At 55.4% G+C, this 69,338-nt stretch overlaps 3 protein-coding genes across 9 annotated transcripts in view; 1 reads left to right on the top strand and 2 right to left on the bottom strand.

Moving 5' to 3' along the window:
* Positions 1–1,924, bottom strand: part of PLA2G6 (phospholipase A2 group VI) — a 61,071-nt gene extending 59,147 nt beyond the window's left edge. The window contains exon 1 of one of the 2 annotated variants that reach the window (XM_032346295.1): positions 1,834–1,924. The gene's annotated coding sequence lies outside the window, so the exon portion shown is untranslated. The remainder of the gene's footprint in view (positions 1–1,833) is intronic. The other variant, XM_032346293.1, reaches the window with a different exon arrangement.
* Positions 1,925–12,730: 10,806 nt separating this feature from the next.
* MAFF (MAF bZIP transcription factor F) lies at positions 12,731–22,996 on the top strand. Of its 3 annotated transcripts, none has more exons than XM_032346312.1 (3): positions 12,731–12,755; positions 20,576–20,641; positions 21,259–22,996. In XM_032346312.1, exons 1-3 carry the CDS (start codon positions 12,738–12,740, stop codon positions 21,730–21,732), a joined length of 558 nt encoding a protein of 185 aa, XP_032202203.1. In that variant the 5' UTR covers positions 12,731–12,737; the 3' UTR covers positions 21,733–22,996. The 3 variants fall into 3 exon arrangements, with proteins under 3 accessions (XP_032202203.1, XP_032202204.1, XP_032202205.1); XM_032346313.1 differs by lacking the exon at positions 12,731–12,755 and adding an exon at positions 12,762–12,987; XM_032346314.1 differs by lacking the exon at positions 12,731–12,755 and adding an exon at positions 13,011–13,345.
* A 1,607-nt stretch (positions 22,997–24,603) lies between these two features.
* On the bottom strand, positions 24,604–68,510 carry TMEM184B (transmembrane protein 184B). Of its 4 annotated transcripts, none has more exons than XM_032346303.1 (10): positions 68,357–68,510; positions 45,836–46,084; positions 44,444–44,609; positions 34,509–34,662; positions 33,911–33,986; positions 31,023–31,114; positions 30,008–30,177; positions 29,425–29,619; positions 27,862–27,882; positions 24,604–27,041 (listed from the first exon to the last, which is right to left on the bottom strand). In XM_032346303.1, the coding sequence occupies exons 2-10, from the start codon at positions 46,025–46,027 to the stop codon at positions 26,800–26,802; spliced, it is 1,308 nt and encodes a 435-aa protein (XP_032202194.1). In that variant the 5' UTR covers positions 46,028–46,084; positions 68,357–68,510; the 3' UTR covers positions 24,604–26,799. The 4 variants fall into 4 exon arrangements, with proteins under 4 accessions (XP_032202194.1, XP_032202196.1, XP_032202195.1 ...); XM_032346305.1 differs by having other exon boundaries at positions 34,509–34,599; XM_032346304.1 differs by lacking the exon at positions 27,862–27,882.
* Positions 68,511–69,338: the final 828 nt, after the last annotated feature.

Below are 69,338 nucleotides of genomic sequence, written 5' to 3'. Positions count from 1 at the left end.
GATGGTACTTAAAGCTATGACATTGGATGAGGTCACCCAAAAAAGGAGGATGGACTAAAATAAGAGAGAGAGAGAGAAGAGCCATGTCAGCCATGGACCTATTAAAAATGTTCTCCCAGGGGCCACCCTCTACAAGGAGAAGCTCTAACGAGGCCTCCTCTCCACTACAACCCCCTCACCCCTTCCGCACACACACCCATCTGCAAACACGCACACACACAGCCCTTCCTCTGTCTCTTGGTGATGTCATTCTGCTGAGCGAGAAGTTAAGTTCTCATCGAGGATACGTTCCTAATGAGAAAGGAATCCGTGGAAGGGAGAGAAAGGGCAGCAGCAGTGAGCCTCACAGAGTCTAAGCAATCACATGGGCTCTACTGTTTGTAGGTGACCTCAGGAAACTCATTCACTCTTTCTTATGTTAAATAGGAATAACATTCGCTACAACATGGGTATATTTGTTAAACAAATGAGGAATGAGTGAATGAATGGTAAAAGCAACATATCTACAAAAGAACCTGACTCAGAGCAGATGATTGATAAATACTGTCAAATGCTAAGTGCAAACAGCGGTCCTTCCACCTGTCTTTCCCTCTTTTGTCATTTTATCCCTTTCCCTTTCCTGGCTCCGACACAACAGTGAAACCACACATTTGTATGGGACCATGCTGGTTTCAAAGCTCTGCCTTCTGCATTTCTTTCAAATTTTCAACCTTACAGCAGCCTTATGAGGGCAGGAAATATAATCCCCCTTCCACGGACAAAAAAACCTGCAACTTGGGACAAAAAACAGCCTCCAAACTCCAGGAACATTTTAGGGCAGAGACAATAACAAAAACACCGCATACAGCCCAAGGGTGGGGCACCTGTGTTGCCAAACCAAACCTGCCTAACATCCTGTTGGGTGGGTAAAAGGGCAGGTGAGGGAAAGACCCAGAAGCTCAGGGGAAGGGAAGGTATTTGTTTGGGGTCACATGAGTAGTCCATTAAAAAAAAAATGGGCACAGATCCCTGAGCCCCTGCCCTCCTTGTCCCACACCCACGGACCTGCCCATCCCAGTCACATGGTCAAACAGGTTATGCCTTCCTGGTCACCAGCTTCCAAGCCATCTCTGGGCATAGAATTGGTGGGTTGGGAGACGCCGGGGTGAGAAGGCTATGGGGAAGGAGGGAGCATGGTGGGGCGCAGGCACAGATGAAATCTGAGGCATGTGAGAGACAATAAGCCTCAGAGAGAAGCAGAAAGATGGAAATCGAAAACGGGGAAAGTAAAAAAAAAAAAGAAGAAAAAAAAAAGAAAGAAAGGAAAAATAGACAAGAGGGGAGACACAAATAGAAAAATGCAGAAAACAGATAAAGTGGGGGATTAGGTGGGAATACAGAGGCTGTAAAGTCGGGAGCAGGTAAGAAGGGCACAGGAAAGACAATGGGACAAACAGTGCAGCCCAGAGTGGAAACTGGGGGCCCTGAGAGGCACTGAGAGTTGTAGACGGGAAAGGGCTGACCAAGGAAGCTGGGTATAGAGGGGAGACACACAAGGGAGACCGGGGTACTAAGGAGGGACCCAGGGCCGAAGCTAGCATCCCTGGGGAGGTCACAAGTTCGAAATGAGACAAGACCTGTCACAGGTGGAAGTTGGGGCGCTGGGGAAATCAAAGGGCGGAAACTGCGAGCACTCAGAAGGTCACACAAGGGTCAATGGAGGACACGACTAACAACTGGGGAGCACAAGCGAGGTCCGAAGGAGAGTCAGGGTGGAGACCACGGAAACTGGGGCGAGCAGGAGGTTTGGGGAAGGGCCCCCCCAGGCCCCGCCTCCCCTGCGCCGTCACTCACCTCAGCTTACTCAGCACTTCTACTTCCTTCTACTTCCGCAAACAAACTAGGCCGGTCCCACGTGACGGCCTGGCCACTGCCATCCGCCAATCAGCGAAGCCCGTGCTCCGGTTGGGACTCTCGAGGAAGGCGGGGGCGGGGCTCCGCCATGTTTTCTAACTGCCCAATGGAAGGGGCTTCCAGAGCCGAGGGAGGCCGGGCTTCAGTCTGGAGCCAATCCTCTGCGGCGGGGCGCGGCCACGTCTGTGCGGGGCGGAAGGGCCGCGTGCCGGCTCGTTGGCGGACATGTTGATGAGGGGCAGGAGTCTCCTCCGCCTTACACCTCCCGAAACGGTCTGGAGGCCTGGAGTCTGACACTACCGTTCGCGACGGCTCGGCTCGTAAAGATAAAAGTGAAACTAGCAAAGACGCAGGGCGTGGCAGGGAGGAACCTGCTTAGATTTTTTTTTCCAGGGACCCCCAGATTGAGTAACTAAGAATATGGGATGCCCAGTTAGATTTGAATTTTGGCTCAACGGCCAATAATTTTTTAGTTTGAACCAAAAACACGAAGGACGGTTGTGCTAAGGAAGTGTTCGGCGTTACTTAGCAGCTCTACAGCAAGCTGATCTCGGGAAGTATCCTCGCACTTTTAGGAGAAACGTGGGCAAATGACTTGGTCTCTGCGATCTCATCCTTAATAAAGACGTTGTGACCTAGCGATAAATTCATCTCTGTACCTGCACGTAGTGGGATTTCAACAAATGGTCGCTATTATCATTAGCAATGCAGAGAAGGGCGCACTGGCGAGGGGGTTGTTGTGACAGCTTTGTTTCTGTGGAGCAGATCCTATCCACTAATACCCGTACAGAGCTTCACCTGTTACAAAGTAGTCTGATTTCACATCCATCACCCCTGAAGTGTAGTCAATCTTGTCTGCACTTCACATATGAGGAGGCTGTTCTTTAAACTAAGATTTGAATTTTGCTCACGAGTTTGAGCTTTGAGTTGAGAGAACTGGGTGAAGACTCCCACTTCTCGCTGAAAATATTTTGCCCTCCACACCCCAAACACATGAAGTTAGGGCGATGATTATCAGGGAGCTTGCTTGCAAAAGGCGGGGCATTTCACCCTCTTAGGAGTAATCTGACCCAAGTCTTCAGCAAACATCCCGGTATTCACAGTGGATCTGCAGGACAAGTTTGGCAACACAGACACACAACTGAATCTGAAATGGAGAAAAGGCTGAGGGAGGTTGGATCAACCATTAAAAACCTTCAAAGATCCACAAAAGAAATTTAATCTCGGGTCCTCATGAAGTTGAGTGTCCCTCCTCTAAGTGTGAAATGAGTGGATAAAGCAAGAAATGAGGGTTAGGGGATTATTAGGAAGCACTGAATGAGCAAGCAATGGGAAGGGAGTGGACAAATAAGCATGATGGGATGCACTCTGTTGGCTTTCTGTTGGATGTTTGCATTGGAGCAGTTCAAGTCCAAGAGCTTCTCTGGAGGGGTTGTGCCAGAAACATCTCAAGAGGGGCTTACCTGCAGCTACAAACATCTCAGAGCAAAATGTCTGCTTTCTAGGAGGCCAGAATCTGGAGAGTCAGACTAGACCAAGCCCCCTCCCTCATAGTTGGATAGAAATTTAACTAACTGGGGTGTCTGGGTGACTCAGTCGGTTAAGCGTCCGACTCTTGGTTTTGACTCAGGTCATGACCCCAGGGTTGTGAGATCCAGCCCCGCATGGGCCCCGTGCTCAACCTGCTGGGAGTCTGCTTCAGATTCTCTTGCTCTCTCTCCCTCTCCCTCTACCCCTCCCCCACGCTCACGTGTGCATGTGCTCTCTCTCTCTCATATAAATAAATCTTTAAAAAATAAAATTTAACTAGCTGACACACTAATGGTGCAGTTTACATTCTTACCTTGTTGGATCCTCACCACAATGCTGAGAAGTAAGACTCTTGCCCCCCACTTTATTGTGGAAGACACCTACAGATTCTGCAATGGGAAATGATCTCCAGAGTCACATGTCAATCACAGGCAGGACCAGGGGGGACTTGGGTGCCTCAGTCGGTAAGCATCAGCTTTCGGCTCCGGGCATGGTCCTGGGGTCCCGGGATCAAGCCCCGCGTTGGGCTCCTTGCTCAGTGGCAAGCCTGCTTCTCCTTCTCCCTCTGTCCTTCCCCCCTCCTCCCACTGGTGCTCTCTCTCTCTCAAATAAATCTTTAAAAAGTAGTAATAATAAAAGGCAGAATCAGAATTGGGACCTGCCTCATCCTTTCTTTCCCTGCTCCAAAAAAGTCCCCACTATGTGCCAAGCAATATTCTTGCTGCTGAGGAAACCACAGTGAACAAAACAGACAAAAATCCTTGCCCTCCTGGTATTCGCAGTCTTGTGGGGGAAAGACAGATGATAAACAAGATCAAGTCAAACATAAAGTGTGTTTTGCTAAAGTCTTTGGGCAAAGTGTCATGATGTTAGCATCCTTCTTTCAAAGAACCTTGAGTGTGGAATCGGGTTACCTGTACAAGTGCCTTTGCACTGGTCTTGCGTTTTGTATATTTGAGCATTTTTATCATTGAAAAGTTGGAGGGGAAGTACAGTATGGTAGAGGGTGGTTTAAAAAAAAAAAAACTATGGAATAAAAGCAAAGGGGAAAGTTGGGGGTGGGGTGCAGTTTTAAACAGAGTGGCCAGGGAAGGGCGCACTGAAAAGGGAGGTGTTTAAATAAGGGCCTGAGGGAGGCCAGGCAGTGAGCGTGGGAAAGAGGGTTCCTCAGTGAAGCGATGGTAGAGGCAAAGGCCCTGAGGCAGGAGTCTCCATGGCTAGTGTCAGGACAAGCAAGGAGGCTGTCGTGCCTGGAGTAGCATGAGAGAGCAGTAGCAGGGAAGGCGATGAGTTCAAAGGACTCTCAGGGCCTGACGCACATGGTGGCTCATTCTAAAACATTGGTTTTCATTCTGAGGGGAATGGGAAGTCATGGGAGGTTTTTGAGCAGAGTGAGCTGACTGGATTTACAGGTTAACAGATCCTATCTGTTTGGTAGAAATAGACTGTAGAATCATTACAGCTGGGCTTTGTGTCACCGTAAAACGTGCAAGGTACAGAAGGCATTGCAAGAAGGCATTGCCAAAACTCTGTCTGTGGGAAGCTGTGTGAGATGACTCCTGAACAGAGGTGGGCACCCTAACCCCCCACCACCAGTTCCTGTGAACAAAGCTTTCATGGAACACAGCCACATCATTCGTTCACACGCCTGTGCTGTCTACAATGGCAGAATCAAAGAATTACGACAGAAACCATATGGCTCACAACGCCTAAAATATTTCTATCTGGCCCTCTTCAGAAAAAAATGTACCAACCCCTGTTCATAAGTTGAGTTTCCAAGATTGCACAGGAGTTCGCCAACTGGACTGGGAAAGTAAAAACATTCCAGGTGGAAAGAACCTTAAGGGCAAAAGTCCACATCACAAGACTATATGGATTGTTTGGGGAACTACGGAGGCCGAACGTTGCTGGAATCCAGTGTGTGAACAGGTGAGTGCGCAGTGAGCCACAGAGGCCAAGCAGGAAGGTTCTCGAGTGCCAGACTGAGGATGTGGACCTTGCCCCCTGCAGCCAGTGGGAGCCCCTGTAGGGTGACAGGTCAATGATGTGGGGGAAAATCTCCTTGCTGCTGTAGAGAGGTGAGTGAAAGGCACAGAGGCCATGAGGCAGCTGTGTAATGATTATACTAATTATATGGCTTCCGATTTTGAGGGGGGAGCAGCCATCAAGGCTTGTGCCCTCTGGAAAGAAATGAGAGCAGGTGACCTTGGGCTGAGAGGCAGCTGCCACGTGTGTCCCCATCCCAAGGAGGAAAGCCAGTCCTGGCCAGCATAAGCAGGACTTGCCTACCCTGGGGGCCCCTCCGCCTAGCTCAAGGGCTCCCAGGACAGACTGTCTGGAGGAAAGGCTGGATCTCAGGGCCACAGGGTCAGGGAAGCTTTGCCAAGAAGCTAGCCTGAACCTGGGTCCTGAAGGGTGGGGAGGGCTTGTCAAGGCTGAGTGGAGGGAATTTCAGTCAAGGATGGGGGACCTGTGCCAGGGATGGCGCAGTCTAGCCCCTCGGGATGGGGTCTAACCCAGGGTTCTGGGGGTCACAGTGCATAAGGTCTTCATCCCTTCTTTCTCTGGTGCTTCTCACCGTCACTTCAGTTTCTCTAGCCAGGACTGACGAAGCACCTACTACGCGCACGGCTTCCCTCTTGGCAGGGTGAAGGCTCGAAAGATACATCTGTTCCTGCCCTTAGGGTCCGCAATTGAATACAGATGTGCCCCAGATCCACAGATAATTGTTTATGGTGAATAAGCAGGGGACTAGAGGCAAATATGGTTTTTCCAGAGAAATCACAAAATTACACGGGATCGTGTTCCAGATCACCGGGCAGGATAGCCTAGTGAGTGTTATAGTGACGAACCACCCCACGATCGCACTGGCTTAACACAGGCTTATGTTTTTGTTCACAATGTATGTCCAGCGTGGGGAGGGGTTGGGGGTTCTGTTTCTCAGAGTCCCGCGGGAAGCGTCTTGTCAAATTTCGATTTTGGATGAGAGGCTGGATTAGAAGGTTTGCCAGACAGACAGACAAGAGCTGGTGAGAGATAAGGGAGTGGTTAGCACCGGCTGGCACCGAGATCTCTAGCTGGACTAAGGTCCCCCAGGGAGAGGAAGAGGGGGCAAAGTCCAACGCCTGCGGGAGCATCCCCAATCACGGAGCTCCAGGGGACGGAGGGGCAGGAGACTGCAAAGGTAGGAGGGAAGCCCACGCCTTAGTAGCCGAGGGAGAGAGAACCACAAGGTCAAGTGCTGTCAAAGGACAGAACAGATCAGGAGGGGAAATGGACCCGGGTTTCAGCAATAATGAGGTCCCATCAAAGGACAGTGGGGCCGAGCCAGACTGCAGGGTGGGGAAGAAGAGGGGGCAGGAGAGCTCAGAAGGGGTGAGGCAGATTGGGCTGTGAAAGGGAAGACCAGGAGAGCCTGGGGGCGGAATGATGAGGCAGGGAAAGGGCAGGTGGGGTGCGGGTTGGGGATGACAGTCACTTGGGGAAATGTCGATGTCGAGAGAGAAGCAGGGAGCCGGAGGGTAGGTATGAGGGTCTGGGAGGAGGAGAGGTGGCTTTGGGACAGCTTCTGCAGGGACAGGGGAGGGGGAAGGACAAGTGCAGGAGGTCGAGGCCAGAGGCCTCTCAGTGGGCCTCTCTTTCCTCAAGTGGAAATGAGGACAAAGCAGTGCGTTTTTTTTCTCCCTACTGGAACCAAGACCATTGCAGACAGTGGCCCAGTGCAGGTCGCCCCCCCCACCGCCCTCTGGGGTGCCTTGGGATCTCAAAGTAGGAGGGAAGAAGAGGGGCGAGATTCTGTACAAGATCTGGCCAGAGCTGCCCCCAGCACGAGCCGGAGTGTCCTTCAATACCCAGCGGCTCAGATGACTCCCCAGCAAAGCCCAGGGATGATACCCACCAGGAGTAGGGGAAATAGCTCGACCCTCGCATCAGACCAACCTGAGTTCAAATCCTCCTCTGCCCGGGACTGACCGTGATATTGGGCTGGTTATCTCACCTCTCAGAGTTCCGATGTCTCACCCGCAGGTGATGGTAACACCTAGCTCCCCAGAAGGTGGCAACGATTAGCAGGATGGGGCACAGCCCTTCAGGCAGTCCAGCAACCGGGTGCTCCCTGGGGAACTGGGGAATCCATATTTGGGCCCGTTTCCTCTGCTCTAGAAGGAGGCTGATCATTTGTGCCCCCACTGCCCACCTACAACAGGGAGGGCTTTTGTGGGAAGGAAAAGTTATGAAGACACGGAAATGTGATGAAAGTACAGGTAATTTGGGGGGATGGTTGGTTTATTTAGCAGGGGGAGGAAAGAGCTGGAGGAACAAACAAGCCCAGATAGGTCGTAGGCACTTAGGGTGGTGCCTGGCATCCACGAGGCATCTCAGAAGCACAGTGATAGGAGTAAGTACGACGCAGTACTAAGCTGCTGCAAGGCATGTGAGGGGTGAAGAAGTGGGAACAGAACAAGATGCCAGAAAGTATCCCATGACATCACCCTACCCAGCAGAAAAACCCATCCCAAAAGTGGGATCTGGCTCAGTGACAGAGGGCTGCCCTGCTAAAAGTGGGGGCTAGGAAGGCCCCAGCGTCTAGGGACAGGAGCTCTTGTACGCCTGAAAATCACATCTCAGGGCAGGAATGGCTTCCAGAGAACACCCGGCTGGGAAATCTCCAAGCCAGCAGTGGTCCCCTCCATAGCAGCCCACCTCTAGCTACCTTTACAACGCAGGACACACGGCCAAGTCAGATTTCTTTTAAAGAAAGTTTACTGTGATTTGAGATGGTTTGGAAATCACTGGTCTAATCCTAGACTTTCACTCGGGAAACCGAGGCTGGGATGGAAGAATGCGCCACACGTGGATCAGCCAGAGGGGTGTGAATGAGCGGCCGATCCAGGCTTGGGTCAAGCCTGTCGCTGTTCGTGGGCACCTACTAAGGACTGGGGTCCCACGGGGATATGCCTGGGTGCTATTTGGGGTTTTGGATCCCTGGCCAGATGAGCAGGGGATGAGTTGGACCCATCAGAGTTGTGCGGTACTTAGCAGGCAAAGGCACGCCTTCCCTAGAAACTGACATGGAGGCCCCGCCCTGTGGGCAGGAGGTCCGGTCTCTGGGGGCGGGGGCGTGGTCAGCACTGGCTTTGTCACCTGCCCAGGGAAGAGGCAGGTTTCTCTAAGGGACTCCGGAAAACTCATCTCTCTCTCACCCAGTACATATTGATCTCTTCTCCCACACTAGGCACTGTGCCACATGCTTTTAAGTGTGAACACATTAAATTGTTTCACAATCCATGAAATTGGCACTCTGTTAGTAAGCCCGGTTTACAGAGGAGGAGAGAGACTGGAGAGGTTCCGTCACCCAGCTGGTGGGGGTGGAGGCCAGGATTTGAACCCTCGGACTACCCTGAGGGCCCCTACTTAAAAAAAACAAAACATAGGAAAAGAACTTGTATTTAAATAGAAATTGCAGGAATGACAGAATTTCTGCAGAATTTCATCCAGATTCCCCGAATGCTAAGACTTAGTCACAGTAACTTTATCATTCCCCACCTATCTTGTTCTCAACTGTTTGAGAGTAAATTGCAGACACCGTGAGCCTTTACCTCTAAATATTCCAACATGTGTTTCCTAAAATCAAGGACAATATCTTACCTGACCACAGGACAACTACCCAAATCGGGAAATTAACACCCATGAGAGTCTATTAGCTAGTCCACCGACCTTACTGGGACTTGACCAGCTACCTTCACGATGTCCTTCATACCAGTGGGAAATCCTGGATCCCACACAGCTTCGGTTATCCTGTCTCCTCTAATCTGGAACAATCCTGTCTTTGTCTTTCAGGATCTTGTCTTTTTTTTTTTTTCCCCCCCAAGATTGCATTCATTTATTTGATATAGAGAGAGAAAGAGCATGAGCTGGGGGAAGGGCAGAGGGAGAGGGAAAAGCAGATTCTGTGCTGAGACTCAGGGCTTCATCCCAGGACCCTGAGATCACAACCTGGAGCAGAAGGCAGACGCTTAACAGACTGAGCCACCCACATGCCCCGATCTTGTCATTTTTTTAAAGCATGCAGTGCAGTTATTTTATAGAGCTGTTCTCACTCTGGGTGTGTCTCCCATTTCCTCACGATCACATTCATGGTGAGAGTTTCTGTCAGCTGCTCCACAGAACTGATGCTGTGTCCTCCTCCGGGCATCGCTCAGGGGACACACGAGTCAGTTTGTCCCGTTACTGCTGAAAGCAACCTTGATCATTTAGCCAAAGTGTTATCTGCCAGGTTTCTCCACTGTAGAAAGACTATCCTTCCACTTCCAATTAATAATTACATTTAGGGGATGACTGGGTGGCTCAGGTCATGATCTCCTGGTCCTGGGATGAGCCCCTTGTTCGGCTCCCTGCTCAGTGGGGAGTCTGCTTGCCCCTCTCTCTGATCCTCCCCCTTGCTTGGGCACTCTCTCTCTCTCTCAGAGTCTTTAAAAAAGCTATATTTAGGGTCATGCTTTGAAACTATAAAACTATATATGTTTCTCATCAAATTTTCACATCCATTGATGATTCTTCTTGGATCCATTATTACTAGAATGCTTATCTAATGGTCATTTTCTAATTCCATCAGTCCTTCTACTGGAAGAAGGAGCTTTGTCTTCTTCTATTCATTCATTCATTCATTCATGCATGCATATTAGTATGGACTCATCGATTCTTCTCTTATTTAATGGGTTATGATCCATCATTACTATTATTATTTTTTTAATATTTGAATTGTCCTAGATTTGTCCAGTAGGAACCCCCGTTGCAAACCACGGAGCCACCACTTTTAAATACGACATTGCACTACGTCCCTTGGCCTTGACCAGAAAGGGAGCCATGTCTGTGGGCAAGCAGTCTCTGCTGCGTGGGTACTGAAGGGCCAACCCCCTGACATGGGCAGGCAGGGCATGGGAGCAAAGGATTTAGGCAGCATGGGGTCCTTGGGTGTTGTGCAGGTTGCTGGGGACTCATTCAATAGTTGAGCACCTATAATGAGGCCTCTGAAATTAAATTCTACTAAATTAAGGGAAAGAGGAGCCTGGCCGGTGACCAAGGCTCCACACAAAGACCATCTTGTCGAGGGGCCCTACGCCTTCCACTGCCAGATAAGGTAGGCGCTATGATGTCAGTTTCACAGAAGTTGTGGCTGTTGCAGTGACAGGCACTTCAGACAATGAAAACAGCATGAGCAAGGACAAGGGGATGAACGGCAGCGCTCCCGCATTTTGCATCCCCACCAAAGCTGCCCCTTATTTATTTACTTATTTATTTATTTGACAGACAGAGACTACAAGTAGGCAGAGAGAGAGGAGGAAGCAGGCTCTCTGAGGAGCAGAGAGCCCAATGCAGGGCTCAATCCCAGGACCCTGGGATCATGACCTGAGCCGAAGGCAGGGGCTTTAACCCACTGAGCCACCCAGGCGCCCCCAAAGCTGCCCCTTTTGAGTGGAGCTCCAGGCACTGAATATAAGTCTTGCATTTATACTGGAACCCACTCAGTTGGGCACAGCCCTAAATATCTGGACCCGGAATCTATCCGGTCCAGATTTAAATTCCAGTTCTTGTACTTCCGAGCTGGGTGGCTTTGGAAAGTCACTTGACCTCTCTGAGCCTCCACTAATATATTTCCTCGGCAAGTATTTACGGAGGGCTCACTATGTGCTGAGCACTGTTTCAGGCTTGTGACATGCTGTGGTGAACAAGGCAGACAAGAAACTTCCATTCTGGGGGCATCTGGGTGGCTCGGTGAGTTAAAGCCTCTGCCTTCGGCTCAGGTCATGATCTCAGGGTCCTGGGATCAAGCCCCACATCGGGCTCTCTGCTCAGTGGGGAGCCTGCTTCTCCTCTCTCTGCCTGCCTCTCTGCTGACTTGTGATCTCTGTCTATCAAATAAATAAGCAAAATCTTAAAAAACCCCTCCATTCTGTTTAGGGAAAACAGACATTAAATAGTAAACAGATATAATAAGCAAGGTAATACCTTATGGAGATATGAAAGTTAATATAAGAACAAATTTCAGAAGTGGGGGCTCTTTTAGGCAGGGCAGTCAGGAAAGACCTCTCTGAGGCAGTGACATCTAAGCTGACGTGAGAAATGAGAAAGAGCCTGGCAGTGAACAGAAAAGGACATAGCTAGTGCAAAGGACCTGTGGTAGGAATAAGCTAGGTGTGTTTGAAAGACAGTGTGGGCAGTGTGGCTGAAGAGCAGTGGGTGAGATGAGAATGGAAGGTGAGGCTGCAGAGCTGGGCAGAGGCCAGATGGCTTAGGGCTCTATAGACTGAAAGGAGGAATATAGTTTATATTCCAAATGTAAAGGGAAGCCATTGAGGGTGTTAAACCAGAGGGTGGGAGTGTGCTAAGGAATCTGATCCTTATTTTAAGAAGATCTTTAGGGGCGCCTGAGTGGCTCAGTGGGTTAAAGCCTCTACCTTCGGCTCGGGTCATGATCCCAGGGTCCTGGGATCGAGTTCCGTCGGGCTCTCTGCTCAGCGGGGAGCCTGCTTCCTCCTCTCTCTCTGCCTGCCTCTGCCTACTTGTGATCGTTCTGTCAAATAAATAAATAAAATCTTTAAAAAAAAAAAAAAGGAAGATCTTTAGTGTGTGAAGAAAGCCTTTAGGGGCAAAGTGGGGAGGCTATCAGGAGGCTTGCTGTCATGGTCCAGATAAGTTGATGGTGCCTAGGCTGGAGGTAGAGCCATGAGGGTGGGGAAGAGTGGTCAGATGCTGGACCGTGTTGGAGGTAGAGCCAGCCTCACTGGTGGGGAAGAATGGAGAAAGAGGAATGGGAACAACTGAAACTGGGAAGTCTGGGGGTACAAGGAGTTGAGGTAGGGTTAGTGGTTGGGAACTGGATTTTTGCCATCCTCATCTGGCACTCAGCTAGAGGTGCAGAGGGGCAGTCTAGAATTCAGAGAAGCCCTCCGGAGATCATGGGCATATGGTTGGCATTTAAAACCACGGGACTGGATGAGATCATCATGGCAGAGGGTGTAGGTTGAAAGGAGAAGAGGCGCGGGGCTGTTGACTGCAAAATGAGACAAATGACACCTCCGCCCACGCGGCTCTCGCGAGGTATCACGTGAATGCACGCACCCAGCCCAAGTTCTTACCGGGGTTGAGAATCCCGACCGCGCTGAGGCTGAGCGGGGGGAGGGGCGGGGAATGGGGCCCTTGTGGGCGGGGCATGACCGGGGCGGGGCCACATGGGGGCGGGGCCGAGAGCCGGGAGGCCGCTCCGGGGCCGGAGGGACGGCCGGGCGGTGACGTCACCGCATGACTGGGTTTTTATGAATGAAAGGAATCCTGTGAGTGAGTAATTCCGGGAAGCTCGCCTTACAACTCCGCGCCGCCCCCCCCCCCCCGCGCTGCCCGCCCCACAACAAAACTCGGCGGGGCGCTCTCGGGAGCCCGGCTCGGAGCGACCCGCGGTCGGGACCGGAGGCGAGACGGACCGGGGCGCGGGCCGGGACAGCAAGCCCGGACGGCAGCAGCAGCCGCGCGTGCCCGGGGCGCCAGGCGAAGCGGGCCGAGAGGCGGGTGAGGGACGCGGGTCCGAGACGGGGACGGGAGCGCGAAAGCCGAGGCTACAGGGTCTCCGCGCCCGGGAAAGTGCCTGGGGCGGGGCACCGAGGCCCGCTCCGTCGGCGCTCCGGTGTATCCCTCGCCCGCACCGCTGGCGGGGCTGGGTGGCTGGGGGGGCGGGGGGCGGGGACCAGAGGTCCTGGCGGGGGCCGAGACGGGGTCCAGGCAGGCTTGGCGGGGTGCGGAGACGGGCCTCTTCTGGGGGCGCGCGCGGGGAGGCAGCGGAGCCGGGCAGGAAGGGACAGCACTGGCGGGCGAGCGTCAGCGTCCGCCCAGGCGGGGCCGGGGGCGGTGTGTGCACGTACGTGACTCGGTGAGAACAGTCCTTGGACCGCTGCCCGCGGGCCGTGCGTGCGCGGTTTGTTTACGTCCGAAGGCGGGCGTGTGTGTGTGTTCCCGGGCCAGTGTCCCTCTTATCTTGCCTGGTGCGTGCGTGAGAGAGAGAGGGAGAGGGGGAGAGAGAGTGAGTGTGTGTGTGTGTGTGTGGTGTTTGTGTCGACCCGCGCGCTCCCAGGGCAGTGAAGACCCTGGGCCTGTGGCCAGCGGTGTGTACCTCGGAGAGAGTGTGCCCACAGGAATAAACGCGGAATGAGGATTCGGTCGAGGGAAGTGGCCCGTTCCATGGTCACACGGGGGTCCGGGAATTCTCCCTGGGGCTGTCCCCTTCCTACCAGCCTGCAGCCAGGCCCTTGCTGTCCCTGGAGTTTCCCGGGGACATGGCCATGTGACTGCGGTGTTTGTCCCCCGCCCAGAGCCGGCGCCTGCAGCCACAGGGTGGGGCAAAGTATCAAAGGCCCCACCCAGCTGGGCGGGGGAGGGGGGCGGTGGTGAGATGAGAGAGCCACCCCTGGCCTGAGCACCCAGCGATGGGTCCGGCAACAAAGTGGGCTGGTGCCTCTGTCCTTGTCCACAGGTTGTCCAGCTGCCTGGGGAAGGCAGACCCTGGGGACTCTCCTTCATCCCCAGGGTTGCCCATCTCCTGCCTCTTGGGAGGAAGAAGGGCCAGAAAACCCACCGCAAAGGTGGGAGGTGGGAAGGAGTCCCTGGCCCCCTCTCTTTCGTGGCTTCTCTGGCTGGTCCTGGTTCTGGAGGTTGTACGTGCTGGGTTGGGGAGGGTGAGACCGGGAGGGTGGGGTGGAGCTGGTTTCTGTCCTCCTGGTGGTTTCAGTTCCCAGGTGGGATTAGTCAGACAAACCTACTGATGGTTGGACCTGAGGAGCTAGTTGAAGGCCTGGGCCAGCCCTGGGACCCAGAGTCCTCACCCTGGGCTAGCCCAGGTCATGGTCAGCAGGCAGTGGCACAGGTGGTCTTGGTCCATGAAGGATTAATATGTGAGGGGTGGGACCCTGACCTAGCCTTCTCTCCTCATCAGCCCTGTGGGATGAGATGGGGATTAGGGATGCCTTCCTCCTATTCTGCGCCCCTCCCATCTACAAAGCTTAGAATGTTGTGTGTGTGGGGGGGTGTGTTGGTAATTGAACTTGCTGGGGTGAGAAACCAGATGATCTTTTAACCTTGAATCTTTGAGCCCTGGTGAGCTCTGCTCCCACGGCTGGGAGTTTGAGTGACTCCAACTGCAGCAGGAACTATGTGGGGTGGCAGGATGGGTGTAGAATGGGGAGGGATGGACCTGTAGGAAAGGAGAGTCCACAGCCCCAGTCTGGAGCCAGGGATGTCCAGGAGTATAGGGCTTGAGTGAGGGAGGTGGTGGCCAGGAGCACAGGAACTGCACAGGCCCATCCTTCAGAGCTGGACAGGAAACATCCCCCAGTAGGGTGGAGATTCAGGGGACAAGGGGAAGTGGCTGGTTGGATCACAGATGGAGGGTTTTGACTCCCATTGAATCACCTCTGGGCCTTCCCTAGAGCCTGAGACTAAACATGGGCTCCTTTGGCTCCCTCCTTCCTGACACTTTTAGCCTGAGTTGCAGTGGACCCTGTCATGGGCTAGATGCTGGGAATAAGATGGTGAGCACACAAGATCTAGAGCCTGCCCTCTGGGACCTTACGGTCGAGGAAGGGGAGACAAAGTTGAAAGAGCGACCAAACTCCGTGCAAAACCACAGCTGAGATGGGTAGTATGAGGCAGAGGCTCTGTAATTTGCAAGTATATAACAGGACTCTGACTTAGCCTGGGCAATCAAGGGAGGCTTCCCTGAGGAGGTGACCAGTGACCTGGGTTGTCAGATGGAGGGATGGTCACCTGTGAAGCCCTTAAGGGCTGGGGTTGTGATTCATTCATCTTTGGGCCTTTGGGACCCAGCAACAAGTCTGGCACAGAATAGGTGCTTCTTGGAGGTTTGCTGATGAAATGAATGAATGAGCCTAGATCCATGTCCTGGAAGAAGAACATAGCACTTGGAGTAAAAGGCCTGGGAATCCCAGGGAAGCAGGAAGCCTGAGGGAGCTACGGGATTCTTGAAGCGGTCTCTCAAAAGTGAGCAGATCGTTCAGGACCCAGGTGCCACCACCCTCCTTCACATGCACATATACACACACAGGCACACACAGATACAGGCACACACAGATACACACAGACACACTCCCTGTGGGAAATGTACAAGGATGGTAGGTTACTGTCCCTTTTTTTCATTTGTTGTGAGCCAGAGGATCCTGGGAGAGAGTGGAGAGGGAGTCCAGTAGAGACACGGGGGCCCTGCTGTGTGGGCTGGAAAGAAGGTTTTGAAATGGGCTGAGCCTGGACTGGTTTGTAGGTTTGTGTCAGCTGTCTGCAGTGAGAGGGCCGGCACTGGAGGCAAGTAAGACCAGAGGCCAGCGAGGAGGCGGCTGTGGTCATAGCTCCGCTGAAAGGGGAAGTGGTCCCCAGCTGTGCAGGTGGAATGGAGGGACGGTCAAGGCTGACAGTCCCAAAGTTTGTGTTCTCCTGCCTCTGCCTCCAGGAAGTCTTCCCCGATTGCCTTCCCCTTCCTCCAGGGCCTCCAGTCTGTTGGTGGTCTTGGAGTTCCATTCTGGACCAGAATCTGCCACTCAAAACTCCAAAGTAATCAGTGCAGAAAAGTCCTCTAGGCTCGGTGAAGTTTGGGCATGGTGGGAAACTGAGGCCGCAAGAGGTGAGTGGCAGATCTGAAGCCATGCGCAGTGAATGTGAGTGGGTGGCAGAGTCCCAGAGCTAGAATGCAAGGCCCCTGCTTCCCTGCGGTGCTGGGTTCTCTCAGCTTTGCTCCCCTTCCAGCAGGGAGGAGGCTGCACCAGTGCTGGCTGCCAAGGCCCAGGAAAACACATTTTTTCCCTCTGTCCTCACAGAGGAAGCAGAATGGCTCAGCAGCCAGCAAGGAGCCCATGCCAGTGGGTGGGCCGTCTACAGGATGTCTCTGGAGTGGACCAGGGGCCAGGGAGGGGAGTGCAGGAGAGCTGGTGGCTGCTGGCTGGGCCAGGCCACTGTCAATCCCTGAGAATCAGTTCATTCTCTGTGCCTCCAAAGGAGTGTTGGGAACCTGCAGACCTTGGAGGTTGGCTCTGCTGGCCTCCAAGGGAAGAAGAGAAAAAAAATGGTTGGCGGAGGTAGCGATCCGGTAGCTGGCAGTGAAGAAAAGGCCCTGAGCTGGGGGTCAGGACCATTTAATACCTGCTGTGTGACTTCAGGCAAGAGATGCCCCTTCCTCTTGGGCTAAGTGAGGAGGCAGGGCCAGGTGCCCTCCAGGGAGCCAGAGGAGGCTGAGTTCACACAAGGTCCCGGTGCCTGCTACTGGCCTGATTCCCCCTCCTGGAAGGACTCAGCCATTCTGATAACCCCCAGCTGCTCTCAGGGCTCTGCAGTTTGTACCGTTTGGCAGGTATTGTTCTGATCCTACAGTTGTAGGATCTGATTCCGAATCAGATCTGATTCTGATTCTTACAGTTGTAGGAAAAGTGGAGGCCCGGAGAGGTGGGCCTTGCCCCAGGTCTCACAACCCGGAGAAGACAGGTACAGGACTCAAACCCAGGCTTGCCTCGGTCCACTGCTCCTTCCTTGCTTCCCATATCCCAGCGGGGGGCCAAGCATCATGAAGGTAGAACCCCTTCTGCTCCTTTCCCATCTTCCTGGAGTCTGGGTACCGTCCTTGCCAAGTGGAATCAAGGAAGCAGATGGAAAGGAGGAAGAGTTGGAGACAGGGTAGGAGGTTTTTCTCCTGGACAGTGTCCAGCTAGGCTTGGGCTTGGCACTGGGTTCAGAGACTGACAGACTGGGTCATGGTGTCAGAGACCACCCACCCACATCTCACCAGTGCCTGCTCCCTGCCAGGCCCTGTGCTAGGGGCCTCGGTACCCGGAACTGCTGGTTGCTGCTGCAGAGGTCCCTGTCTGGTGGGGAGACAAGGACACAGAACAGGACAAGATAAGAGAGAAGTGCTAGGGTGGGTGGTGTCTGAAGAGTCCTGTGGGTCCAGGAGGGCTTCCTGGAGGAGGTCTTATCTGTGCGAAAGGCAGAAGAAAGAGCAGGAATCTGCCAGATAAGGTCAGGGGAGAAGTGTCACAGGGCGTGGAGTTGCCTGCCCAGAGGCCATAGACTGTGGGAGAGAGGAAGTGAAAGAAATTCTGGGTGCGGAGGTGCCAGGCAGAGGTGGGCCTTGATGGCAAGCAAGCCTGGGATGCCACGCAGGTGGGCCTGGACTCTGTCCCAGGGATAAGGAGCCACGGAAGGTTTTCCTCTGGGTGGTAACATGGTCAGAGGCACATGCTGGAAAGATCCTTGTGCAGCTGTGTGGAGGACTGAGCAGAGGCCAGCAGGAGAGCATTCTAGGCCCTTCTAGGTGTGTTAAGAGGACTGCAGTGAAGGGCAGGATTGGTGGGTGTGGTGTATGAGGGTCTCCAGGTGGCATCTGTGAAAGGCCAGGGTCCTGACTTGGGGCTCTCTGGGCCTCAGCGACATCATAGGAAGCCTGGGTGGCCCTGAAGATCTTCCCAGGCTAAGGGCTGTGGTGGCGGCCTCTGTGAGGGGATCTCTTCAGATGCCACATTCCCCCCTCCTGTCCCACTCCTTATTCCCTCTGGGGTGTCACACCCTCCGGCTGTATGGGCCCGGAGGAGCTGGGCGACTCCAGAGAAGCCTTGGGCTTTCTGCACCTCGGCCCGAGTCACACTGAGAAGTCAACATTCCTCGAGCCTCTGCAGTGTGCCAGGCTCTGGGCACAGGAGATGCAGCAGGGGACGAGCAGACTCTGGGCTGCCGGGGAGCTGGCCCTCTAATGGGGCAGGGGCAGACACTGAACAGATATGTACAGTAGATGAGTAAGAATGCATACAGTGGAAAGTACCATGGAGGAACATGAGGTAAGGAAGGGAGGTGGGGAGAGAGAGAGAGAGAGAGTGCGTGTGTGTGTGCGCGTGCGCACATGCCAGGGGCTGGAATTTCCAAATTGAGTGACAACTGAAGATTGGGGAAGAGACCCAAAGGTGAGGAAGCAAGCTTGGTGGCCATCTGGGAGCAGAGAAACCCAGGCCCAGAGAACAGCCAGTGCAAAGGCCCTGGGGAGGAGCATGAGTGGTGTGTGTGTGAGGAACCACAAGGAGGAGGGCGTGGCTGGAGGGAAGGGGAACCACACAGCAGGTGAAGTCAGAGGTCTATGCTGGGGCGGCATCCTGCAGGGGCTTATGGGCCATTGTGATGACTTGAGCTTGTACTCCAAGTGAGATGGGAACCGTGGGAGGGTCCTGAGAGAGAAGTAACATGAGTGACCTAACTTTGGGTCACCCCTGGGGAAACCGAGGGATAGAGCTGTTACCTAATGGGCCAGGATCAGAACTAGTGGGGAAACCATCATGGAAAGGTCCCACGGGTGTCTGGCACCGAGGTCCATGCACTTTGCGTTTCAACAGTGTGTCCCAGAGACACGGGGAACCTGCGGGAATGTGTCAGAGGCCGATCTGAAGCTGTGAGGTGGACCCCATAGAAAGTTCAAGAAGCCAGGGCTTGGACCCCCATTTGCCTCTGCTGTTCCCTAGCATCCCGGGTATTGCTAATGAGATCGCTAGGACACCGCATCTCAGGCCACAGGGCATCTTCCTGCCTTGTCCCCTCTGTTCCTCACCACCACCCCTCCCCGTCGGGATTATCGGATGAGGACACGGAGGCTCACAATGAATTGGGGGAGAAGATCAGATCTGCTGGGGATACAGAGGACTGCTGATTTCAGGAGGGTTTTGGGAGACAGTCCCCTTCCTGGCCCCGAGCAGTGGCCACTGGCCTCCAGAAGGTCCCCTCCATGTCTCCCCAGAGCCGATGTCTGGCATAGAGTAGATGCTCAAAAAATACTTGTTGAAGGGACATGGAGTTTTCAGGCCTGTGAGGGAGAGACACTGAGGGCCACCTCATCAGTTTAGGGTATGGCTGCCCTGACTGCCCAGGGCAGGGCTGCATTAGTGCTGGGTACCGAGCAGGAAAAGCTTTCCCAAGACCGATTTGGGTGAGGAGGGCGTGGGCTGGGGTGGAGGGGAAGGGATTGGTAATGTTTTATTTTGATGGGGTGCAGGTTGGACTCTGGAAAGTCATTGACTATCATATATATTATATACATATATAATTATAATTATATAAATTATAATATATAAAATACATATAAAAAATATATGATAGTCAATGACTGTCATATATATTATATACATATATAATTATAATTATATAAATTATAATATATATAAATTAAATTAAATTAAAATACATATAAAATATATATGTGATAGTCATCGACTATCATATATATTATATACATATATAATTATAATTATATAAATTATAATATATAAAATACATATAAAATATATATATGTGATAGTCAATGACTTTCCACAAACACATATGTGTATATATAGTATTTTATATATTTTTTATAAATTATAAATTATTTTATATTTATTATATATTTTATATATAATTTAAAGTAACTTCACTCCCAGCACAGGGCTCACTCATGACCCTGTGATCGGGAATTGCATATCCTACCAATTGAGCCAGCCAGGTTGCTCCAAATACAGTTTGTGTAATTTGCTGTATATAGGCATCTCTGGACCTCATATGGGCGAATGGCTGGAGGGGGGTGTCCATTCGGTTGATGCATTTTTCTTGAGCACGTGCTGTGTACCAGGCACTGACGTAGGCACATTGATACCATGGCAAGACCACAGTCTTCCTGAGTGTGCATTTTGGTGGAGGAGAGGTGGGACAGAGACAGATAACCAAGTAACCAAACAAAATTACTGCAGAAGAGGTGACCATGAGGGTTATAAAATGAGGTGATGTGATAATATAGGAGGTATTTAGCCAGGATGGTTAAACCAGTTTGAAGAGGTGACATTTGGCAAAGCTCTCAGTGAAGAGTCGCTGTGGGGAGATGAAAAGGAAGACAGCCATAAAGAGAGAAGCAGGTGCAAAGGCCCTGAGGCTGGAATGAACCATTCAGCAGCGTCCGTGTGGCTGGACCACTGGGGCAGAGAAACGTGGTATGACAGGAATTCCAGAGCAGCAGAGGCCTTGAATGCCACGGTAGTGAGTCTGGGTTTTATTCAAAGTAGGAAGGAAAGTGACCTTGGTCTCTTCTTTCTCCTAGGTCTCAGCCCAGAGGGCACCTTTTGCAAACATGTCTGTGGATCCCTTATCCAGCAAAGCCCTGAAGGTGAGGAGGCAGCCCCTGTTGTCCCTGTCCTCCCCCTCTCCCTTCTTGCCTAGGCTGACTGTCCCATCCCAACTTCCCCTTCAGTTCCTGGAATCCTCAAGGGTGGCTCAGCAAGGGTTCAGGTATTCATGGGGCCCTAGGAAGGGCCCCAGCCTGGAAACCAAGAGGCCTGGGCTCTGGTCATAGGTTGAGTGACCCCTCGCATCCCCCACCCCACCCCCGCAGGTCACTTCCATCTCTGGGCTGGCTTCCCCATCAGCACAGTGCTAGAGAGGACTTAAAAGGTGCTTTCTGGGCCGGGTTTCTCTGGCTGAGTCCAGGCTGATGCACTGGGTTAGAATTTGGGCCAAGCCCTGGTGTGGTGGTCCCTTTTGTGTTCAAATCCTGGTTTGGCCCAGCTTCCCCTTTCTTCGCCCGCCCGCCCCAACGCTTTGGGGTCTTGGAGCAAGCAAGTCCAGCCTCCTCGTTGGGGCCTATGGTGGTAAAGGGGGAACACTGGGGGTGGGGCGAGGGAGCCGTCTCCAGCACCTGCTGCGCACCAGACCAGGGCCAGCGTCCACAGGCAGGGCGCGACCCTGGGCCTCAGTTTCCCCATGCGCCCAACATTCTACCCCTAGATCAAGCGTGAGCTGAGCGAGAACACGCCGCATCTGTCTGACGAGGCGCTGATGGGGCTGTCGGTGCGCGAGCTGAACCGGCACCTGCGCGGGCTCTCCGCCGAGGAGGTGACGCGGCTCAAGCAGCGACGTCGCACGCTCAAGAACCGTGGCTACGCGGCCAGCTGCCGCGTGAAGCGCGTGTGCCAGAAGGAGGAGCTGCAGAAGCAGAAGTCGGAGCTGGAGCGCGAGGTGGACAAGCTGGCGCGCGAGAACGCAGCCATGCGCCTGGAGCTCGACGCGCTGCGCGGCAAGTGTGAGGCGCTGCAGGGCTTCGCGCGCTCTGTGGCCGCTCGCGGGCCCGCCGCGCGCGTGGCGCCAGCCAGCGTCATCACCATCGTTAAGTCAGCCCCGGCCCCTGGGCCCGGGCCGGGGCCGGGCCCCGCCTCCGCCCCCACCCCCAGCCCCGGCCCGTCCCCCGCAGCCTGCTCCTAGTGTCCGCCTCGCCCCGGGCCACACCGCACTTCCAAGCCACACCCCCACACCCCCCCCCACCCCGCCGCTTCCTTCCCAAAGTGCCTAAGCGTGGTCTCGTCCCCAGGTGCCATTTCTCTGTAGCCACCAGCCCCGTGGTGAGCACATGATTCCTCCCGAGCCTGTTGTCTTCCTGTTGTAGCCCCTGTAAATGGGTCCTAATAGGTGGCCTTGGGGTGAGACAACTTGGGTGGGAACGGTGGGGTGGTATTGAAGTCTGGGGTCTCTTTTGGCTGAACAGTCCAGCCGTCTTAGACTGGGATACAGAGTGGATTAGAGAGAAGGGCTGTCCGGGAGGAGAGGGCCACCCCTCATTTTGTAAAGTGTCTGCTCAGATCGTGTCCTAGCCCCTCCGAACCCTCCCAGGATTCGGGACTAGGTTTGGCTCCCATATGTGTCTCCTGGGACTGGAGGCTAATGTGCCCCGCCTCTGCACTGGGCCCAGCGGTGCCTGGCCTTCCAAAGCTGGGAGAATCGTCAGACATCACCTAGTGAGGGCCACTTAAGAGATAGGGAAACAGGCCTCCAGCGGACAGGCCAGTGCTCAAGGCCATCTGTGTTTCGTGGCTGAGCTGGAAAAGCCAAGCTGCCCTGAGGTTCCAGCCGGGGTTGTCAGGGGCATTGTGGACACAGACTGGAAGGGATGATGGAAGGGCCTCCCTGGCCTGGGAGCTGCCTCTGTGAGTTAGGGGAGGAGAAGTAGAGGGCTGGAGAAGGTGATAAGGATGCAAGAGGTAGAAGGAGCTGGCCAGCCAGAGAGAAAGGGGACCAAGGAGGCCACCATTGACTGTGGCAGGCGGGAAGATAAGACATGCTGAGGTCTTGCATTCCTGAGAAGGACCATTGTGGCTTGAGGGGTGGCCACTGCCACTGATTGCCATTCTCCTGGGGAGCCCAGCCCCAACCCTCCTGCCCTGTATACAGCTGTTTATTTATTGCACGAATTTAAGTTATTCTCCCCAGCCGGAAACCTAGCACCCACTGCCTGGGAAAAGTGGTGTGTGGCCCTGTGCTGGACTTTATATTTTATATCTGCAAATAAATCACATTTTATCTTATATTTAGGGAAAGCCGGATGACAACCACCCAAAAAATGCTTAAAAAAAAAAAAATTGACCCGGCCCCCAGAATTTATTTATTTTCTGACTTACAGTAAGCGAGTTATCCGCCTTCTGTATTTTGTAGACTTTCTGAATAAAAGTCAAATTCTCTTTTTCCACAGTGACCAAGTGTCAGTCCAGTCCCTGGGCTATGGTTTCTGGAGGGGGTGGGGGGCAGGATGGGTTCTGAATGAGGGGTGGAAGCTGGAGTTCTGCTTATAACCCCAGACAGGCCCCACTGCTGGAGAGGGGTGGGGCTATCCCTGGGTTGCCAATGAAGAAACCGGGCCATTGGCTCTCCCTAGCTCTTGCTGGAGGCGGGGGCTTGGGGGGACTTGCTAAAACTACTGTTCTTCCTTCTGGTTCCCTGGAGCCTCCCAGGGGAAGACAAAGCCAGGGGGAAGATGAAATGTAGGGTTAAATCCCTGGCATCCCTTCACTGAATAAACAGTCCTGCCCAGAGGAAAATTCCCGGATTTAAGAGTAATCTTTCCAGCACTTTCCCACCGAAGCCTGACTTTCTACAGCCAAGTAGAAAATATTTTCCCCATGGTCCGGAAGGCACAGGGAGGCCGAGACAGAAGTGGCTTCTTCAGGCCCAGCCTGCAGGCCTAAAAGGCAAGACTGTATCTCTCCTCTTTCGCTCCAAACTCACTATAATTTCCTCCCCATCTGCCAGCCCTTTGGGGACACCCTGAAGAGGAGTGGAGGGTACAGCAGTCTGTGGGGGGGCAGGGAAATCAGGGTTTAAATCAGGGTGTGCCTGTTTCTAGCCATGAGACTTCTTATGGTTTCTTTAGCTTCTTACAGCCTCCCTGCAGAGAAGGCACTCGAAGGGCATAGGTGTGACAAGCACCAGGAAACCCGAGGGGCTGCAAGCTTTAACACACAGCACGCCGAGGCGAGCGCTCACACACACAACACACACACACTCACACACACAGGCTGAGAGAAAAGGCCCTGTCTGTGGCAGCTGCTGGCTTTGAAAGTTGGGGAAGGGTCAAACCGCATGGGTTGGCAGCATCCACTGGCCTTTTTCCCCCTCTCATGTTGAGGCCCACGTCATCCTGATCCCTGATCCGGGGATGCTGAGCTCAGGCCTGCAAAAGGGCAGCCGGAAGCCTTGGGCGGGACAAGTGGAGTTTCAAGGTCAGCTGGGAAGTTCCCCCCACCCACGCCGCATTCCTGAGCACTCCTGTCAGCCCGCCAGCCCCTCCTCCCCGAAAGTGGGTGGCCATGGCCATGGCCAGGCACCTGGCCGCCTTAACCCTTGGGGCAGGGACAGAGGGTCGTACAGTGGAGGGTGGGCTCAGGGAGGCATAAAGATAGGCTGCAAGGAGCAAGAAGGCCTGGAAATCCCTTCAAGCCCATGGGAGACCCCTGTGGGAATGCGGCTGCTGGTGTTCGAGGTGCAGGGGGCCCTCTGGCTGGAGGACAGAAGGGGGAACGGGGCATCCACCCACTGGGGTTGGGAAGGCGGGCCCCTGTGGCCACAGCTGCCCCTGGCTCCCACCAGCTGGAGGAGAGGGAGACAGTTCGTCCAGTGCGAGCCCGGAGCCCAGTGTCAGTCTCTGGCTCCGTGAATTCCCCCACTCCCCTGTCACCTACACATCGTGCCCTGGAAGGAAGCCGGTTTCCTAGGAGACCCCTGCCCACAATCACCAAACCCACCCCCAAACACATAACACGGGAGACGGGGAAGAGGAAGGGCAAAAAAACCTCACCCACAGGCAGCAGATTTCAATACAATCTATATTATCTCATATATATATTTCTTACTTTATTTGCTCACTTCTGTCACGCATTTAAAATGTCACAGAGACCAAAATAGAGCGGCTTTCTGGTGGAACTCATGGCAGTCATACACGAGATACAAAACTAGGGGACTCTGTCCTCTCATACATCATACAGTTCAGTTTTCAAGTATTTTTTATGTACAAAGAGCTACTCTATCGGGGGAAGGGATTAAAAAAAAAAAGGTTATGCATCCTAGGAAGGAAGGGTGGAGTGGGCGGGCACCCATTCCCGGCCCCTCGACTCCCCGGGGGCCACTAGCTCCCTGCCCCAGAGCCCCTCCTCTGTGTCCCCCCACGAACCATGCTAGCCAGCAAGTGCCAGGGCAGCCAAGACAAGGGGGCAGGGAACCGGCAGCACACTTTGGCCTGGAAGGAGAATCACACCGATCTATGAAAGCGGAGTGGGGAGTGGGGACGGAGGATCTCCCCAGACCGCCTGCTCCCACCTGCCACCTTCCTGGGCAGCTTGGTACCAGCTGGCCAGGCCCACCAGATCGGCCCCAAGAGCCAGCCTCCAGCTCGCCCCCTCGGGCCTCTGTGACCCCGGGCAGGGGCGGGGCGGGGGGGGGGGGCAGCTTGGTCACAAGGGCCAAAGGCAGCCTGGGAAGACGACAGGGGTGTAATCCCCCACTGGACCCTTGGCACACGTCATTCCACGAATGAACGGAAAGGAAGAGAAGTTCTGGTGCCACAGGGTGGGGCCCTCCTTACCCTACGACCTTCCCCAGGCTGTCCCGGCCCCAACCCAAGTGCCCTCTGGTTTCCGAAAGACAGAACACACACTGTGACTGTCAGGAGGCTCCTCCTAAGACAGTGGCCAGTCTAAGCCCAGCCTGACTGGGGGCTCTGGCCACGGAGGCTCCGGGAGTTTAGGTGTGGAGGTGAGCGAGGGAAGGGGACTCGCCATCCTGGCCATCCCCTAAGGCCTGTCCAGGGTGCTTGGCCCAGTGCAGCAGGGTCCCCTGAGTGCCAGCAGCTTGAGAGGGAGCCCCCAGGGAGTGTCTGCGGCCAGACAGACTGAGGGCCTGGGACGGGGGAGCTTTCGTATGTGACTAAGGCACAGAAGAGATGGGCCAAAGGGCCAGCCGAGGCAGGACTCCAGGCCGTGTGTGGATACGGCGCCAGGGAGAGGAGTTTGGGGTCACTCCACCTACTTCTCAGCTCCCGGCTGTACACCCCCTCCTTTCGCCTCCCTCCCGTAGGGCTGCTCCTCCAAAAGCTGGTCTGAAAAGCGGAGACTCAGACCCTTCCCCTGAAACGGGAAGCAGCAGCCCTAGGGCAAGACCAGGACCCTGCGGAGGTTCTCACTGCTTAGCCTGGGAAAGGGGCTGGGAGCCTCCAACCCCTTCAGCAGCCAGGAAGCAACAAGGGCTCTGCCCAAAGTGCTCTCAAGAAGAAAGACCCCGAGGGACAGGGCAGTGCGGGCCGCTGGCTGCCCTCAGCAGGTCAGGAGGAGGGGGCATGAGGCAGGCAGGGAGGGCAGCCACGGAGAAGACAACCAGGGGCCCAGATGCACCCGAGCTCCCTTCCAACATGGGACACATGGCTCTTGGTGTCCCTCTGGTCCTTGCAGCATGCCAGGCAAGCCTGGGTCAGGAGGGGGCACGGGGAGCGTCTGGGTTCCCTCCCGCCCCTCTGGCCAAGGCTGAGGCTAATCTAGCGCGGACAGGGGACACAAGGGAGGGAGCAGGCAGGAAAGAGCCCAGGTCAGAGTATTGCACGGTGCTGGGGGCGGGGCTGTCAGTCTCAGGGGGAAAAGAGGGACCCACGTGGGGGCTGAGAGGGCCATGGCCGCGGGTCCACCACGGCCACAGCTGGTCCCACCAGGCCGCTGCCACAGGACAAGCCACAGGGGCACAGGAGTCGCCCCCAGCATCCTCCGTCCCTCGCCCGGCAGCAGGGCTGGCCACGCGTGAACAGTCTGGAAGGCCCCCGTGGTGAGCCCGGGCTGTTCCCTGGGCCGACAGCTTCCGGCTATTCCTCTGGGAGCGACAGGTGAGTGTTTCTGGTCCAATAAATTAACGGGCAATGCCAAAGCTGTGCCAGCCTGCCTCCTCGCCCGCGCGTGGGACTGGAGGGGGGCACGCCCTGCCCTGGGCCGCGGGTCCAGTCCTCCCCACCAGCAGCCGCACCTAGAACTCGTCATCAGAGCTAAGCAGCAGAGTCTTCTCGTTGTCGCGGGCACCGCTGAGGCTGTGGGAGCGCGAGAGGCTGTGGGCGCTACCGCGCCATGCGGGCCCAGGCTCCAGGGTGGACTGCTGTGTGTACTGCTGGTAGGCGGGCGAGAAGTTGTGGATGGCGTCCTGCACAATGTCGTGTGGGTTCATGGTCTCCTTGAGGCTGCTGGAGATGCTCTTCATGGGGGCACAACGGCCTGCAGGGTAGGAGCCCAGAAGTGGGGGTGAGGGGCAGGGAGGCCCCAGTCCTGGGACCAAGCGCCACCCCAAGGCCGTGTCACCCGACAGAGAACAGGGTCCCGGGCATCAGGAGGCACAGGCAAAGAAATGGCTCTCTGGCTGGGGCGCAGAGGACAGGAGAGCAGCCGTTGGGGGCTGGTAAGTGTGGCTGGTGGGAAGGGACCCGGGTGGAGAATGGCATGCCTCAGGGAGGCTGGAGTGTCGGGGAGGGGTCCACCTACAGAGCTAGCCCTGCCCCCTACCCCGGGGGGCCCCCCTTTGCTCTGGCAGTACAGGTAGCCACCCACCCCCCACCGCCTCCAGCACCCACAGTGGGATGCCCTGCAAATCCTCACTGGCTCCCCTCTGAGAGGGCAGAAGCCCTCATGTGCTTCTTGCTAACTCCTCCTCTAAGGATCTCTCCCTCCATGGGTTCAGTAGGGAGAAGTGGCCCCAGACCCAAAGCCGAGGTGGGGGACAAGCCCAGGTCTTCCAATTCCAATCTGGCAGGCCTTTTCCACTTTTGTGTTCTCCGCCATGGATTTCCCATTAACACGCACTGTGCCCCTGGAACCCAGCGGGCGTATTCCAGAACACTGAGAGACCAGGACGGAAGCAGGCAAACTCTACGGGTGGGGGGCAGCCCTTGGCAGGCAGGGCCTCTGAGCTCTGCTGCCTGGGGGTGCCTTGCGGGGGAGAGACAAGAACACGGAGAAGGGACTAGGGAGAGAGACATGCCGGTGACGGTGACCACGACTGACGTGCAGGACAGACGTGTAGACCAGGAGCAGAACCTACCGTAAGGGCCGTATGTTGGCACTGCCCGCGGCCAAACCCGGGGCAAAAGCAGGGCGGAGGGGGGAAGGGGAGGGAGAGAGAAGCCAGAGAAATAGAGAAGACAAGAGACAGCTGAGTGACACCATCTGCCCACCACCAAGGCCTGCACACCGCACCAGACACGCTTCCCACCCAACCCAGCACCCAGCAGCCCCAGCGGCCCCCTCAGAGCCCGGCACCCAGTGGGCGATGGGGGTGGGGGACGGCACGTCCACTCAGGGATGACCCCTCCCACAGGGCTCACGCTCTCATCCAGGGGGATGGGAGAGCCACCAGCAGACGCACAGGACACTGATCGCGGTCCCATTTCTATACCCAAGTCGTGGCCCAGCACCCCCACTTCTCTTCAGGCTTGGCTGGAATGGCTAAGCCAGTGCCCTGCGCTTTACAAACCTCGTGACACTTCACAGACGAGGAAATCAAGGCTGGGGAGTGAGGGGGCGTGGCGCCCTGTATAGATTCCCCCAAGCTTTTCCCCAGGAGGGCTGGGCTGGGGTCTCCGCCAGAGGTGGGTTTCTGGCCATGCTGTTCTTTTCTGGGCTGGTGGTCCGGGAGCAGCGGGTGGGAAGATACAGCCTAGGTGTCCGCTGGGCCTCTGCAGAGCCCCCACACGCAACATTTTAAACCCCGAGGGCCCAGAAAGGGTTCTCTGCTATGGCCCCAGGCTCCAGGCACAAGGGTGACTTTCCTAAGGATGCAGGCTCTGTTGGGACCAGGTTCACGGGACATCGTGCTCAGCACTGGGTGGGTGTTTGCAGATCTGAGGACCTAGTGGGAAACGCAGGGGACAGCAGCTGGCAGCAGAAAGGTGGCTGGAACCGGGTAGGTGTGCGATCACAGACGGAAGAAGGGGTACCGCCAGCCCTCCGCCAAGTGTGTCGGGAGAACACAGCTGGGCGCCCAAGAACTGAGCGGCCCGCAGTGCCGGCCCATCCACTAGTGGCCACCAGGTCTCTTTCCAGCCACGGAGAGGGCCGAGGGATCCCCCTGCAGCACCCCATCCCTGGGGCTTGTGGCGGGCTTCGGTGCAAGGCCTGGGAAGAGGGGTTCTCGTCTCTGGCCACAAGGCAGGCAGCCAGCAGCAGCCCAGCTCCTGGATGGGTGTGTCAGAGCAGGACCCTCCAAGGCCCACCCACCTCCCCACCGGAGAAGTCACTGCAGGCATTGCTGGCCTCCTCTTCCGCCCGCTGTGACCATCCGCTCTCTGCCCAGGAGCAACCCAGAGGCCGTTCCCTCCACTGGGGGGAGCTGGGAAGGTCCCTGCCGCTGTTCCAGCCCAGACCACTTAATGCCGAATCTTGGAGGTGGGGGGGTGCACAGGAGGGACAGGCAAGGCCTCTCCCGGGCATCCTAACGTACAACCGGGGTCGCCAATGTCTTCGAACAAGGAGGCAAAGGAGCAGGTGTAAAAAGCAAGCTGTTAAAAACGGCCTGGCGGACACTGTGGCAGGAGGGCCCTAGGGCGGGGCCTGGGAGGGCTTCTCCCGCTGTGTGGGGGGCGGTCACCTCGACGTGGGCTCATACCTTGCGCATCCAGCCTCTTGTCAGCGTAGACCTTGTAGGTGAAGGCGTGCCGCAGGGCCAGGGCTGCAAAGAACATCTCCACGCAGATGATGAAGTCCTGGTAGCCGGCGGCCACGGTGCCCTCACCCACAGACACGCGGGCTGAGTGGATCTTGGGAATGGCCCCACACTTCTCCAGGATGGCCAGGAGCATGCCTGGAAGAGGAGGCACGGGCATGTGGCCCTGGAGCCGACCCCTGGCCTGTTGCCCCTTCTACATGCAACCCCCACCCCGCCAATGCTACACCCACCAACAAGGACGGCAGCGGGGCCCACGGTTGCTCCGGGGGGCTGAGATGCTGGCACCAAGCTGAGGCGTCTGGGAAACCCCACCCCGCCAGCTCCTTGCTGGCCACCAACACCGGGGGTCCCTTGGATCCCCATCCATGAGGCAGCCCCACGGAAGGTTCCCCATGGCTCCTGTGAAAGGCTCCTGAGGGCCTAGACGTTCCCCCCAGGAGGCCCCAGTGGACAGAAGTCTGGGCTCTAGGCTGGGATGGCCCAGGGACAACACAGGCCTTACAGAGGCTGGGAAGAGGCTCACCTTGCCAGAAGGAGAGAAAAATGACGGACTTGACCATGAAGAACTTGAGGACAGGGCTGTAGGGACTAAGCAGGTCCCGGGTGGCAAAGTAGAAGAGGAAGAGGGCGTAGAGGGCCAGGCTGACAGAGATGTTGTAGATGATGGTCACGTAGAGGTAGCCGCTGGTGACACTGGGGGAACGGGGAGTGTTCTCTGGCTTGGACAGAGCCTTTGGAGGGACAAAAGGCCTCCCTCCCGCCTCTGCCCAGCCAGTATGCCAACCCCCATGGTTCTCAACAAGGCTCCCCAAGCGGTGCTCCACTGAAGAAGGGACCTAAGTGGCCAAGAAGCAGGGGGCGGAGGGGAGGTGTGCTAGCATGTGCCCACGGTGAAGGCCAGCCCTGTGCCTCTGCTCCGGTGCCCGGGCTCCTGGTAGGAACCCAGACATGGAAGCCACCAGCACCAGGGGGCTCAGCCCAATGGTCCAGCAACAGGGATGAGAATGATGTAGAGCCTGGCTCTGCTTTTCTCTTGAACCAAGTTCTGTCGCCCTCCAGGCTTCAGATGCTCACCTGCCCTGGCGGGGCTGTCCCGTGGGGTACAGGTGGCACCAGGCCGGGGTGCATGGTCCTGTTCACTAGCCCCCCGAAACGAAAGAAGTCCACATGGGAGAAGCCTTCTCCCGGGGACTCAAGCCAGGCCTCTCAGGGCTCTGACCTTCTAGCTCCCTGCCTTGCGAGTGGTCGCTACCCTCAGGCACCAGCCTGTGGGCTGTCCGTGAGGGTGATGAGGGCTGAGGGCTGGCTCCTGTGCCAGAGGCGGGGCCAAGCAGGACGATAATCACCTCCAGGCTTGGGCCTTGCAGCTTAGGGATGCGCGGGGGCATGAGGAGCGAGGGGCCACCCTCGGCCTCCCCTCTGAGGAAGGTCAGGGGCGTGGGGCCAGTCTGCAGGCACCTCCTTCCCTAAAGCAGGGCGTCCTAGCCTCGGGGCAGGACCACCCACCCCCGCCTCTCAGGGGGCCCCCCGCTGCTTACTCAAAGTCGCCGTCCCGGTACTTGCCGAAGGCCTGGAGGACCACAGTGCTGACAGCCATGAGTGGCTTCACCACGCAGAACTGCAGGGTGGCCTGTCGGGGGAGAAGGTCAAGGTCGGGGACGCACAAAGAAACTGTGTGGCGAGCCCCTCCTCTGGCCAGGAGAGCCTGTGCTGGATGCTGGGGTGGGGGGTGTTCTGATGTCCTGTCCCGAGGGGACTGCGTGTGGAGGGGAGGCAGAAGCTGTGAAGGGACAGCTGTGCAGTGCGGCTGTGCGAGCAGACGGGAGGAGGAAGGCGAAGGCTGGCCGCTGGGGGGACGGCCGAGCGCAGCGCGGGGGAGCCGCTGGGGAGCTTCTCACAGAGGGGTCAGGAGGAACGTGCCAGAGACATGCCAGGGACAAGCAGAGGGAGGCGCTCCTACCGAGACCGAGAGGCCGAGGGCAGACACGGGCGAGGGGGTAGATGCTGGTGATGGAGCGCAGCAGGAAGGGGGCCAGGGCCCTACTCAAAGCCGCCTCCTGTCCTCCTGTGTCCACCCGTGGGGTCCCACTGGGGCTGGAAGGGACCTCCAGGAGCACAGGAAAGGAGGCAGCTCAAAGCACAAGGTCTGGGATCCTGAATCTGAATTTGAATCCTGGCCTCACCGGCTACCATCTGGAGAAGGTCAAGTGAGCGGTCACGTAGCCTCTGAGCGGTCACCTCACTAACAAATAGACGTAACCAGCCCCACATCGCAGGGCTGAAGACCACAGCAGTGTCTGTTGTTCAATGAAGGCCTCCACTGGCCAGCTCAGCTCAGCCGCTGGAAGAATTCCTAAACCAGGTTCTTACAGCGCCCTCCAGAGGCTGCAGTAAAGTCAAGGACAACCCACAGTGCCCAGAAAGCCAGCAAAAACACCAGGTTCTTGAAAATCATGTCTAAGCCATAACGCCCCTTCTGTGGTTGGGGAGCAGCTTGAAAAGGCTGAGCCACTATGGCTCCAAGTCAGGCAAGGACCCTGGGGCAGAGGAAGTAAGCTGTTGACCCCAACGTTTCTGCCCCACTGGGGACCCGAGTACAGTCTGTGGGGTGTCCCCACGGGCCCTGGGATGTGCATGGAAGCACGTGTGATGGAGCACAGAGGTGCAATGCTGCCACCAAGAAAGCCCCCCAAATTCCCTGGCCCCACCACCCACTTTGAAGGAGCGGGACCAGTGTCTGGGGCAAAGGGAGGAGGCGCGGGCATTAAAAGCCTGCCCACAGGCCGCCGCCATCCTGGTCAGCTGGGCGCACAAGGGCCCCCCAACAAAGCACTGTTACAGCTGAGGAAACCGAGGCACGGAGGGACAGAAGAGGTGGCGTCAGCAGGCCCCACAGCCCGCACCCAACCACAGCCCGCACCCAACCACAGCCCTGCATTGGGCGGGGAACCAGGCAGCGGTTCCCCAGCCAGGAGGGGGTTCAGAACCACCTGCGGAGCTATAAACCCAGCCCCGGGGCCCAGAGCTCCAGGCCAGACCTTCTTCATCAGCCTGGGGGCTGCGGAGAGGGGGCTGGCTGACCAGAGGATGGCTGTGCACCAGCTCTCCGGGGGAGTGGGATCCTGGGGGCCCCTGGCCTAGGCTTTCTCAGGAGAAACAGCAGAGAGGAAGCAGTGCTCTCCCAAGGGAAAGGGATGCAGAGGCTGCTTTAATCTTGTCCTCTTACTACCTCCCCCTGCCGCTTCCAGAACAGCAGCAGGACATCCGAACCCACAGGGCCTGGGGAATCATTTATAACCAGACTAGCAAGCTAGTGATCATGGGATCAAAACTCTGTACACAACATACCCATCAAAGAAGGCGGTGGTGAGTCACAGCTGGGCCCAGGGCGGCTGAAAGGCTGGTAAACAAAGGCTCTGGAAGGCCCCACCCACCGTGACCCGGGGGACACTTTTAACTCTTTGCCTCCAGGCCCAGTAGGGAGATTGTGAATGGAGGAACGCCCAAGGGAAGGCAGAGCTGGAAGCTGGCCTGTGGCGTAGACCCCGGTCCCAATCCATCCAGGTAGGTGCTACGTGGGTGTGCCCGCACTGCGGGCAGTGTCCCTGCACAGAAGGGAGTGGAAAGGCCAGCCCTCTGGTGGCCAGGGTCATCAGCTGCAGTGACTACTCTTGGTGACCCAGAGGTCCCAGCAGGGGCAGGCTCTCCCTCCCCCGACCAGAGTGGGCTCGGTGCCCGTCTGTGCTGCCATCCCCCACCTGGCCTCGTGCCATCCCCCCAGGTAAGTATCGTTCTGCCTGCTTTACAGAAGAAGGAAACCAAGTCACGCTCGGTGAAGTTATTACATAACCTCGCCAGGGTCACTCAGTCAAGAGGAAAAGCTGAAAATCAAACTCAGATGGTTGGACACCCGGGCCCATGTGCTTCACCACAACCCCGCGCGGCCTCCGCCCAGCTCCCGGAGACCACAGGGGAGGCAGCGGAGGAAACCGGAAGCTGGTGGAAATGGGGAACAGACCAGAGACTCGGCAGGCCTGTGGAGCTTTCACGCAGAAGAACTCCTCACCTCTAGCTGCAGCCGAGGAGGGGTTTCAAGCTGAGACTCTAGAATCCCTGCACTTCCTCATTCTCACACACACACACCAAGACCCGCTTGGTGGAAGTGAGCAGGAATGGGACCACCTCCCGCCCTGGGCCGCCACAGACCCCCTCAGGACCCTGTTGCTGCCCCTCGGAGCATGCCTGGCTCATGCACGCGTGGGGCGTGGGTGCCGGGCCTTCCTGTACTTCACCAGGTATGGGAACTCCACAGGTGGGCTCCTCGGGCCCTACGTCCGCCTCTGCCGCCGGACGAGCAGGGGCGGCCCCCAGGCTCCGGGACCCTGGCCTGGGCCCCTCAACCGGGGCTGGTGCAAGGGACACGCACCTGCTTGCAGAAGCGCAGGAATCCAATGGAGTAAGTCTTTCCCCAGAGGCAGCACGTGCCATACATACAGCTGGACCTGGAAGAGGCAAGCGGAGGAGAGGCTAGAAGGCAGCCAGCCAGGATTCGGGGAAGGTGGGGCTGGGGGAGGCTGCCTTCCCGCACATCCACACGAGCCCAGGGAGAGCAGACCGGGCCTGGGAACAAGGCACAGAGTTCAGGCAGCCTTTGCCCGGAGGCCAAGCACTCGGGGAGAGTCTGCACTGGCGGTGGTGGGAGGTCCGGGGTGGGGGGCATCAGGGAGCAGGGCTGCACCAGCCTGGACACAACCAACCAACCTGCCAAGTGCTGAATGGAAAGACTACAAGAGGGAAAAATAGGCAGACAGGAGGGGACAGGAGGAGAAAAAAGGAGTAAGAGCCGGTGAGGCCATCCCCATGGTCGCGGTGTACAGGGTCGCTCGGGAAGGGAGGAGAGGCACGACAGGGCCAGGTCCTGGGCAGGGTCAGTCTGTGTGTCCGGCTGATACCAGGACAGCTCGAAGACCCTCAGGCCCAGGAAACAGGGTGCTGTGGGGGCTCCAGGGAGACCGTCTACTCACTCGATGGGCTTCCCTCTGATCTCCGACATGATGGAACTTTCTCCCCCAAGGTATTCGTAGCACAGGCTCAGGAAATTATAGATGACCAGGGCTGTGAGAGATGTCCAGAGAAAACCACTCAGACCAGCAGGCTGGGCAAACAGATGGTGGGATTCTAAACAGCCACAGAGTGGAGGCACCACGGTCACAGGGCCGCGGGGACGCAGGGACCCGCACAGCGAATATTCCAATGGTTACCAAACCAGGCAAAGCTGAGTCACACTGTGTGCGGTACGTGCACGTACACTGCTGGTCACCCCGTAAAGAGACACATGGTGATAAGCACGAAGTTCCAGATTGCAGGGGGAGACGGGGCTGGGCTCGCTGGGGGCTGGGGAGCACATTCTGGGGCTCAAAGCCGGTACCTACCGGCTTTGTTACTGTGTGCGTGTGCATGCGTGTGTACATGTGTGTGTCTTACGGATCAGAGTTTTACAACAAAACAATAAAACATTCTCTGGAGAAAATTTCAGGAGAAATTTTCAGCAGGAACAAGACAGGACAACCTTTGTCCATTCAACCACCCAGAGGGGAAGGTTAGTACGCACGCCAGTAGAGGCTCTTGGGTGGCAACGAAGGTCAAAAAATCAAGCACAAATGTGTGGGGCAGCTGGGCCAGCTCTGTCCGGATGTGGCTCGAGGGCACCACAGAGACACAGCTCTGCAGCAGCGACAGGCAGCACTGAGGTACGTTGTCAACGCTAGAACCACAGCATGCCGAGAGGACTTCTGTGGGGTCAGCAAGATAAAGGCTGAGGCCTGCAGGGGGCCAAGAACACGGGGACACGCCAGGAGCAAGGACGGGGAGACTGGAGAGCAGGAGGAGTACCGCAGAGACCACCAGGAGGCAAGGGCACCGGAGGATGGTCAGGCCGAGAGCGTGGGAACTCGAGTGTGCAGCAAAGGCATGAGGGTCCAAGTGGGGTCAGAGGACAGGAAGGGCAAGGGAGTACCTGCGACCCTGCAGACAGAGGACTCCTCATCTGTCCCTGCTGTCCCCCCTGTCGCACAGAGGCCCTCACTGCTCCAGGTACAGCCCTGACCTTGGCTCTCGAGATTTTTCCACAGTGACTTGGCCCCTGCCCACTCCCCACATGGCCTTCCCCGGGAACTAGATGCCCCTCTTTCCCCGTAGGTTATGACATCCTCCATGTGCTTCCCTTTGCTGATTCCCACGGCCTGGGGTGCCCCTCCCTCTGAGTTGCTGGCGTCCTTGAAACCCATGAGACCCCGTGAGAGTCTCTGGCCCCTTTCATGGAGGCTGGCACGTTCTCACCCAGGGAACGGCTGACCTACAGATGCTGGGCCGTGTTTCCTGCCCCGGGGCCTGGCTAGCATGATCCCTGACCGCTCCCACGGGACTGCAGCCCCTAGAAGGGGGCCCACCTCCTCCCCAGAGCATGGCCACAGCACTCGGCACACACCTGGCACACCACGACCACGGGGCTACCTTGAGCTGGAGAGTACGCGATCCCGGCGACAGATCTACGGGTGAATGCGGGCCTTCAGCAGTTTGGGAAGGAGTATGTATGTCTGCAGTGTGGTATACCTAACCTATCAGGGGCTCACGTGCCAGCTAAGGTGGGGGGTTCCAGGTAGCACTCCATCTCAGCATGACCCACGGCACCTACCACACGGTGCTGTGACTGACTGTCTATGGATGTAGTAGAGGGTTTGCCCCCCATTAGCTGGGAGCCTTTCTGTGCCTCAGTCTCCTCATCTGTTAGATGGAGACAACAGAGGCACCTACCCTGCCAGGGGGTATGAGGTTTGAGTACCCAAATTACTCAGAAGAGTGGCTGGCCTTAGTCGTGCCCACTAGGGGGCTACTACTGTTTATCTGCTGGTCTTCCTCGGGGGCCAGGGTCCCCCATTGGGGCCTGTGGACGCTGCCTGCCTGGCCCGGAAGCAGCTCGGGAAACATGGGGACTGCGGCAGTCTCCACTGAGCTCCAAAGCACTCTTCAGTGCCAAGAACTATGGGGCATTGGGGCCGGGGAGGAGGCATCAAAACAAATCTGTCGGCCTGCTGACCACCTTTGTCGGAAACCACACGAGGCCAAGTAGGATGGACATGCCCGTCCCAAGCTGGCTCCAGCTACAGCGTGGCCAGTGGTACCTTCCAAAGATGGCCACACCCTGGGATGCTGGCTCCCCTTTGCAGGGGACATAGGGTCTTCCTCCCTCCCTCCCACCCCGGGGAGCCCGGGGTGGCTACAGCACAGGTGCTGCTAGAAGGGCTTCGAGAAGGCCTCTTTCCTCTGCTGCTTTCTCTTGAGACACCTGCCCTCAGCTGCAGCCCCCCTGCTCCGAGGGAGCCCAAGCCAGTCCACGTGGAGACACTACCCAGAGCGGCTCGGGTGGGAGGACCGGAGGCCCCAGCTGATGCCAGCGACAAGTGCCAGACCCACAAGCGCACCAGACTGCGGACACCACGCCCCCAGCTGGGGGTGCCCCAGCCGAGGGTCCCCCTGTGGAGGCCCAGACAGCAGGGCACAGGGACAGACTACCCACACGGTGCCCCGTCCACGTTCCTGGACTACACTGTCCGTGAACAAAAGGAATGGCCGTTTTACACTAGTCTGGGTGATTACACAGCCAGAACAAATGCATATGTACACGTGTGTGTGTCTGCGTGTCTACATAACATCTCTATGTATATGCACATACATCCGCATGATATAACACCACTCTGGAAGTTCCCAGGATGCGCCGGGAGCTCTCACACCTCCCATGCTAGCATGTTCTGGGGCCTCTGCTGAGGCTCAGGGGCAGGCCCCGCTGAGACACCCCCTCTCCCCGGTCCAGAGCCAGGCTCGCTCCACACTCCACGACCCCGCCGCTGATCCGGCCGAGCCTTCCCGTATGAAGGGGGCAGCGTCACCAAGCAGGGAAGCCCCGGACCCGGGAGCCAGACTGCCAGCGGATGTGGACGGTGGCTCCGTTGCTTCCTAAGTGTGCTGTGCCACGGTTTCCTACCTGCAGGCCGGGGTAACAGCAGCTCCTTCCTTGAGGACAAGGGCGAAGTGCGACTCCTTCGCTAAGGCTGAGTTCACACGGAGTACCCACGCCGCAGTACCCAGTGTTCTTTCCAGATTGCCAACTCTTTGCCAGCCTGCCTCGGACTCCTGGAGGGCCTTAACTCGGGGTGTGGCTCGGAGAGGCCCGCACTCCTTTCTCACCCACAGAGCCCATCCTTCCGCAGGCTGCGCGGACCAGACACAAGTCCCGAAATACGGACCTCTCAAGAGAAGCCCCAGGGGCCAAGGTTCATCATTCCCTTTGTCCAGAGCCATTCTCCCAAGCCAGGCCGTCTTGCAAGCCACTGCCGTGAGCAGCTTGACTCCAGCTCACATCCTCTCCTGCGTCACCACACACGTCAGCACCCTCCTGAGTTACAGGGCTGAGCAGTCTGTCCCTGTCGCGCTCTGCACTCAACTGGCCAGAATCATCCCATGGCATCCGTATCTCTCAGTTCAAGGTTCTGGACTTTTCCCAGCTCTCCCGGCCCAGCCCGTCGAAAAGATATCGAGTGGCTGACGGCTTCCTTTAAAGAATCATCAGTGAGTCAGTAACATGTTCTCAGAGAAGGGAGACACAGTACGAGTCTCCTGGAGATGACTCCAACAGCCCACACCAGCACCCACTGACCATCTGGACAAATCGACCCCCTCGTAGGAAATTACTGGGCCAGGCAAAACACGACCCCCGCCCCAACAAGGCTGTTTACAACAGACAACTCAACGCACACCCTGGGAAGAAACACGAAGACACGCGGCCTGGGCACGAGAAGACAGCACCCGCTGGGTTGGAGGCCAGCGGTGGAGTGTGGTTCTTGGTTAGCAGCTTGGTGCCTGACTGCCCCTCGGACCACAGCTCCGGGCTGTTCCTCCGAGAGGCCCCAGAGACATGGAATGACTCTTTGCCTCCCTAAGTACTAACCACAGCCTCTGTGCCAGGCTCCGTGCTAGGCCCTAGGGATATATGAGTGTCCAAGGGACCCACCGACCAGGCCCTCCCGTTTAGAGGGGAGCATCCAGAAGGGAAGGGATGATCCTTCTGTCTCTCTCTCCTGCTCTGGACAATGGAATTTTCTGTTCCATTCTAGATACTAAACCTTAAATTGTTTATTTTAGAGGGGAGAGGAGGAGGGACAAAGGGAGAGAGAGAATCTCAAGCAGACTCCCCACTGAGCACCAAGCCCAACTCGGGCTCAATCCCACGACCCTGAGATCATGACCTGAGCCAAAGCCAAGAGCCAGACGCTTAGCCAACGGAGCCACCCAGGCACCCCTTAGATACCAAATCTTAAATGGACTAGAAACAAATGCACAAAATCAGGAGCAACTGACCAAAATGGGAGATGAAATGAGTATCGAACTAGAGCCTTGAGGCCCGGGGAAAAGACATCAGGGTTACTGTCTTCACAGAAGGGGCACGACCTTGTCCAGAGCATCAGACAGGACCCATCTGGTCCTGGAGGTAGATCCTAGGCCTTCAGCCTAATATAAGAAACAACTGCCAACAGGCCATCTTCAGAGATGAAAGCTAGTGAGCTCTGTGCCAGGGGGAGCATGCCATCAGAGGCCAGGGGGACCTCTTAGCAGAGAGGCTGAGTCTTTACAGGTCCCTTCTGACCCTGACACTTGAGGACTTCTTTCCTCACTGGCAGCATCTCTAACCCACAGCTGCCCGGACTTCCCGGACAGTCCAAAGGGCCGCCCTCCACCCAGCCTCCCCCACAACAGGCACCCACAATAGCACAGCCCCGGGGAGCCCCCAGGGCTTCAGAGAGGATCCACCAAGAAGTGCACTCCGGCTGTCCCTGCCCGCAGCTCCCGGAGTCAGAAGTCCTCACAAGCAGGTCAGACAAGGACACCTGTCTGTTCATTCAATAACCCCTCCCTGGACCCTGGCCAAGTGCCACACTCCGGGCGCAGAACCTCAGTGGCCTGGCCCCTGGGGGCCACTAGCCATTCCAAGCTCGCTCCCCCCACACGCCTTCTGCACCTACAGCTGGCCCCTAGGCCTGGCCTTCTCGGCTGCCCACAAATACTTCGGTTATCTCAGAAGACGTGGGGGCATTCCACGTGGCAGATAACTCGAGGATGAGCTCAGAAAACTTAATTTTGACTACTTTGGACAGAGATCTTCTGTGCTCAGTGAATAGGGGCCTCAGAACAAGCTTCCTTCTCTTTTTCTGAGATCACCAGGGACAGCAATGGACACAGTGGGCCACAGCCCTGGTGGGCCAGGCTCTGCCCCAAACTGCTTCAATCCCTCCTCCCTCGTGGCCTGTCTGCCCTCACTGATCCTACCTATTGCTGTTCCCTGTCACCCAGATCACTGTTCTGATGCCTTTTCTTTTTTCTTTTTTTTTTTTTTTAAAGATTTTATTTATTTATTTGACAGGCAGAGATCACAAGTAGGCAGAGAGGCAGGCAGAGAGAGAGAGGAGGAAGCAGGCTCCCCACTGAGCAGAGAGCCCGATGCGGGGCTTGATCCCAGGACCCTGAGATCATGACCTGAGCCCAAGGCAGAGGCTTTAACCCACTGAGCCACCCAGGTGCCCCGTGATGCCTTTTCTGATTGGTTTCCTTTCAATACCTTCCTTCGTTACGACCAACTGCGCGGTCAGTGCCGGGGCCCACGGCAGCACCCCGGCCTTCGGGGCCCGTGCGGCCCTGCGTCTGCGGCACTCGGCTGGGTTCCGTTTACCCCCGCTGTCCTGTCTCTCTGCCTCAGACGGTGCTTCACGTTGGGCCAGATTCCAGGCAGTGAGGTTTGTCCAAAATCTGAAGCAAGGTGAAGGCAGCCTCCTTCTTTTACCTGTTTCATGGAAACTCCCCCTCCTAACAGAGCCCATGCTCCTCCACGGGACGACGCAGGCCTGCCCTCTTCCACCCGGCCTGACGCAAGCCATTCTGGGGACCCAGAGACCCAGGGCTGCGTCTGGCCTCTGGCAGGGACTCTCTAGGTAATCCTGTTTCTTAGCCAACTCGGTCTTTTCTTCACGAGTACAAGTGAGGATGGTAATACATCCACCAGTAACTGGGAGGCGAGAATGAGCTAAGAGTAAGGAAAAACATGCGGGAAAACAAACACCACAAAAAAAGCATTCACAACACAGTTCCTGCGTGAGGCAACAGTGCAGTCTCCCTCCTCCGAACTCCAGCCCTATGCACCCCTCTGATCACAGAGCTCCCTGGGGCTGTCCCAGAGACAGCTCTAGGGGCTAACCCTCGCCCTGAGCATGATCATACGCTACACCTGCATGCAGGGGCTCGGTCTGCCCTCCTGTTGACCTGCCCCGATGGCCCGTCCTCGCACCACACGGATTACAGACCTTGCCAGATGGTAGAAACTACTCTGAGACTCAGCCCCTCCTTAGAAGACAGCAAATTGCAGGGTTTAGTGTTACTTGCTCCCCCACTGCCCTGCTGGAAGGCAAACAAATGGGGGAGGTACAAACCTTCGCGCACAAGGGGCCAGCACCAGGGGCAGCAGACCAGAGATGCTGACCACACTCCAGAAGATGCAACGTGGTCACGGACTCAGGAAGGGAGGGAGCCAATGAGATCCCCAGGAAAGCCCCAAACCGGACACACCGGACATCCTGAAGGCTAAGGGTGCAAATGGGAACCTTAGCTCCAAGTCTCCATGTGGAGCTACCGGGTTTCCACTCCTAAAACAGGTGTAGACGGTTCTGTCCTGGGAGAACATGGCTCAGCGGAGGGCAATGAGGTCATATGCACAAGTGCATGAGGCCCAAATGCGAAAGGCGAGATGCTGGGTCCCATGGCCGAACCGCTCCCTCCACTCAGCCTGCCGATGAGAACACTGTTCTCCGGGGAAACAGACCCAGAATCAAAACATCCTCGCTGGGTACCTACGCTTACCGCTGCACGAAACTGGCGGGATCACATCACGTGCCCCATCACCCAAATGGGAGGCTCAGCCATCTTGAGCCCCATTCTTAAACACAAAAATAGCCAAGGACACTAGACAGTTGAGGAGAATTTCTGACACAAAGGTCAAAGACCAAAGCCAACAGACCAAAGGAACTCAGGAGCTGAGATAAGGTAGGGAGCAGAAGAAAACTGTACTCAGCATCCCCAGAGAGAGGAGATACTCCGCCCAGTACCAACAACTGGGGCTCAAAACAGACAAACAAACAAACAAACAAAAAACCCTCCTGAAAAGCAGAACAAAAAAGGAGGTGGAAAATTCAGCTCCATTCAGAAGTGCAACGACCTACAACAGGAATTCCCGAATGGCAAGATGAAGTGGAGGGGAAGAAATTATGAAAGAAACACACAAGAAAACTTCCCAGAACCTCAGGGCGGGAGCTTCCACATGGAGAGGGCCCACGGGGTGCCCCACACAAGGAATAAAGAACCCACCACTTGGGGGATTCTACAACACTGGGGGTAAAGGCAAGATCCTCAAAGAGCAGGTCACATACCAGCATTAAGGATCAGAATCCAGCTGACTTTCCCAAAATGACACTGGAAGCTAAAAGACGGGGGAAAACTCGCCTTCAGAATTCAGGGGCGGGGGTGATTTCCAACTTGGAAATGGATTCCCATGAAACTCCAAACAGGATAATAGAGTAGAAATATCTGCAGATAATTTTCAGATTGCAAAATGAAAAACCAGAACTCTCACGCTTCTTGCCAGGAAGCTCCTGGAAGATACGACTGACCATAAGAGGGAGAGCAAACCACAGACAAGGAAAAAAAAGGCATCCAGGGAACAGGTGATTGAGCACAGGAGAGGCAGGCAGGCATCCCAGAGTGGTGGTGACAAGAGCCGAGCAGTAAAAGAGGCCAGAAAGCAGCCAGTCAAGACCAGAGCGGGAAGAGCAGGGCTTGGGGGAGACCCAGAGCCAGCAGATACGCCCGTGTGTCTGACAGCACGGAGGAGGGTTTCTCTCATGGAGTCAACTGAAGCATTTGGGAAGAAATTAATGATAGATCCACAGAAAGCAGACCAAACCAAAAAGCAAGGCAAGCAATAACCAGAGGAAAAGAAAAAGTGATACAGGGGAACGTTAGCCTGGGACACTACAGGGCTCAGCTCTGATCAATATCTACAGATAGGTGACAGTGTACACACTGAAATAACCTGAGAAAAAACTGTGGTCTAGTCACGATGAAAAGATGAAGAAAATTGTGTGTGTGTGTGTGTGTGTGTGAGAGAGATTGGGGTAAGATACCCAGTCAAAGCTTTCTACAATCAAAGGTCACTATGGAACCCTATCTGAAATTGAAAAATTGAGAACCAATAGTATAAGCATATTTTTAGGTTATTCTAAGAATAAAAAAAAAAGTTTAAAGGGTTGAAAATGCAGTGAACTTGGGAGTGAGGAGGAGTCACAGTGATTTTGTGTTTCAACTGCGTGCACTAGTGTCTGCATGAGAGTAAAATATTAGCTATAATTTTGTTAAAGAGAAAAACAAATGTCTGCTCAGTGCCCAGTGAAAGCCCGGCTGCCTGGCTCTGAAATTGGGGTCCTCCGGCACAACCTGACCCCTGATCCCCCTTCTGCCCCTTCCTGGGTCTTCAGACACCAAGAAGGGGGGGGTGAGAGGGGAATGGGGGGGGCCTCTTCCTGAATTTTAAGGGAAGCCCTCCATCCCCTACTCTGCCCTGTAGATGGAAGGGCAAGGGGAGGGGGTCTCAAATGCTGAGCAGAGCTGCAGGAAGGGGCAAGGCAAGGGCCAAGCCCACCAACTGGGACACGAAAAGCTGGTGAACTGCGGGGCAGCCTGAACTCCCCTTCCCGCAGCTGCGGTGCTGGTGCTGGTGCCATTTGTGAACTCCCTGGTTGCTGCGGAGAGGCAGGGCGGGGTGGGGTGGGGGGGCGGGGCATGGATAACAGTGTTGCTAGGACACATGCTTAGCAGGGAGGCAGACTTCTTACCAGGACCTCTAAGTGGACCAAGAGGAAGGTTGGGACAGGCGGAGCCTGAACAAAGAGGCTTCTGGAGCCGGGGTGGGGAGGGGGTACCCAGCCAAACGTCTGCTGCTGCCTCTGGGGCACAGAGTGGGGACGGTACAGACACTCCCCCGGCTGCACCCCACTTCTGGCAGGCACTCCGATGTGTGGGGCCCCGCAGCGAAGGGAGACCACACCTGCCCCTAGACCACACAGGAGAGGATTCCCCCTGGCAGGGAACAGCTCTGTGCTTCTGAGGGAACTAGTGGGCAGAGGCCGCTTCTGGGCCCCCACTTGCAATTGGCACATGATTAGAAAAGGATTCTCAACAGTAGCGTGAGCAGCTCCTCAGGAACCCAGGTTTCTGTGGACTGCTTCCAGGGACATCAGGCATCAGAGCCCCCCCTTATGCCCAGAGCCGGGCCCCATCTGGCCTCAGCAATCTCACCCGGCAGAGCCAAGCTGGGAATTCGAGGCGGCCACCCGCACTCACAGGGGCGCAGGAGGCGTGTGATCAAGGCCTTTATTCTTTCAGAAATCCTGGACTGAGGAGCACCTACCCAGTGCCCGGCTCTGCTGATGTGGGCTCCCGGCCTGTTCTGCTCTCACCCCTGCCACTGCCTTGCCCTAGGCCCCCGGATGAGCCTCTGACCCATCTGTACCTGGGGGTTTCTGTCTACAAACAGACAAAGTCTTTGCTGCTCACCCCCATCAGAAACACCAAACTGAGAAAAGAGGCACAGGGGGAGGCTCCCTGTTTGCCAGCGTCCCTAAAAGTGTCATGGGAGCCCTGGTGGCCAAGTGCTACACATGGGCCGTCCCCTGCATGCGGGGGTCCAGACGGGAACCCTGAAGTGGACAGAGAAGCGGGGCACAGCCCGGGCCGAGGGGCTCCTGGCTCCCAGGCCCACCCGGAGCTCCCCAGCACCCCAGCCCAGCCCGCACGCCCTCCTTACCCTCATAGCAGTCCCGCACGGTGCCGAAGTAGACGTAGTACTGGTCGTTGGTGAAGAAGAGAAGGCTGAGCCAGGAGTCGAAGGCGTAGATGGGCACGATGAAGAGGATGCGGACGATGTAGCGCTGCTCGTTGGGGCAGCTGTAGCAGCGCAGGTGCATGTAGATCTGCGGGCAGATAGGGGTGGGCTCAGCCAGGGAGCCCCCCACGGCAGCCCATCTGCCACCCGCCACCCCTGTACTCCACAGCCAAGGGGACAGTCGCACTCTGCTATTCGCCTCTGCTGCTACCTGGTGCCGTGACCAGTCCTCGGCCCTGAGCCCCAACCCCTCCTCGGCGACGGAGCTCCCACCACAAACCCGGGGGTGCATTCAGGGGGCCCAGGCCAGTGTCACAGACATGGGGGCCATGAGACCAGGCCCAGGACTCTTCGGATCCGAGGAAAGCATGGTTGGGGATGCAACAAGCACCCCAGGGCCTGTGCGCCCAGCCAGTTGGGGAACCTGGGGCGAGCGGCACAGAGGAGGCCCTCGATGGAAAGGCAGATCTCCTTGCCACCACCCCAGCCTTCCTGACGCCTTGTCCCCGGAGTTTTAGGGCAGCAGCGTCCACCCCGGGTGAGGGACAGAAGGGACCCTTGCTTCCCCAGAAGGCAGAAGCGCTTCCCCAGTGAGTGGCTACAGTGATGTCACTGTCCCCCGGCGTCTCCCTTTCCCATGTGTCAGAGAGAGCCGCACTGCCGGCCCCACGGGGAAGCGGGGAGAATGTGGTGCAGTTTTTAGAAAGCAGGAACTAGCAGCCACACATGAAGGCCAGCAACTGCTCCAGCCACGCTTCTCAGTCCCGGCAGCCAGAGTGCCGGCCCAGCTCTCACAACCGCATACCCGGCCCTGCCGCGTCCTGGGCTCGGGGGGCAGGGGCAGGGGTTGGGGGAGAACAAAATCTCCCCCAGCTGCTAGGAGCCAACTGCCTTGGAAGCAATCGGGTTCAAGGAGGGACAGGGACACTGAGCAGCAGGAGAGGAGCTGACAGGGGACCCAAACGGGCTCAGCCGCCCTTCTTCAAACGTTCTTCCTCGGGCAGCCCAGGCAGGCCTCCTCTGGGACCGTGAGTACAGGGGGACAGGAGACCTGCCCTCCATCCTGGCTCTGCCAACAGCCTATGCACCCCACCACCTCTATGTCTCAATCTTTTCCTCTGCAAACGGGTCACTGACATCCGTGTGCCTCTGCAGGGCCCCTGCAGCCGAGGCAGCCCATGTGACCTGTCCTATCCCATGGACGTGAGCAGAAGCCTGCCCTCATACCCCATGGGGACTAGAACACCTCTGAGGACCCCTCTGCAGGCCCTCCTGCGGCTCTCCGGCTCAAGAGCCCTGGGCTGGCCTGGGTACCTGGTGGCAGGTGATGAGCAGGGCCGTCCAAACGAAGAACCCGGAGATGGCCTGCGCGGCCGTTGTCATCAGGAACACAGGCTGCTCCATGGCCGTGGGGCTGCCCTCGGGGATCACAGACACACTGGGCGATGCGGCCATGGTCGTGGGCGACGCTGGGTCTGGGGCCAGCGCGACCCCCCTCACCGTCATGGTGCCTGGCAGCCGGGGGTCCCTGAGACAAACCCTTGCAGGAGACGACGAGCTGGCCTAAAGAGAGGACACCACAGCGTTAGCCTCCTTCCCGGGGAGCGGCAGCGTGGCCAACAACCTTCCAGGCCTCCACGTCCACCTTCAGACTATAACTGGACTCTGACCACGTGTGTCCTGGCCCAGCCCCACTGTGTCTCCCCCGGATTCGTGCAACAGGCACCTCACCTGAGCAGTCACTAGGCTTCTGCCTTGGCCCCTACTGTCCCATCCCCACAAAGAAGCTACAGGAGGCTTCTAAGATGTTCACTACCCTGGGCCCACCTTTGCTTAAACCTCCCCAGCAGCTCCTAACTCCTTTAAAGTATAACCTGCTGTCTGTACAACAGCCCCCAAGACTGGCCAGTGGCTCCCTGTGGTTCTCATCTCTCTGCTACCTGCTGCAGAGATGCTCCCCTGCAACCACGCTGGCCTCTGGCCCCCAGACCTCTGCTTGGGCTGCCACACAGCTCCCATGGGCACTTCCCTTGGGTCCCTGCCCTGACCACCCATGCATGCTGGCGACGCTTCCTCTGCTCCAGGCACTCCTGACCCCTTTGCTTTCTTTTTCTCCAGAACTCTCCTTCCGCCCCCCCCACTGCCCCCTGCCCCGCCCCGACTCCCTCTGACAAAGCCACACTCGCAGGTTTAGAACACAAGCTCCCCGAGGGCTGGGCCGGGGAGGCCCCATCCGGCTCCCAGCACCTGTCACACAGCAAACATCTGCTGGGTCGGTGCGGCGCCACACCTCCCCATCTCGCAAGGTCACTTGGTGGCTTTCTCTCTTCGAGGAGGGGCTGTGCCTTCTCTTTGACATTTCTCCCCAACTTCCTGGATGGCCGGCCCCCTGTCCGTCATCCACCTGAGCTGTTTCGGGAGACTCTGTGGCCACCTCGCGTGCTTTCAAACTGCTCTGTCTTAATTCAGTTTTCCGCATCCCTCTTCCTAAAAGGCTGCCCCTATGCGTCCCCCAGTCAGACTCCTCTCCACGTCACATGCCGTCATACTCCTCATAACAATGGCTCTGTCCCTTGCTCGTGTGTATCCCCCAGCGGCCATCCGCTCTCTGCAGCAAGAACAGCATTTCTGTCTTTTGATCCCCAGCACCAAGCTCAGCACCAAAGCCATTAATAACATTTACTTTGTTACCTACTGATTTTCAGTCCTTATTTTATTTTATTTTATTTTTTATTTTTTTTTTAAAGATTTTATTTATTTATTTGACAGAGAGCTCACAAGTAGGCAGAGAGGCAGGCAGAGAGAGAGAGAGAGAGGAGGAAGCAGGCTCCCTGCTGAGCAGAGAGCCCGATGCGGGACTCGATCCCAGGACCCTGAGATCATGACCTGAGCCGAAGGCAGCGGCTTAACCCACTGAGCCACCCAGGCGCCCCTTCAGTCCTTATTTTAAAAAAATTCCAGGTATTTCCTAGAAAAGCACAGAGAGATGAGCAAATTGGCATACCGGGAAATTCTGGGTAGGAAAATAAAGATGGGAGTGGGTGGGACACAGGCTGGCCTTCTAGGGTCCTAGGGGCCCACCCAGTCCCCCCACACAGGCTCTCCGTCCGCTGCTCTTCCCAATGGCAACTTCAAGAGCCATGGTAACAAACGAACAATTTCACATTAAAAATGAACCCAGATGCCCCCAGGGAAGAGCTGCTGTCCAAGAATAAAGCGACTCCAGAGAGGCTGGTCACTGCTGGACCCAAGGCCATCCGAGCCACACCACCCAACAGGCGATCCTTTCAGTTCTGCCAGCTGCCAATGGGCTGGTCAGCATCCCCAGAGCCGCTCAGTGTCCCTGCAGCAGAGGCTCTGGGAGACTAAGCTGCAGAGTGACCAGAGGCTCTGCTGACCGTGAAGCAGAGAGCATGGACACCAGGGAGGGCACCCTGGCTGCAGCTCCACCAGCAATCAGTCCTGGGTCCCCACACAGCTTTGCTGGGCCTGGAGGGTCTCCTCCAGGGACCCTGGAAGGTCTCCGCAGCCTGGTGCAAGACACAACCAAGCCCCCAAACCTGACCATCTCAGCCTGAGCCCCAAGGTCAGCCCAGATGACCCCTCATGGTCCCTTACAAGTCCCAGCTGACACTCTCGGCCAGAATATACTGGCATCGACAGAGGCTTCCGGGGTGTACCCAGGCCCACGGCCTGACTTTGGATGAAGAAGTTCTTTGCCTATGTGTCCCCACGCTCCTGGCTTTGCCCCCGGCCCCCTCAACATCTCCAGCACCGCCGGCCCTCACGTGTGCATCTGCTCTTAGCTCTAAGTTTTTACCCTAGGAGAGCCCTTTGCGTTTCTATTTTCCTGTGAAAATAAGTGATCTCTAACACACTGACCAAGAGCTGAATCTAGATTTAAAATCCAAACTGGAGAAGGCATCTATATAAAGAAACTCAAAACTGTTGAAGGTGTCTATATAAAGACTGGTGGCGAGCTCTGAGAGAGAAACAGTGACAAGTCTAAGAATAGCTCCTGCAAAGATGGTTGCAAAATTGGAAACCAGAGCCAGAAATACTTCTTTAAAAAAGAAGATTTGGGTTGTAAATCATCATCTTTGTCCATCATCCCAAATTAAATGAATAAACACAGGGAATTGGGGGGGGGGTGCTTAGAGGAAGTACAAATATTCCTAAATCTCCAGCTTCCAAGCACAGGCAGGCCGGTGCATCAAAGGCTGTTTTGTTCCCGCTGAAGGCGGCATGGGGAGGCCGGGCACAGGGGCACTGCTGAGCTGACCCTGTCCACAGGGAGAAGACCTGCGCCAGGGACCTGCCTTGGCTGTGGAAGCTGAGCGAAGGCTCCAGGCCCAGCTTCTACCTGGAGCTCTGCTCACTGCCACTTGAGTGTCCCCCTACCCCAAGCCCAGAGAGACACTGGCATGCAGAGCTCTCTCGCCCTTACCCCATGTAGGTCGCTTAGCTTACAGGCAAGAGAGCTGCTCAGACAGGGTGGGTGACTTGCCTGAAATCAGGGATAGGACTCGAACTCAGGTCCTATAAACATTGTCAGGCCCATCCTACAGCGTGGGGGCCCTGTGTGAGCAGCCACTCCCACGCCAGAGCCTCCTTCCAAGGGCCGGTCCTTCCTAGCAGGACCGAGACCCTCCTTGCCAAAAAGGGAGAGAGGTCCTCTGCAGGGAGGGGCAGCGGATGCTAAGCCTGATCGCCCTCGCCAGCCTTCTGGGTTTACCATAAGCTCTTTACCTAACTCTGTGCAGCGCTCGTTTACACACTGTTTTCCCAAGCACCATCTCATTTTTTTTGCACAACTTTGAACTAAGTACTATTAATTGCACATGATTCGAGGGTTTCCATAATATCCTCCCCCCACAAAATACATGAAGCAACATTCTGACTCACAGACGCATGGTCCCTGGCACGAAAGACCAGCAGGTGAGGCCGGCTCCTCCAAGGTTGTAGATCCCAGGGGCTCGCCTTGCTCCCAGGGCCCAGGGCAGCGCACAATGCTGGACCCTGCAGACTGTTCACAGTGTGTGTGCTGGGACAGGGGGATGGACACTGGGGTCCCGTCCTCTCACACTCGGGCGGCATCAACGGCCTTGGCCAAGGCTGGAGGGAGGGTCAGGGAAGGCTTCAAAGTGGCAGGGACTTTGGGGCAGAGTGTTTAAGAAGGAAAACCAAGCTTCAGCACTGGGGCCACCCAACGAGATTCCTGCCAGACCTCACCATCTGCGAGTGTGGACAAGTGACTTCATCTCTAAGAACCTGAGTTTCCCCATCTGTAACACTTAAGTGACTTCATCTCTAAGAACCCGAGTTTCCCCCATCTGTAACACTTCAGGGTAACTACAGAATGGATGAGGGCGTGTTCTACTTCACAGAAGTCCCAGGACGCCTGGGTGGCTCAGTTGGCTAAGCGGCTGCCTCCGGCCCAGGTGGTAATCCCAAGGTCCTGGGATCGAGTGCCACATCTGGCTCCTGGCTCAGCAAAGAGCCTGCTTCTTCCTCCCACTCTGCCTGCTGCTCTCCCTGCTTGTGCTCTCCCTCTCTGTTAAATGAATAAATGAAATCTTATAAATATATAAATAAATAAAAAGAGAAGTTCTGTTAATGAATAGAGGCAGAATAATAGAAGAGAACAAAAATGACTATTTTGCAACTCCTAGTAAAATTCTGGATATAGATACGGATCATCAGTGGATGATAAAACCCCCAGCTAACAGTCTGGGCAAGTGCAACTCTGAACCCACAGTCAAGATCGACCTTACTAACACGGAGCTACAAGAAGTCTCCAGCCTCATAATGGGATACACAGGGAGCACATGCCAGCACCATCTAAGGAGGACCCTTCCCCAAAAGTGAAATGGGATCAAAACAATCCTCCAGAGCTACTACCAGTAGCCAGGAAATGCAGAGGGTACTGGGACAGACTAAATGATATCATGAGGACGCAGCAGCCGAGTCTAGACCACGGGACAATCTACAGGACAAATGACGCAGTTTCACCAACAAATCAGAGGCTTATAAACAAAGGTGCTTGAGGGGCTCTTACAGAATAAAGACTTGAGAGACCTAACTAAATGCGACAAGTGGACTTTGTTGGGTCCTGATGCTAACAAACCAAGGATGGAAAGTCCTCTTTGAAACGGGTAACACACAGGAATTCTGTCAGTTTCATTAGGCGTGATCCCGGCATGGCGGTACAAAAAGTCCTTATCAATGGAGGGAGAATCGTGTCTTCAATAAATAGCACTGGAACAGCTAGACATCCAGAGAGAGAATGCATGCTTAACCTAAACCTTTACACCATATACAAAAATTAATTTTAAATGGATCACAGATTTAAAGGCAAAATGCAAGACAATAAACTTAGAATTCTCAAACTCAGCAGTAGAAAAAATAATACAATTAGAAAATGGGCAAAAGGGGCAACTGGGTGGCTCAGTCATTAGGTGTCTGCCTTCGGCTCAGGTCATGGTCCCAGGGTCCTGGGATCGAGCCCCATATCGGGCTCCGTGTTCAGGAGGAAGGCTGCTTCTCCCTCTCCCACTCCCTGTGTTTGTTTCCTCTCTCACTGTCTCTCTCTGTGTCAAATGAATAAATAAAATCTTAAAAAAAAAAAGGGCAAAAGACATGAACAGACATTCCACTCAAGAAGGATACATGGACAATAAACACAGAAACAGCTTTTCAACATCGTTAGCCATTAGGGAAATGCAAACTAAAACCACAAAGACATCACTGTACACATATTAGCACAGAACAAAGACATCCAAAGCTGGCAAGGGTGCAGGGAAACTGGCTCTTATGTACATTCCTGGTAGGAACAGGAAACAGTACAGCTACTCTGGAAAACAGTTTGGTCGTTTCTTACAAAACTAGCACGCCATTTGCCATACAACCCAGTAGTCACTTAGATGTTTACGCTACAGAAAGGAAAGCGCATGCTCACACAGAACCCTATGTGCTTATGTTCACAGCAGCTGTATTTTAACTGCCAAACCCAAAATGATTGACACGTCCTTCAACAGGCCAAAGATCAAACTCCACTATGTCCAGATCATGGATTACTACTCAGCAAGAAAAAAGCAACAAAACTACTGATACAGGCAGAAATCTGGATGGAGCTCAAGGGCATTCTAAACAGAACAGCCAATCGCAAAAGGTCACACACTGTCTGAGTCTGTTGATCTAGAACATCCTCAGAACGGCAAATCTATAAAGATGCGGGAACAGACTGGAGACTGGCAGAGCACAGCAAGGAAAGTGTGTGCACAGAGAGAGGGCAGCACAGGAACTTCCCTCCAGTGAAGGGAGCCCATGTATCTTGAAGACAGTGGCTACAAGTCTGTGGGTGAAAAACTGTACAGAGCCCCTCCCCCTGCCACAAGAACAGTGAAAACTGAGCAAGGTCTGTAGTTTGGTTAGTAGTACTGCACTCATGTCCACTCCTGGTTTTGATCATGGTCCTAGAGCAATTGGAACGTCACCATTGAGAGCAGGGCACATGGGACTTGGAGTGCTATTTTTGCAACTTCCTGTGAACCTACAATTATTTCAAAATAAAACAAGTTTGTTTTTTTATTTTTATTTTTTAGATTTTATTTATTTATTTGACAGACAGAGATCATAAGTAGGCGGGGGGGGGGGGGGGCGGGAAGCAGGCTCCCTACTGAGCAGAGAGCCCGATACAGAGCCTGATACAGGGCTCAATCCCAGGATCCCGGGATCACAACCTGAGTCGAAGGCAGAAGCTTTACCCCACTGAGCCACCCAGTCGCACCCCAAGTTTTTTTATTTTTTTTTTTAAAGATTTTATTTATTTAAGAGTGAGCACAAGTGAGGGTGGGGGAGGGCAGAGGGAGAGGGACAAGCAGACTCCCTGCTGAGCATGGTGCCCACCGCAGGGCTCGATCCCAAGACCCTGAAGATCATGACCTGAGCCGAAGTCAGACGTTGAACTGACTGAATCACACAGGTGCCCCAAAACAAGTTGTCTGAAGTCCTTATCAGATGGAGATGCATACTGAATTATTTAAGGGTAAAAAATAACATGACTTCTGGGATTTGTCCTTTAAAAGGGGGAGAGGGATAGAGGCAGCAAGACTGTAGGACATTTCCTTGCTGTTGGAAGGTGAGGGACTATGGGCAGAAACCTGTTCTATTATTTGCTCTACTTCTACATGTCTGAAATTTTCCAGAGTAAAAAGCTTTAAACAGTAGAACAGAATTTTCCACCAAATTTGTAATGAGATGGCCAGTGACTCAGGAAACCGTCTGTTTCAGAGATTTACCGGTTATCTTGTAGAAAAGCAATCAGAAAGACCTGTCAAATGTAACAACTTAGTTCAACACATCTTTCTTTCAAAAAAAAGTTCCGCATTTGTCCGTGTTTTTCTTCAATACTGGCTGTCAGGGATATGCTTCCCAGTTAAGCTTTTGAAACATCTTTAAGCATGTTTAGTATGTCCCTTCGTGGGAAAGGCATGTTATCACAACAAATGAGAAAAGAACTGCTCTTTCAGAAGACACCGAGGCCGGCAGAGCGTTCTGGAAAAGTATATTTGGAAATGTTGGAAATGTTTCTACTGTCATAGGATCTTGTTACCAAAAACAATGTTAAGTCTGTAACTCACAAAAACTCTCGTGTCTGAACTCCTAAAAACCTACGTAACAGAATTTTCTAATCTGCTCAAAAATTTCCAAAGCATCTGAGTGGGTTTTGGATTCATGTGTTAAGAACTTTAAAATAAAAAATACCTTCCATTTAGTCGACAAAAACATCTGATTGGCATCAGGAAGGATGGAAATGTACTAGCCAAATTTCAACAAATTCCCTGCATACGCAGTGGACAGAATGGAGAAATGAGTAACCTGATTTAGAAAGCAAGCCAGTGATGCGTTTCCTCCGTGTACAGCTACATGTCTCGGGGATCTTTTTAGGAGAGGGCAGCCATTAAAACCAGACAGCCAAGCAGACTGAACACAGAGCCAGAGCTTCTAACTGCCCGCTCACAGACCACGAAAGCATGCTTTCCAAAAATAAATCACGCCTATGAAGCCAGAAGGTTTTTGCACCACCAAGAAAATAAAATAAAATAAAAAATTTAAATATTACATCTTTAGCATCATCACAGCTTGGTGTACACTTTATGAGCTACATGTAACAATATGCAAGTATGAGGGGACAGACCCCAAAAGTTTTCTTACTGATAGGGATGCAGCCAGTCGCTGACAGGGCTCCCTGTTCCCCCCAAGGCTCCTGTCCCTCTGTCCTTCCGCAGCCCCTGGTGTCAGGCCTGAGGCTGAGGCAGACACAAAGCACAGTCATGACCCGGTCCCGCCTCTCTCCCAGCGGCCACCTGCTCGCCAGGTGGCCCCACACCTGTGTCCTCACTTTCACGACAACCCGCAGGCTGCGAAGAAGCCAGGCCACACGCCACAAGTCAGGAAAACAGCTGGAATCCTGGTGCTGCCACCCAGCTGTGACTGGGCCGGGGCCTGAGCGTCTCTGAACTTGTTTCCCAGGTACGCCAAGCCCACCTTGGGCCGGTGAGCTTAGGACTTCAGAGTTTTTCCGAGTTAGAAAGGATTCCAGAGCTGGAGGAGGTATGCAGAGTGAGTCCCCCAGAGCGGTGCAGGCAGCACCCAAAAGTCAAATACACAGTATTTCCGCAGAGAAACATGAGATATTTTTAAAGAATATAATTAGTCTCACATCAATTCAGGTCAGATTTTTGCCACGAAATTAGTTTGCTGCAGGCTTGGAAGAACCTTTGGGATTTCGAGCGTTCCGGATTCCAGAAAGGTGGGGGCCTGGGCTGCCCCCCAGCGCTGCAGGGAGGCTGATGCTTGAAGACACAGGAATCTGGCGGCGTCTACTTCTCACCTTATTTTCAGATGTGACCATGTCCCTCCTCCTGACCTGAGATCTTCCAACTCTGACGGTCTGTGATGCCCTCCATCGCCACCGTGCCAGCCCCAGCGAGTGGAACGTTCTCTTGCTCCCACCCAAGGATTTTTGACCCCCATCAGCCTCGACAGATACGGCCTTCTGTGACCTCTCACAGTTTGCTCTCTGCATGTCTCCCCTGGTCTGCCAGACATTTACCCCTCTGTGACTTCATCTGGTCCCTTAAAGCCCCGCGAGCTGGGTTCTGCGAGCGCAGGGATCAGTCGCCATGTGGGAAAAGTATTTACTGACTGACTGCTTAGGGGACAGAGGGAAAAACCTGAGCAGAGGCATGGAGACGTGGGCAGACACCCGGCCAGGAATGCAGAGCAGAATTAATGCCTCCGGACCCTGCAGAAGATGGGGGTGCGGCGGGCAGCCTGACTGACAAACCACCTGCGGCTCTTCAGAGGGACAAGGCCCTCCTGCCCGCCCTGTGAGGTGGGTCCTGTTGCGGCTGGAGCATCCAGGCCAGGGTACGGTCCCCTGGGTACGGTCCCACAGGGAGCACCAGAACACAGAGCCCCGCTGGATCACCAAGGCACAGGGCCGAACAGAACTCCTCTTGCAGGTTAGAAAGCCAGGCTTAGGAAACCGGGAGAACCCGTGGCCAGAGGGTGCCTGAGGGCACAGAACCAGAGCACAGAGAAGTGGGGGGTCTTGAGGAACATCCAGGCAGGCCCGGCAAGGCCTAACGAATTAAGCCAAGCCCTAGAAAAGTACCCAGAGTGCCGCTAATGGTCACTTTGCCTAAGATCGTGCCTACCCCCATCCTTCCCCAAACAGGACAGCGTTTGGCTAACTCCCGCCTGAAGACACTCACGTCTCCCAGAAGAGCTGCAAAGCTGTGTGCAGGCTCAGGCCCCTCCTTGGAATTAGGGGTTTCAGAGAACCTCACATCTCAGAGTCCGTTTCATTCCATGTTGGGGGGATACCATGCTGTTACCCCTCCCTGAGTTCCTGTGTCTAAGACTGAGTAATGCACCCCCCCACACACAAAGACGTCACATCCCAAACCCTGAACGCTGGACTATTCTGCCTGACGTGGCAAAAGGGGCTTTGCAGGTGTGACTACATTAAGGCCACCGAGGGTCCCAGATGATCTGGGTAGGCCGGATGTAATCAAAGGGGCCCGAATGAGAGGGGGCAGGGGGCTGTGGGTGTGAAGGGGACAGTGTGACAACGGGAGCAGGCAGGAGAGGCTGGAGGGTGCCAGGCCGCTGGCTCTGAGGATGAAGGAGGGGGCCCTGAGCCAAAGAATGCAAGTGGCCTCTGGAAGCTTGAAGAGACAAGGAAACATCCTCCGGAAGGAGCGCAGCCCTGCCAACATCCTGATTTTGGCTTAATGAAATACATTCTGACCTTGTGACCTCAAAACTTCAAAACTGTAGGATGGTAAATTTGTGTCACTAAGTCACTACATTGCCAGCAGTTTTGTTGCAGAATCCATAGGAAAGCAACGCCTGCAGTTTCCAGATGAGGAAACAGAGGCTTGGGGGCTACCGCGGCTGGTCCACAGCCCCTGTAACTGGCTCCGGACACCACCCTCGCTCCCTGTGGGCTCTGCAGGTGGACCGCCTAGACTCGAGTCCTGGTCCCGCCACTGACCAGCTCTGCGTCCACAGGCAAGTTACGTAAGTGCTCCTCGCTCCGGCTTCCCCAGCGGTGAAATGGGGCTGCAGTCACTCGAGCCTGGGACGGAGCTGCAAGGGGCAAACAGGGTGGTGGGCCAGGCACAAGCCATGTGCGCTGATCTGGCCCAATTCCTCTCCCACCTCGGAGCCTTGGTCAGGCTGGTGGTTCACAGGCCCGGCAGTCTGAGCCCCAGGCCTGGCCTGTCTCTGCTCGTCTGCTCTTTTTTAAACCTTCTGAGGTCATATTTTCATTCATTAGTTTCAGATCCAAGCCCCTTTGAGCTGTGGCCATGAAGCGCTCACTCGGGCGGCTGCCACACTCCCACAGGCCGAGCGAAGCTGGCAACCTGTTCACACGCACGTCTCTAGAATATTAACGCAGCCTGGGAGGGATTTTTGTTGAACAGATGTTATTTAAAATATATATATATATATGGAAGGGGCACGTGGGTGGCTCTGTTGGTTAAGCGTCTGCCTTTGGCTCAGGTCATGATCCCAGGGTCCTGGGATCGAGCCCCACGCTGAGCTCCCTGCTCAGCGGGGAGTCTGCTTCTCCCTCTGCCCCTCACCCTGCTCATGTTCGCTTGATCTCTCTAATAAATAAATAAAACTGTTAAAAAAAAAAAAAAGAAAAAAGAAAAATATATATGAAAAACTTTCCATCTTAACATAGCTCCCTAGGTCGAATCTGACTTTAGGAATTGCTCGTCTGAACAGCCCACTCTGGCCCCACTCTGGCACCTGTGACAATAGCCTCCTCCCTCCCCAGGGGCTGTCAGGTTCTGTGAACTTTCCGGGGCGGTGGGGGGCTGGGGGGTGCTGCCTTCTTGGGGAGGCTGACCCGCATCCGAGCAGGTCAGCAGCCCACAGCCTGGCCCTTCTCCAGAGGGGATTAAAGGAACAGAATGCCGGAGGCCGGGCAGTTCTCTCTGGGCAGCCTCTGGGAGGATGATCACGTGCCCTCACGAGGGGCAGCGCCCCACCCCCCCCCCTCAGTCAACACCCACAGGCCAGGCCACTCCAGCGCCTCTCTTGTCTCTCCTCCTTCTCCCGGGGCCAAGTTCCCACGAACCTCCCAACCACGAAAGGAAGAATCTCCCAATCGTGTAGCTCTCCTTCACTTGGGTGGGGGGGAGCAGAAATCTAAGGGAACAACCAAGTCATCCAAAATTCTTCAGCAAGGGCTGACTTAATCAGCCTTGTAATTAAGTTCTGTTTTGCCTTAATGCATACAGGCCAAATCGTGCTCACCCCAGTTTTCTCCCAAAGTGCGAACAGATGGGCCAATGCTCTGCCTCTTCAGGCAGTTTCTGTGTCCCCCTAAATGTGACCTTTCCAGCCACCTAAACCCCATTCAGCACTGCATAAAAGGGTGCCCTTAGGACTCAGAACTCTGAACCTCAACAGTCCTACTGCCCCAGGAGTGGGGGAAGGCTGTCTAAGCAAGACCCCTGAACCTGCTCCAACCCCTGGGACCCCTCGAGCAAGGAACCGGGCTCCGGCCCGGGTGCCTGGGACAGAAATTCCAACCAGAATGTCACTCACGAAAACACGCACCGAGTGGGGCGAGCCAGCCGTCCTCCCTAGGCATCGGGAGCCCCCAGAGTCCACAAGTCCCACAGACAAGAATAAGAACCTTCACAGCACCCCTGTGTACATGGCAAAAGGCGGAACGAGTGAGAAGGGATGAGGAGTGAGCAGTGGTTACCGGTTACCGTGGGAGGCCACGGGAGCCTTCTGGGTGCTGGCCGTGTTCTGCAGCTTGACCCGGACATAATTTTTATGGGTACTGGCAGATGTCAAAACCCACTGTGCTGTAGGGCTAAGACCAGTGTACTTTACCCTACGTAAGCTAACCTTAAAAACTTTAAAAAGTAGGGGTGCCTGGGTGCTCAGTGGGTTGAAGCCTCTGCCTTCGGCTCAGGTCATGATCCCAGGGTCCTGGGATCGAGCCCCACGTCAGGCTCTCTGCTCAGCGGGGAGCCTGCTTCCTCCTCTCTCTGCCTGCCTCTCTGCCTACTTGTAATCCCTGTCTATCAAATAAATAAATAAAATCTTTAAAAAAAAAAAAAAACTTTAAAAAGTATAAATGTGGGGCGCCTGGGTGGCTCAGTGGGTTAAAGCCTATGCCTTCGGCTCAGGTCATGATCCCAGGGTCCTGGGATCGAGCCCCGCATCGGGCTCTCTGCTCAGCAGGGAGCCTGCTTCCATTTCCTCTGACTTCCTCTCTCCCTACTTGTAATCTCTGTCAAATAAATAAATAAAATAAAATAAAATAAAAAGTATAAATGTTTACCCTTGAGCACCCTCTGTATGCTAAGTCCCAAGGGTATCTCTCTGAAAAGACGCTGATCCCATTAGAGCTTATAGGATGATGGGGAAGAAAACACACTCAAACACGACAAGGCTGCCTGCGGCCAGTGGGACAGATAGAGCGGTCTTTTTACCAAGAAACACCCAAACTTTCACACTTGGTCCCCTCTGTGAGACCCCAGCATGCATTTTGTCTGATTTTTAGGTAAATACTACGTTCAGCGTGGAGCTCGGACTCAGGACCCTGAGACCAGGAGTCAGTCACATGCTTTCTGCACTGAGTCAGCCAGGCGCCCCCAAGCACACATTTTTGATTAGATGGTGGCAGGGGCTTGAGTGATGCTGGCAGATCCTTGAGGGAATGACCGGAGACTTGACCTTCTTGCGCTGGGTGAGATAAAAGGATACATTCTTATGGTTCTTTTTTACTTAATTTTGTTTATGTATTTATTTTTTAAAGATTTTATTTATTTATTTGAGAGAGAGAGCATGAGAGGGGAGTGGGTCAGAGGGAGAAGCAGACTCCCTTCTGAGCAGTGAGCTCAATGCAGGACTCGATCCCAGGACTCCACGATCATGACCTGAGCTGAAGGCAGTTGCTTAATCTACTGAGCCACCAAGGCACCTCTTTATTTCTATTTTGAAAAGATCAGATAGCCCCACGATTTGGCAGTCAGACGGTTCAAAGTGTCTCTAGTAAAGAGCCTCCCAGCACCAGCCCCATCCCAGAGGCATCACAACAGCTGACTTCCCACAGGCCCCCAAGACCCTGTGTGCACACGTGAGCACACGCACTTTCCTTTTACACCCACGGAGGCACACAAGACACACTATCCTGCACCTGCTTCTTCTTCTTCTTTTTTTTTTTTTAAGATTTTATTTATTCATCTTGAGAGAGAGATCGCATGAGAGAACACAAGCCAGAGGGCGGAGCAGCAGGCAGAGGGAGAAGCAGAGTCCCTGCTGAGCAGGGAGCCTGACGTGGGACTCATCCCAGAACACCGGGAAGAGGACCTAAGCTGATGGCATACACTCGCCCGGCGGAGCCACCCAGGCGCCCCCCGCACCCCCCTCTCTCACAGCAATCCATCTGGGCAACTGCTCCGTATCTGGGCATGGAGCTTCTCCCTTATTTCCCAGAGCTGCGCAGTACTCTATGGTCCACACGGAGCATAACTTGTTCCTGGGTCCCAGCAGATGGACATGACATTCTTCCCAACCTTTTTCCTAGCACAAATAAGGCAGCAATGACTAACCTTCAAATAAATTATTTTACAAACAGATTAAAACATCTGTAGGATGAAATCCTAGAAGTCCAACCATTGGGTCAAAGTGGACAAGCGTCTCTAATTTTGAAAAATGTTGCCAGACAGACAGGACACATTTAAATCCTCATCCAAGGGGCGCCTGGGCGGCTCAGTCCATTGAGCCTCTGCCTTCAGCTTGGGTCACGATCCCGGAGTCCTGGGTTCGAGCCCCACATCAGGCTCCCTGCTCAGTGGGGAGGTCTGCTTCTCCTTCTCTCTCTGCCCTCCCCCGTGCTCGTGTTCTCTCTCGGGACACGGGCTCTCTCTCAAATAAATAGAATCTTTAAAAAAAATCCTCATCCAAGAAATAAGCTTAATTATTAGGAATACTGACAACATGTAGTTTTTAAGAGTGCCCAGATGAAGAAATGGTAGAGCAAAGCCCGTTCAGCAGAGAGCACAGGGTCCGGAGTTGGTTCAGGACCTGTGTCAGCCCCCTCTCACCCAGAATGGACTTCCTCATCCCTGAGCGAAGGGCCAGACCTGCTCAGCCCCTCAGCCCTTCCCAGAGCAGACAGGCCCTGATGCCCTTGGTCCCAGGACACGTGGAAGGATGGACTGTGACCAGAGTCACCACAACACCCAGCCATAATTGGTCTCCCTGGGCATGGGAGCCAGGGTCCAGGGGAGGGGCAGGCTACAAGGTACACACACACCAGAGGCAGGCCTGGCACGGTGGGGGGCGGGGAAGCGCAGGAGAGCAGAGCCCCAGAGGGTCCAGCGTTTCCAGCTTGGCCGTCCCAAACGAGTGAGAGGCACCTCCTGCTGTTTTCCCTGCACAGGCTGCTGGGACACCAGAGCCACACAAGACGCACTCGTGCTCTAGGACATTCATGGCCACGTCTACTGCGGACCCATTACATAACGTACACGCCTGACCGCGATGGCCACCCACATCCTCGCTCTTCAAGTGGGCAGCCGGCGGAGGATGGAGCCAGGCCTCTGGATGCCTAGTGTCCTCTCTGCAAGGGCAGCTGCATAAACACAGCGGGCAGGGCAGGGCTTCCTCCCACCTCCACAGACCCAGCTCAACAACAGAGAACTGGGAATGCAATGGTCTTCGGCCCCCAACAGAGGACATGCCTCTCGGCCAACCAAAGACAACTTTTGAGAGGAAGAACCTTCACCAACCTTCCTATTGCCAGCCCAGGTTTTGCGCCAGTGGACTGGAGGGCTAGGAACTCCTACCAACCAAATCACACTTGAATGCATTGAGGTTATCGATATTCAAATTTTTCTAACAAAAGCACAGGGCGAGCCGCCTCGGTGGCTCAGTCGGTTCGGTGCCTGCTTTTGGCTCAGGTCACAATACCAGGGTCTTGGGATCGAGCCCCAAGTTGGGCTCCCTGCTCAGCCGGAGTGTGCTTCTCCCTCTGCCTCTGTCCCTCCCCCTGCTTGCTTGCTCTCTCTCTAAAAAATAAATAAATAAAATCTTAAAAAAAACCTTTTCTTTGTTTTGATGAGACTAAATTCTCACGTGTATTATTTGTTTAACATCCACAAATGCCTCCCTGCCTCGACGCACCGACCTGTGTGTGCGCTCAAGGCAGGCCCACTGCTTGGGAAGAATTCCCCTTACTGCTCTACTTGCCAACCTCCACTGACCATCAGAGCCCCCCGCTCAGCCCGCGCCTCCCTCAGGGAGCCCCCCACCCCACCCCGGCAGCTTCCACCTGACCCTCCACAAGCACGGCCGTCCAAGCCGGCAGCAGTTCCACCTGCTGGGTGCGGGGAGGTGGGACCGCAGGCTGCGAGGGTGGGGGTGCCGCTCAGAGCAGCAAAGGCGCAGGATTCAAAATAAAAAACCCGCGAGCTTCCTTCCATAGGCTCTCGGGCCAGTTCACCGTTCTGAGCCTCAGTCTATCCAGCGAAAGAACAGGCAAGATAATCCCAAGGTTCCAGGGCTACTGGGAGGATTAAATGAAGCAGTTTAAGTGAAATGTAATTTGCAAACTGTAAAGCCCTACACAAATTCTGGTGAGAATCAGTAATACTGGTATTAATTAATATATTAATCTCAGCTGACGCTAATATCCTCACACATATCCCACATATCCCTTCACCAGCACTCATCGGTTGTGCCTTGCAGGCACCCAAAATGATCATCAACGGAATCCCAGATTCTGCGTGTTCTAGATGGAATGAGAAAACAGAGGCACCACAGGCAAAGGCAAGGAGGCTCTGCAGCGGCCACCACAGCAGCAGCCATGGGGTGAGCTCCTTCTACCTCAGAGCCTTCCTGGGAATGGTGACCCAGAGGGCTTTGGGGCACAGCACCAAAGAGAGGTGGTTCTCGGCCACCTGCCAGCAGGACCGGGCCTCCCTGGGGACAGGCTATCCACAGTTGCGCAGGAGAAAAATAAAGGTAGGCAACCCCACAACGTCCTCCAGAGTGGGTCCGCTGTCTGGTGTGAAAATCCTGCAGCGTGACAGATGCAGCACCTTCTGGGGGTCTCACCCCAGCGCTCTGTTGAAGTGGGGGTGGCAGGGACAGCTATCCTGGGACCACCCACCGTCGCAGGCACAAGAGTCCACAGATCACGGGTCCCCGGCCAGGAGACCTGGGTCTTCAGGAGGATCGCCAAACAAACTTCAGGTTGGAAAAGAAAAGACACACACACACACACACACACACACATACACACACACACCTTCATCCATCTTTACGTGACCTGCCCTGACTCTACACTAGGCCCCCCGACTTGGGGAGCTCAAGGCTCTAGAACCAGGGGCCTCACTTGAGCCTTGCAGCACCCAGGGGGGTGAGCAGAAGTGCTACAGGTAGCCCCAGCAGTGGCAAACCCCTTGCCCAAGGTTATCACCCTGGTTCTTCGACTTGCACACAGTTCTCTGCGGCTGCTCAAGGCCATGATGCCATCTAGCAAAATGGTTGGGGACGTCATCTTTCCCACAGAGAGCGGAAATATGACACCAGGGGTCCTGGTTTTTAACTTGTGTGACTCTTTCGTGGCTAACTTAATAATGTCACGGGAAATGCTTATGACCTGGTGTTACGTGAACAATGAGATACTGCAGGATCGTACCTAGAAAGAAAATACGCCCACGTCAACCACGTTATTTCTTGGTTATGAAATTGGGGATGATTTTTAGTCTTACCCACCAACCTTCTATGTTCCAAGTTCACTACGATCAACGTGTCCTATTTTCCAAAGTAGAAAAGCCTATTGTTTTTCAAAGACCCATCAACCCTGCAAACTTTCCATTAAACACTCAATTACTCGTATGTTTGTGACTTTCTAAAACACAGCAGAGTTGGAAGTGACGTGGGTCAGGCACAAAGGTTTTCTGGGTGGGATCTTCCCCCTCTGGCTTCCGTCCCAGCAGGGAAGGAAAAGGAGTGACTGTGGGGCTTCCTGCCTCTCAGAACAGGCCTAAGACCTCCCAGACCCCAGGCTGTCCTAGATGCCCCATGGCCTCCTGGTGGAAGCTCAGCTCTCATCCACCGTCCTGTTCTGATTAATCCTGTCCGTACTATCCGTCACTTCTCAAGAATAACTCCAGCTTTATCCCGAGTGGCAATGACATTCACCTAGCCGTTCATTTGTGTCATCGAAAACTATTTCAGCACCTACGCTGCGCAAGGTGTCGTGCCAGACAGGGAGCCACCGGTAACCCAAGACTGGAAACCACCAACCAGAGGCCACATGTCATCCTTCCAAGTTCTGTCCCAGCACAGCATGTCTGCTCCAAGGGCAGCAGCAGAAATGTGAACAAAGGCTGTCTGGGTGTGCAGCCTGATTCCCGCACCCCACCTCCCGCCCCCACTGCTCTGGTGCTCCCCCGCCCCTCCCCACAGGGTCCGAGGCAAAGCGGGGTCCAGGAATGAGTCCCTGCAGAGAACGCTGGTGTCTAAGCCACAATGCCCTCAGGGCCCTGTGCTGGATCCCACTGGGAAAGAGCTTAGAGAAGAAGGGGCAGGAACGTAAGAAAACCCCAAAGTGTGAGACCGTCCAGTTCTCTCAATAGCTCCCTCCCACTCTACTTCTTCCCCTTCCTGTGTCCTCTTTGAGGCTGAGAAGATCATATTCGATTAACATTCACCGAGAGTCCACAGGGTGAAGACTAGATGCCACATAATTTTATAGACAAGAACCAGGACATTGGCTTTGCACATGCTGTTCCCTCTGCCTGGAACCTGCTTCCTCTTCTTCTACATGGTAACAGCTTCAATGTTGTCTCCTCAGAAAACTGCCTACCTGGGCAGGAATGTCCTGATATTCCCTCAGGGGGCCCACGACAAGTGTCATTGCTCCTGCGTCTGTGGTCTCTCTCCCCAGCAGGACTCAACTCTGCAAGGGCTGCTCCCCGCACTGTCCAACATACAGACAAGGCTGACATCTCTTCTTTTTTTTTTTTTTCAGATAGGTTTTTTTCTTAAGTAGACGCCACACCAAATGTAGGGTTTGAACTCAAGACCCCAAGATCAAGAAACATATATATGCTCTACCAACTGAGCCAGCCGGGCACCACAGGCACACTTCTGTCTTAAATACACTGAAAGGCCTGCAGTGGACCAGTAAAAGGCAGCGTTCTCCAAGCGTGGCCGACTGCTGTGCTGAGCTCCACAAGGATGTGAGGTCAGGACGGCTGAGTGATGGCCACACTATTATTATTCCCATTTTACAGATGTAGGAAATTGCATCATTTCCCCCCTCTTTTTAAAGAATGGAAACTAGAACCCAGCAAGCAACTTGCCCAAGGTCACAGGGCTAAAAAGAGAGTGAGGATTTAAACATTTCCCGATTCTCTCTCTCTCCAGGCCATCAGGACGGGTGGACCCCTTATCCTGGGTTGACGGACCCCTTATCTTCCGCTCTCCCCAGGGCCCGAAGGCGCGTTTCTTTCTCGTGCTGCCAGTGACCCTTTGTCCCCTTCCTGAATTCTCATTTCCTCTCCCGATTCAGCAATCTTCCGACTCCTGCCCTCCTGTCCTGCACCCAGAGCTCCCACGCCTAATCTGGATGTCACAAGCAAGAACCCCTCTTCTTTCAGCCCTGGGGCCCAGCGCCTGGAGCAGCCGCGCAAAGGACGGCCGTGGACCCCAGCAAAGCAGGCCCGGAGAGCAGGCAGCTCCCCAGGGACTCACATGTGGGATCTGTGGTTAAACCCGGTTCCCAGGCTCCAGCTCCCGCTCTGTCCCTACTCCCCTCTGCTTGTATTTACAGCGCTGCTGAGTGTGGGGGCCTGTGGGGGACGCAGAGCCACCACAGCTCTCAACAGGGAAAGGCAGCCCACGCTCATGCCCAATCTACGAGCCACGGCACTGGATCGTAGTGCCATAGTGCTACGTAGTGATCGTAGTGCTACAATCCACTGGAAGTCGGTGAGGTCCCACAGGACCCAGGAGGGCCAGGAAGAGGGGGGTCCCATTCAGTGGAGCCAACTTCACAGCCAACCCCAGAAGCCAGTTCAAGGGCAGAACCCGTGACAACCACGGTGGGCTCCAGAGGCGGGTCCTGGGTCACACCGGGTGGTCAAAACCAGAAGCTGCTGGAAGAAGGGAAAGGCAACAGGGCCTAAAAAATATGGCTGTGGGAAAAGCGTCTTGAGGGAGAGCAAAAAGGAGAGGGAGGAGAGAGGCCTCTGCACAAATATGCAAAGGAGAGGAGATGGTAATGCTGTCCCATATGCCTGTGACACGGCTGACGACCTCAATTCCATTTTGAAACCTTCAGGGTTGACTGCTGGGGTCAAGTTCAAAGTCCTTAGCGAGGCCTTCAAAGATCTTCACGCCCGGGGCCCACTGCAGCCAGGTCTGGAAGGAGAGGTATCCCAGGCCTCCCCAGCCCTGCCCAGGGTTTCTCATCCTTCCCAGCATAGGGCACTGGCTCCTAGGAAGACTTCCGGCCCACCTGGGATGAGTGGGGAGGGGGGTCACGGGCTCTGGGGTCAGAAACTCTGATTCAGAGCTCAACTCCACCAACTGCCTCCACTTGAACCTGCTAGGCTGACTGCAAAGCAGGAAGGTAAGGATTCCCACCTCACCAGGTGGTGGGGGATGAAACACAGTCATTCATCAGAGCACTGTGAGCTGTGCCTGGCACACAGTAAGTGCTTAATAAACAAGCTGTTGTTCCTATTGTCCTCTGCACCCCTGTAGGGCCTCTGTTCCAACCACAAGTAGAGCACTGTCTTGCCCATAGTTAGTACACACTGGACTCCCCCAGCCAACCACGGCCTTTTAGAAGGCAGCACCACCCACCGCTCAGGACCCGGTCCCGAGGCCTAGCATGGAGCCTGGCACACAGTAGGACTTCAGCAAGTCACAAAGAGCTCTCCCAGAGCCCAGCTGCTGGCCTTCCACAACTTGCACACCAATTCCCCAGGCTAAAGGCCCTGCAGAGTGAGAAGGGCATTGGCTGTTACTGGGTTTCAAAACAATGAAGGGCTGCGCTCTCTGCCCTACTGAGGCTGTTTCCACTCTGGGGAATCTATGGGGCGAAATGAGCACAGCAGGGACTGGAAATAGCGCTCAGCCCCTCTCGGGGAGAGCACTGGGCTGGCTCACCAGAAACCAGGAGCGAAACCTCAAAAGCAGAGGGGGAGCAAACAGCCTCCCCACGGAAGCCCAAGCTCCACAGAACTGGGCCAACAGAAGTGAGGTAAGACCACTTGCACCCATCCTGCCTTGCACGTCTCCTTCCCGCCCATCTGGAGAGCTCTGAAGGGGCTCCTTAACCCACCCCCATGGAGGATCAACTGAGAACACATCCTGAATTCCAAGGGCTACAGAAAGGCACCCCAGGTTGCCTACGGTGGTGGTGGTGGTGGTGGGGAATGTGGCAAAGGGTTGGAAAGGTGGGAATTCACAGTGCCTTCTCTAACCACACAGGCTATTGGGCCCTCCTGTCCTGGTCACTGTCCACAGCCATCCATACCCTTCTCCCCCACAGACTGGGAGGCCCTAGACCAGGCACCAGTTCCCATTCATCTTCAGACACCTGTGCCCCTAGCATGGCACCTGGCATGTGGATTGTTCAGTTACAAGGCAGCACGATCTGGCAGCAAGAGAGGTCCTGGCTCGGGGAAGACTCTATCCCGGCCCGCCATGTGCCACAGACAAGTGAGTCATGTACTCCCTCTGGTCTCAGTTTCCTCAACTGCATACAGGGATGACAACAGCTCTGTACTCACACAGCCACTGAGAAAATTAACTGCGAAAACACGTGTGGTAAGCACCAAAAACAAATGCTCGTCATCCTTCAAGCTTCAGCTCAGCTGTCCCCACGTGTCAGAGTCTCCGCTGCTGGCTGTGTTCCCCCCCTCTCCCAGCAGTGAACCCACACTGCGCTCCCTCTACTGCTTTATATTTTTCAAATCGTTGTGATTACTAGTTTCTGCGTGTGATCCCCCCACCACCCCAGACCTGAGAATTCCCGGAAGCCAGGGGCCCTGTGAGTCTGTGTCCAAGTGACAAAACAGGCACACAGGTCGGGCTGCTGGGGCCCTCCCACCCCATGGTCCCAGCACGGATACACACAGCACCCTCTGATGGAATGTCCCAAAGTGCGGAGCCGGAGCCGAGGGGGCCCAAGCTTGCTGAAAAGGAGGAACAGGGATGCTGCAGACACAACCTGGGAAGGAAGTCACGCCTCTGAGACCCGGGGCTCCTCTGCAGGCGCAGGTGAGCTCCGAGAGCTTGTTTGCTGGGCTGACTGCGCAGCACACAGGCCTCCAGGGCACAGATTGCTGAGGCTTTCCTTACATAAAGCACCCAGCAGCCAGATAAATAATACATGGCCTTCACCTCAAACACAGGTAGCAGGCGTGCAAACACTTGCTTTGCACCATGGTGCCCTGGGCGTGCGGGCACACCCAAGCGTATGTGTATATGATACCTGGCCTTGCGTGACCCAGAGAGGCTATGATTTGGGAACAGACACCCCGGCCCACTCCCCAAGCCTGCCTTGCCATGGCAGGGAGTCAGCTAGCACCAGAACCAAGCAATGTGCCCAGAGAGAAAATTTACAACTGCCAGGATGGATACACAAATCCTAAACCATCCTCTGTGGTCCCTTTCCAAACAAATGTCCTTTGGAGCCCCACCTTAGTCTCCGTGCCCCTCCAAGCGGCTGACTTGTATGCAAGGCGTGTGCACTCTGCACGCCTGCATCCCCAAAGGCCTGGCCAGGCCAACCATCCTCCCAGATCCCAGACACCGGCACAGGGCACGGATGCCTCCCCCACTCGGTGGTGCCAGGCGCCAGCACACCCACCGGGCTCACACAACCCCCCTTGCAAAGGGCCTGTCCACCCGCCTTCCCTCTCCCCCGGCCACCCCCACAGGCAGGTCCAATTACACTCTAAGCGAGGGCCTGCCACGTTGGCCAGGAGGGGGCCAAGGCACACCCACGGGCGGCCCCGCGTCCCCGCAGGGCAAAGAAGGGGCACAGGGCGGGACCGGCTGGGAGGCGGACCCCTCCCTCCTCCACCAGGCCCGCCACCTTCGTGCCTTCCCCGCCCGGGGACCTGCGGCCAACGCAACCCGTGGGGCACCCCCACCCCCGCGCGGGCCTCCCCAAAACGGAGCAGCCCCCCGCCCCCGGAAACCCGCAGCTGCCCCCCTCAGGGCCTCCGGCGCGAGGCCGGCCGGGCCGGGTACCTCAAGAGCCCATAGCGGCGGCGGCGGCGGCGGTGGCGGTGGCGTGTGCGGATAGCGCGCGGCGGCCGGACTCTGCGGGCGGGGCGGGCGGACGGCGCCGCAGCCCCGGTGTTTCGCCGCCGCCGGCGGGTCCCGGGCCCAGCGGAGTGCCGCCGCGGCGCGCCTGCGCACTGAGCACGCCTCCGGGGAGGGCGGGGCGGCGAGCGCGCGGCTGAGATCACCCGCCTGGCCTTAAAGGGGCCGCACCCGAAACCCGCAGCCCGCCGCGAGGTGGTGGGAGCCACCTCGGTTCTCCCGCGCTCGCTATCAAACCCGCCGGGAGTCGTCGTCGCTCTCGCCTCAATTCGACTGCCCAACCCTACCCACCACGGAGCTTCTGGGGATGCACGGATCGAGTCCTGGGCTCCAACGTCTGTCCCCGACACTCGCTAGGTCTCTGGCACTTCACTTTTCTGGGCCTGTTTTGAAGATGGAACAATACATCATGGCTACTTATCGAGTGAAGGATGCATGTGGAGTTGGGAAATTAATGTGTACCGAAGTGCTGTATGCAATCACGCGAGGTAAAATTGCAGGGCAGAGAAGGAGACTTCCTTCCCATTCCACTTAGGGGCGCTTCATTCTTGCCCCGCCTGTCTCTAGGCAGCCTAATGAGCAAAAAGTTTTCGGATGTCATTCAAGCTGCCTACTCCACTGCTGTTTGCCAGGTCCACACCTTACCCAGGTTAAAAGAATCCGATCAAGTTCCGGCATTGGTGTGTTCCAGATCCCCAAATTTATTTATATCTCCTGCCCAGACTCCTCCCCTCAATTGTCACCAAATACTTGAGGTCCAGTAGGCATCCAAAGTCAATGTGCCATCCAAACACATACAAAACTACACCTTCACAGCCTCCCCCAACAGCGGTTGGCAACTCGGGTCTTTCCAGTGCCCAGGTCAGAACTCCTGGAGTCATCCCCGAATCCCTCATCCCGCCACCTC

The sequence above is a fragment of the Mustela erminea genome, chromosome 6 (genome assembly GCF_009829155.1).
Source record: "Mustela erminea isolate mMusErm1 chromosome 6, mMusErm1.Pri, whole genome shotgun sequence".
Taxonomy (NCBI): domain Eukaryota; kingdom Metazoa; phylum Chordata; class Mammalia; order Carnivora; family Mustelidae; genus Mustela; species Mustela erminea.
This window is presented reverse-complemented; position numbering and strand designations above follow the sequence as displayed.

Excerpts from the sequence above, each read along its gene's own strand:
- MAFF (XM_032346312.1), top strand. Across the intron at positions 20,642-21,258 it reads TATCCAGCAAAGCCCTGAAG|ATCAAGCGTGAGCTGAGCGA; the intron begins GTGAGGAGGCAG and ends TTCTACCCCTAG.
- TMEM184B (XM_032346303.1), bottom strand. The coding sequence starts at position 46,027 with ATGACGGTGAGGGGGGTCGCGCTGGCCCCAGACCCAGCGTCGCCCACG. Across the intron at positions 34,663-44,443 it reads CGTGCGGGACTGCTATGAGG|AATCCCACCATCTGTTTGCC; the intron begins GTAAGGAGGGCG and ends GTGGCTGTTTAG. Across the intron at positions 30,178-31,022 it reads TACCGGGACGGCGACTTTGA|TGTCACCAGCGGCTACCTCT; the intron begins GTAAGCAGCGGG and ends CCGTTCCCCCAG.